The sequence below is a fragment of the Peromyscus maniculatus genome, chromosome 4 (assembly GCF_049852395.1).
Source record: "Peromyscus maniculatus bairdii isolate BWxNUB_F1_BW_parent chromosome 4, HU_Pman_BW_mat_3.1, whole genome shotgun sequence".
Classification (NCBI taxonomy): Eukaryota; Metazoa; Chordata; class Mammalia; order Rodentia; family Cricetidae; genus Peromyscus; species Peromyscus maniculatus.
The window spans coordinates 62,490,308-62,561,999 of NC_134855.1; the positions used below are offsets into that span (position 1 = coordinate 62,490,308).

Genomic DNA, 71,692 nt, shown 5'->3' on the forward strand with positions numbered 1-71,692 from the left:
AGAAAGACTCTGCTCTTAGGATGGTAGCGCCAGGACATGCTTACAAAAGGCCTTTCCAGTCATTGCCTACCTTTCCTGCGGGGCAGCTGGGTTCCTGAGGTCTAACAGAAGCACTGGAGCCCTCCCCCCATCCTCCCTCGCCCCAAGCCTTTGCCCTCCTAATCAATAGCTGCCCTGGGAGATCTATTGACCCAGACCTTTGTTTTCCGGAAACAGTGGCCTTTCTCTTGTTAACCCCAGCCATCCTGGCCTCCTACAAAATGACTTCTGTCATTTGGGCTCAGCATTAGGGTGAGCTGAGGAAGAGAGGAGTAATAAGCACCCCATGGAGGAGGAGGAGGAGGGAGAGGAGGAGGAGGAGGAGCACTCACCAAAGACCAAAAGCCATCAATGCCAGACTCTTCCATCTGAACGCCAGGCTGATTTCATCAGCTGAAGCACTAAGCTGTTAACTAGGCCTTTCTGGACTCCACTATTGCTGCTCCTCTTTCTTTCTAGGGTCCCAGAGGATTCTAGCCTTTCCTGGACACACAGGTAAGTGTAGGATTTTCCCCCCATCTCAAGATTCAACATGCCCTCTTCCCAACTCTCCTCTAGGGCTCCAGTGCCTGAGGGCACATAGACATCTGTCAACTGGAGCTAACACACACACACACACACACACACACACACACACACACACACACACACACACCTCTCTTCCCATTCTCCTCTTCCTCTTCTTTTCTACTTTTCCTTCCCTTCTCCCTCCCTCTCTCCTTTCCTTCCTCAACTACTTCCTTCCTTTTCTGAGGCATCTCACTGTAGAGCCCAGGGTGGTCTCAAGCTAGTGATTCTTCTGCCCCGGCTTCATGCTGATGTTACAGACATGCCGCATCACTAAACAAGCACGACTCTACAGATTGGTAGTGTTTAGAGAGAGTGTTACCCAGAGTGAGAGGGAGCTGTTGACTCAGACTTTAGGGGATGGTGGACCACTGGTAAGGGCCGCCCCTAAGTCCGCTGTGTTTGATGCGTAGCATCCTGCACTGCCATCATAAACAACCCACATCTCTGTTTAAGTCCTGCTTAGAATGGTCATAGAACAAGATGAATACACCAAAAAGTATGCTATGGGGTCTAATGTAGGAAACCCTGCCAGGAGAAGCTGAGATACTCATCAGACTCCCAAGTTCAATCCAACCCAACATTTGTTTTATTAGTTCATCAATTATTCATCCTCAGGAGATGGCAAGAAGCCAAATACAGCCCTGTCTCAAAAGTCAGTTTCTAGTAAGGGGGTGTCAACAGGAGATAAGCTAAAATATGATGTCATAGAGCTTAGAATGGCAACATCTGTATTGTAGTCTATTTGCCCAGGGTTTCACTTTCCACACATTTGTTTGTCTGCAGCTGATTGTGATCTGAAAACAGCAAATAGGACATTCTAGAAATAAGTGGTTCATAAGCTTTACATTGCACACCAGTCTGAGCAGCAGTGTGAAATCTTGTGTAGTTCTGTTCCATCTTGTCCGGGATGGAAATCATCTCCTTGTTCAATATATCCACACTGTATGTACCACATATCTGTTCATTGTGTTCAAGTGATCTTTAATTTTACTTACTAGCTCAAAGTGCAAGACCAGGAATGCTGGCAGTTTAGATATACCAGAGAGATATGCTAAGAAATGCTCCCTTTAACTTTTGACATCATAAGAAAGTGGGCGAGTAAAGTGGCATGAAGTATTTTAAGTATTTATCATCCAGTGATAAAATATAACTTTTATCACTGGATGCTATCATCATTCCATTATTACTTCTTGCTATGCATCTCTTACTACAATTGACCTGTGAATCTTATTGTACATATATGAAAAATACAGAGTTCAGTAGTACTTGTAGTTTCAGGCGTCCATTAGGGGCCTTGGAATACGTCCCCATGGAGAAGGGGTTGAGGGGATGGCTGTACCGGGTAAGGCTAAGCAGAGCAACTGTCTCACTTATGGGAGTCTAAAGGGTTTGCCACTGAGCAGTTAGCGAGGAAGGCCTGGAGTGTAGAGTTAGTCATTCGGTCAGAGGAGGAGGGAGGGAGCAGCCTCCTGAGGGGATTCAGCTGATACAGAGGTTGGGTGTAAAGATGTGTAATTCTCAGAAGGTAGGGATTGCATTAGGTTGTTAGGGATACTATAACAAAATGCTCCAGACCTAATAGAAACTACTTTCCTAGTGACTCTGGAGGTTTGGAGTCCAAGAACAAGGTGTCAGTCACTAGGTTGAACTTCTCCTGAGGCCTCTCCCCTGGGCTTTCCAAAAGTCTGATTTCTCACTATGCCTCATGATGAGGTCTCTTCCGTGTGTGTGTGTGTGTGTGTGTGTGTGTGTGTGTGTGTGTGTGTGTTTGTGTGTATGTATGTGTGCACACTCTCAGCGTCTCTTTGTGTGTCCAGATTTCCTTGTTGAAACTGACACCAGTTAGACTGGAGGAGGGCCCCATTCTAGTAGCCTCATTTCATGGAGTCATGGCCTTCAAGTGTTGTCTCCACATCTAGTCCCATGTTCAAGGACTAGGGGCTGCAACCTGTGCATTTTGGAGAACCTAACTGAGTCTCTAGCAGGGTTCTGTGGGGGAGGGGGAAGTGGGCCTAGGCATAGCGACGGGGCGGAGTCAGATGAGGGGCTGCCTTGGCTCTCTGGATTGGCTTGCACACTTAGAGGTGCCTGCTGCTGGTTTTGTCCTGGAAAAACCTCATTGGAAAGCAAACAACCTCAGCTTCCTGTCCCCCATGCTCTGGTCATTCTGGAAGGCCTATGATCTTGCAAGCCTGGTCACTGGAGCCACGCCCCAAGGAAGGGTCAGTTTTGGCCCTCTGCCCGGGCTGTATGGGATCCTTGCCCAGCTGGGTGGGCCCTGGAAGCTTATCAGAAACTTTCCAGAAACTCCCACTTAACAGACGTGACTACACAACGCCCATGCTGAGCAGTTTTGTGGGCGTAGAGAGGAAGAGAAAAACCAGGGACCAGCCTTCTGCCTTTTGTGAGCTCCCCATGTCTCAGAAGGTCCAAGGACCCACACCGCTGCCCTTGGCTTCATTCAATCCCCTCTGCCTCACTGCTTCCTGTTTTCTTTCTCCATCAAATGAGGGTCAGGCTAACACAACTAAAGGCCTGAGACTTCAGGTACATTCAGATTCTGAAACCCAGAAGAAGTGGTGGTGAGGGAAGACATTTCTACTCTGGGTAGAGGCACCCCAAATTCTATATCCCAGCCAGAGTGGGGAGGCTTGGGAATCTGCTTTCCTAAGATATGTGAGGCTGGCTGGGGGCTAGGATGGACAGAGACATGTATTGGTGATTTTTTAAAAGTAGAATATATATATATATATATATACATATATACATATATATATTATACATATACATATATATATATATTAGTTCTTTGAGAATTTTGTATAATGTGCTTTAATCATATTTAGCCTCCATTTTATTTGGTTGCTTATTTATTCTTTCACAGTTTTATACATAATAATATAGTATACTTGGATCACACCCTTCCTCCCAGTATCATCTCTTATCCCCGCCCCCACACTTTTATTTTCTCTGTTGAAGTGTGAACCCAGGGCCTTGAACTTGATAGGCCAGTGCTCTGTCATCGAGTTATGTCCCAGCCCTTTCTAAAGCACTCGTATTTGAAGTAGAAAGGGCAGTGGACGCCGCATGTATTTTAGTTCAGAGCCTGACTGATTCTTCCTATACAGACACAGTAGTGTAGCCACCCCTGCGAGATGGCTTAGGACAGTGTTAAGAGCTTCATCACAAATGCATATGCTGATGCTGTTTGGATGCGGGGCCTTTGAGAGGCGAGTAGAACTAGATGATGCCATGAAGGGGCACCTGAAGATATTAACACATTTGAAGGGAGAGGGAGACCCAAGTCATCATGCTTCCTTTGTCTCTCCTCACAATGCTCTGCATCATGTAAAGATGCATGAATAAGGCCCTCACCAGAAGCTGGTGCCCCACCCTGGCATTTCCCAGGCCCCTGAACTAGGAGCTAAGTTGTAGGGAGCAGAAGAAGCCCTGAGTAACTGAAGTCCTGAGTGAGTATGTATTGTTGACATGGGCACAGTCATGACAAAGACCGAAGCCTTGAACCCATGGGAGATTGGCAAAGCTCTTCCCCATATGGGCCAGGCTAAGAGGGATGGCAAAAGCTTTCCTAGGGGTCTGAGTGCAAGCAAGGGACCAGTGTGTACAAAAACGACCAGCTTCAGCTTCCTCTTCCTCCAGGGTGTTTACAGCCTGAGACTGCTTACCTGTAGAGACCCCTACCATTCCATCAGAATGCACACAGCCTTCCTGACCCCAGCTTTTTGTTTGTGTATCTCTTTGTCCTTTGTTTCCTCAACACCCCTAGTCAGGGTTCCAGGACCCAAGCCACATGGGTGGCAGTACTAAATAAGCCTCTTCTTCTAATATAAGTTACCTACTCTATGATATTCAGTCATGCTGACAACAGAGTAAGACAGCTGCCATCTCAGAAGTCTCAGTATCTTACCACCATACTGTGAAATCAACTGTGTGGACATGTCGGTCAGACATAGAAGCTTTGTAGGTATCAGTATTTGGAACTCCTAGAATATTCATGGAGGAGCTCCAAATGACCCCAGCCCCTCTCAAACCATTCTCTTGGTCTCTGACATGATGGAGCAGACACATGTCATCCCTCTGGCCATGCCATTTGTGTTTTGCCCAAACCTCTGACCCACAGCATACAGGTACATAATATGATGGCTGTCTTAAGTGGCTAAAAGTTTGGGTAGCATATGATGTGTGTATAATAAGATAGAAAAAGGACGGCTTCTAGAAGGGCCATAGTCTTCTTATCGGGTAGAAAATGGAAACCCCCCAAACCAAACCAACAAAGTAGCTTTCCCGAATCTTCTTTCTGTTTGTCTCACCTTCTGACCATTTCTAAGAGTTTCTTATCACTTTTAAGCCTGGTGTCAACCTTCTTGTGTTGGTTTTCGTCAACTTGATACAAACCAGAGTTTCTTGGGAAGAGAGAACTTCAGTTGAGGAATTACCTGCATCAGATTGGCCCATGGACATGTCTATGGGGGTATTTTCTTGACTAATGATTGACGTGGAAGGGCCCAGCCTGCTGTGCATGGTGCCACCCCCGGGCAGGTGGTCCTGAGTTGTATGCAGAATAGGCAGAGCAAGCCATGGGGGACAATACAGGAAGCAGCATTCCCCCAGAGTCTCTGCTAAAGTTTCTACCTTGAGTTATGACTGGGACGTGTAAACCAAATAAACTCTTTCCTCTCCAAGCTGGCTTTGGTTAGTGTTTTGTCATAGCAAGAGAGAATAACTAGACTACCTCTGATCTCATGGCCCTGGAAGCAGCAGGCATCACAAGTCTTTGCCTTCTTAGCAGAGCTCCTGAAGGGAGGGCACGCAGGATGCTGGGGGAGCAGAGCTGGGTACACAGTGCTGGGAAGGCTGGTTGACAGAGACAACCTTCTCTCTGTCCACCAGATGTCCTTTCTGTAGCATCTAGACAGGAATATCACTCAGGGAGAAGGCCGTGGTGCCTTGGCTTTCAGAACTCTTTTCTGAGTGCGCAATTTTGTGTCCACCTGTTTTCCTGTGTTGTGAGATGCTATCTTCACTATTTAGATATGGTATAATACGGCACTTACATGATGATTGGTCTAGTGGCTTTTTGATCGCTGTGTGACAATGGATGTTGTCTGACTTCCCTGAGCTTCAGTTGTCTTAGTCTTAAAAACAATAAATAGTCTTGGGTGTGTCTAGTGTCTGTAGTGAAGATGCTCAGACAAAATCACTGATTTGCTTAGCACCTGTGCAGCCTTTAATGACATGTTGACCAAGCAGAATGAAACCAGAGTGGTTGGCATTTATTACTGAGTTTTGAAATGCTGTGTGTATGTGTATTGTGTGTGTGGAGGCCAGAGATCAGTCTCTGGTGTTGTCCCTTAACGTGTTGACCCTGTTTTTTAAGACAAGGTCTCTGATTTTCACCTGAAACTTCCTGTTCAGCTACATTGGCTGGAACCCGAGCCCCAGGGATCCACCATCTTCTCCCCAGTGCTGGAATCACAAGTGTGCGCCACCACACACACCTGCTGTTTTCACGCGGGTTCTGAGGAACTGAAGTCAGGCCCTCACGCTTGCTTACGTGGCAAGCACTTTACCTGGAGAACCATTTCCCCAGCCCATTTTCTCCCCCTACAGATGAAGACAAGCCTGAGGTCAGACAACTGGTAGAAAAAAAGACATGTACCAGTTTGGGTCTGGCTATTACCAAAGTGCACGCTGTTTTCCCTGTCTGTCATTTGAGCAGGGGCCCATGGTTCTGAACGCGTGACCTTGCAGCCTGCCTGGACTCACAGCCATGCCTTGGGCTTATGCAGTTGGGTCTCTCACCTTGAGACACACCTCCAGCCTCGGGGAGTCTGGGTGTGCTGGTGATGGCCAGGGAGCAGCTGCAGCCCTGGAGAGCCTCTGGACACTGGAGGTTGCAGAACAGTGTGGCAGGCCTCCTTCCATAGGGCATTGCTTTGAGGCTTTCCTTCCCATGATCCCCATGGGTGGGGAGGGAATGACTTGCAAGCTGCTCTTCCTTCAAACAGGTGTGGGAAGAAGGGTTTGATTTATTTTTCCCTTTTTAAAAAATAGCATTGTTAAGACAGAAATAATGTAGCACCTAAAAGCACCCATTGAAAGTGTGTCATTTGGTGACATTTGGTCTATTCACAAAGTGGTTCAGCTGCCACCGTAAAGCAATTTTAGCACATCTTTATCATCTCATAATGGGAGTTTATACCTCTTAGCCATAATCTCCCTGCTGCCATCTTGCCATCAGCCCTAACACGACAGACCTGTCGACCCCAGACGTTTCATATGCACAGAGTCTAGTGATACTAGTTCTCAGTGACTCGCTTGTTTTGCTTAGTGCAACGGTCATACGTTTTTCAATTTTTAACTACATAAAAATTTAAAAGTCACATTTACTTACTTAGTGTGTATGTGTTTATGTGTGTTTACTCGGCACAGTGCGCACGTGGAGGTCAGGCGATAACTGTCAGGAGTTTGTTCTTTCCTTCCACCAAGAGGGTGAACTCAGGTAGCCAGGCTTGGCAGCAGGTGCCTTTATCTACGGAGCCGCCTCCCAGCCTGAGTCTACACTTTACCCGCTTTACTCACAGTACCGTATGTGTTAGTGTTTCACTGCTTTCTCCAGGGTGGAGGTGAAAGGATACTGAAGGACTTGCTCGTGATTGGCACCGAGGACCCTAAGCTACACCGCCGACCATTAAAATACGTTATTTTGAGGTGATCTTGCTCAGTGTCCCAGGCAGGCCTTAAGCGTTCAGTACTCTTGCTTCCAACTCCTGGACAGCGTGTGCTGCCACACCTGGTGGCTTCACTCCTTTTTATTGCCAAGAGCAGTCCGTGGTGTGACTGCACTGGAATCTGTTTAGTGGGAGTTTGGCCTGCTCACACTTTTTGGGGCTGTTAAGAAGAATGCGTTTCTGTTGGTGTATACTTTTAATCCCAGCAGTATGGTGCTCAGGTTCCCCACATCTGGCATATCTATGGTTTCAGGTGTCCCACCAGAGGCTAAGCATGCAGACCACCTTCGAATTTTCCTGCGGGCCTTTTGTATGCCTTCTTTAAAAAATTATGAAAAGATGTATTTTTATTTTACATTTATGGTTGTTTTGCCTGCATGTAGGTCTGTGTATCATGTTCATGCAGTACCCCCTCAGGCTAGAAAAGGGCAGTGGATTCCCTCGGGAATTAGAAATGTTTGTGAGCTGAGCTGCCTTGTGGGTGCTGGGACTTGAACCCAGGTCCTCTGCAAGAGCAGCAAGTACTCTGTGTGTGTGTGTGTGTGTGTGTGTGTGTGTGTGTGTTTGAGATAGATAGGTTCTCTCTCTGTTTTAGTTACTTTTCTAATGCTATGACAAAACACCACAGTGAAGATGACTTATAAAATAAAGTTTTTAATTTGGAGGCTTAAGGTTGCAGAGGGTTAGAATGCATGACCATTATGGCAGGAAGCATGGCAGCAGGCAGGTAGGTATAGGTAAGGGAGCAGTAGCTTGGAGTTTACATCTAGATTCATAAGCATGAAGTAGAGAGCTAACCTGGGCCTTTGAAACTTCAAAGCCTCCTCCCCCCATCTCCTCCAAGAAGGCCAGGCCTCCTAATCCTTCCCAACCAGTTCTACCAACTTGGGACCAAGTATTAAAATATATAAACCTCATAGTTTATTTAAACCTCATAGTCTACTACGTAGTCTTGGCAGTCCTAGTACTCACTATGTAGAGCAGGCAGGCCTTGAATTCACAGAGATTCCCTGCCTCTATCTCCTCATGGAGTGCTGAGATTAGAAGTGTGTGAGATCCCACCTGGTGAGAGCAGCAAGTGCCATCTCTCCAGCCCCCTGATACATCACTGGAGATTCGTATTCTTTGCTGATTTTCCCTTTCATTGTGATTTATAAATTCTTGATATCCTCCCCCAACACGTCCCTCATGTTGGATCACTTTTAAAGCTATTTGGAAAAGGCCATTTCCTAACTTCCTGGTTCCTGTGTTTACTGGCTGGAGAACTGACAGAAAGTAAACATTGGCTCGTCCACTGGCACAGCCTCTTTGGAGGCTACAACTCACCGGCAGGCCAGGCCCGGGGCTAGTGGAGCAGACAGGGCCTGCCCGTTCCCTTCCCCCACCTCTCTTCTTTCCAGTTTTCCCTCTGTCAGAAGGGTGATCTCAGGGTGCAGAGTGCAGGGAGCTGCTAGCTTCACCCGGGGGAGTCTTTCCACCCTCCCGTGCCTCATCTACTCCTAAGAGTTGGATATCTCTTCTATCTCCTCTCTCCCGCCCTCCTATTCCCCCCAGAAAACTATCCTAAAAGAAACACTTCTTCCAAGTAGCTCAGGTGTGGCATGATAGGGCCCCCTGTGGCCAGGGAGCTGAGAGGGAGGCCTGGGGGATGGGCAGTGTGGCCAGTGCTGATTCTCAGACAAAGGAAGGGACGTTCCCTTCTCACAGGCAGTGAAGTGGTGAAATGGTTAGGCTGTTCCCTGACTAAGGCCAGAGTGTAACCCTGTGAGGCAGATCACACCCCGGGGAGGAAGGAAGGGACAGTGGCCTCTCTGTCTCCAAGAAGGATCTTGGCAACAGTCACTCAATGTTTATTAAGCTCGGATGTTGAGCCAGGCACGGTGATAGGTGTTTTGTATTTCTTATCCATTTAAAGGCCAACTGTAACTTTAAGGGCTAGGCAGTGTGTCTCTATGTCTCCCAAAGGGAAAGGGAGTCCAGTGAATCAACTTGCCAGCTGCCACCCGGCAAGCAGGTGGCCGAGCTGTCTGATTGGAATATCTGCACTCTTAAACTCCTCTTTGATGCTCAGAGCACCCAAGCTCCGGAAGCCACGGCCTGCACATGCTCATTCCGCGCCGTCAATTTTCATCAGAATTTGCATGAAAGGTAAGCTACCTGCAGAAGATAGAGCCCTGAGGTGGATGAGAAATCTGGCACTGAGGGCCTCCTGCAGGAGAACCCACATAAAAGCCAGGCACAGTAGAGCCTGTCTGTAACCCCGGTGCTCATGTGGGGTGATAAGTGGTGGAGACAGGAAAATCTCTGAAGTCCGTGGGCCGGCTCGTCTAAGGAAGGCAGTGGTAAATGGCAAGAGACCCTTCCTCAAACAATGTGGAAGGGTTAAGGACTAACATCTGCCGTTGTCTTCTGACTTCCACACGTGTGTTTTGGCATGGCGAACCCCTTATAGTCACATACCGGAGTGCAAATGCTTACACGCACGTAATAAAAATTAAACAGATAAACAAACAACCGCCACAGAGACGTGCCCAGCTTGCACAGGTTTTGTGTGACGTTAGTCAATTACATCATCCTTCTCGAGGTTTCTGTCCCATTCGGAGACAACACGTCTAAGTCAACAGGGTTATTGTGAGGTCAGATGAGATTGTGGCTGGGACTGTGATTTGTCAACTCCAGCGTTTTGAGAAGTCAGAGGTTGTTATTCTTATTGCATTGTTCACTTAATTCAGGTCACATCCTGTCATTAACAGTCCCAAATCTAGATGATAGGAGGTGTGAGTCTCAGGCAAGGGAGCTTAGTGCTGGCCGCTTCTTCCGAGCAATACTCATCACAACGAAAACATGGGTTTAGAGTCTGCTTTAAAAATAATGTGTTTCTTTTATGTATTTGTTTCTTTGTGTATATGTTTGTGAACAAATATGTATGTGTGTGTAAGTGTGTGTGTATACTGGTGTGAATGCCTGTATGTGCTGGTGCATGTGGAGGCTAGATATCAGGCGTCTTTTTCAGTTGCTTCTCTACCGCATTATTCCCAAACAGGGTCTCTTACTGAACCTGGAGCTCACTGCTTCCACCAGGCCTGCCATTCCCTGCCATCCTCCTGTCTCTGCCCCCACTCTCCTACCTGCTGGGGTTGCAGGTGCACACTGCCGTGACTGGGCACTGGGGATCTGAACTCAGATCCTCAGGCTTGTGTGGGAACACTTTACTGACAAATTCAGAGGGGATTGTTCATGGTCACTTAGTACCGTGGGTAGAATGTCATGTTCTTCCTGACTCCTCAACTACCAGTTCGGATCTTGGCCTTTGCTTTTCCTCTGTTCTTACCTTGGTACTTGAGGAATAAAATGCCCAAGCCTCACCCTTTCTTGATCTTAACAGGTCCAGAATGGTTGCTTGGGACAAAGAGAAGACATATTCATCCAATGTTCACCGATGCACTGGTTGGGACAGTGAATTGTGAGCCGCTATGGCGTGTGTGTCCTGTAGGAAGAGGCACTCAGGGCTCTTCCATTTCTCCGTGTCTCAGTTGGAACCGCATGGAGGGTTGTGTTGCTTGACTCACATCGGTCTGTGCTGGCAGAAGGTACTGAGACTTGAGGGGTGGTTTGTGCAAAGTGTAGCTGTTCGGCTACACAGAGGGAGGAAGGGACAGCTCCTTGCAACACTCCTGAAGTGAGATGGGGGAAACAGGAGAACCTCCTGGATGTGTTGGCCAGCTAGTCTGGAGGATTCAGAGAGGTAGAAACAACTACATAGGCCCTGCTTCCACTGGCAGGAAGGGGATTCCTGACTCCTGAGAGCTGTCCTCTGACCTCCACATGCACACTTCGGCAAGTGCACACACACACACACACACACACACAAACACACACACTATTAATAATAAATGATATAAAAAGAGATGCAATGAGGGGAGGCTGGACAGGTGCTCAGCAATTAAGAGCACTTGCTGCTCTTGTTGAGGACTGGGGTTTGGTTCCCAGAACCCGCATAGTGGCTTGCAACTATCTGTAGCTCCAGTTCCAGGGGATCTGACACTCTCTTCTGACCTCCAAGGGCATCAGGCACTCATATGATGCACATACATACATGCGGGCAAAGCACTCATATGCATAAAACATAGTAAGTAACTAAAAATAAAGACATGCAGTGAGAAAATAAAAGACAAGTGTCATGGAGAATAATAGAAGACAAGAAGCCTGCACAGTGGAGGGAAAGGACTGTCAATCAAAGGTATTTTAAGGGGGTAGTATTCATTCACTCATTGGGTATTTACTGAGCATTGACCACATGCCATATAATGTACTAGGCACCGGGGATGTAGTGGTTCCCATAGTGTGGTCCTTGACCTCAAGGAGTCAGTCGTCTAGTGGTGCCAGGGGCCCCAGCCTTCTCAGGATGACCCGTGGGAGGCAAGACAGGCGAATGATGCTACAAACGCAATGAGGGAGGAAGTGGACTCGGCTTGGGGATCTTGGGAGGCTTCTCTGAGGACCAGCAGATGGGAGGAGGAGCAGCAGCATGAAGTGGGGCAGGTGGATGACTGTGGCGGTGGTCAGCATCTTTGGTTGAGGGAACGCCAGCGGCGAAAGAGCTGTGGTGGGGGAAGAAGGATGTGAAAGGAGCAAAGGAGGCCCCCGGGACTGAAGCAGAAAGGAAGGAGGGGCAGTGTGAGGTAAAGTGGAGACAGGAAGGAGCAGCACCCCGTGGGACTTCAGGCCACTTCCTCCTTAGATGGTTTTGATTTTTCTATTGATTACTTTTGCATCATTGTGACTAAAATACCAGACATAAACAATTCAAAGGAGGAAGGATTTTTTTTTCCTCTCTCACAAATTCAGAGGGGATTGTTCATGGTCACTTAGTACCGTGGGTAGAATGTCATGGGAGTAGGGGTGTGTGTTCTAGTCATGGTAGATATATTTGTGTGTGTGTGTGTGTGTGTGAGAGAGAGAGAGAGAGAGAGAGAGAGAGAGAGAGAGAGAGAGAGAGAGAGAGAGAGAGGGAGAGAGGGAGAGAGGGAGAGAGGGAGAGAGGGAGAGAGGGAGAGAGGGAGAGAGGGAGAGAGGGAGAGAGGGAGAGAGGGAGAGAGGGAGAGAGGGAGAGAGGGAGAGAGGGAGAGAGAGGACAAATGTGTCCTGGGATGAACTCTTTGGGACTAACTCACAGTAACTTTCTTCCTGTAGTTGACTCTGCTTCCTAAAGGGTCCACAACCACTCAAAAATAGTGTCACCAGCTGAAGACCAAAAATATAACACATGAGCCCGTGGGCCACACTGCATATTCAAACCGTCATAATGTGTCTCTGAACTGTGACCTGGGAGGATCTGTGAATGGACAATGGGACAGGAAGAGGAATCAGCACTGTGGACGGAGCAATGAGAAGGAGCATGTGATGGGCTGGAGTTTGACTGGAGAGGCTAGCCACAGCCCGCGCATAGTTCTGGTTGTTCCAGCCAAGAGTTGAGACATTCTCTTGCTGGTTCCTGTCGCACCCCTAGCCCAGTGAAAACATAGCCTGTGTTCTTAAAACCTGTGGCTGGAGAGAGACCGATGGCTCAGTAGTCAAGAATGCTTTCTGTTCCATCCTAGGAACAGAATTCAGATGTAAGTACCCACTTTGGGAAGCTAGCTCACAGATGTCTGTAACTCCAGCTCCAAGAGGGCCAACACTCCCTTCTGGCCTCAGTGGGTGCGACTCATACACGTAAACACACAGAGACACATACCGGCAGACACACACACAGATGCACACACACATGCACACATGCACACAGGCACACACGCAGTCTATCTTAAACCATCATCCCCCTCATAGCTCCTCTTCCTCCAAGCAGCGTTTCTGCTAACTGTTGATGAAAAACTAGCTGGTTTCCAACAGAATGGTTTAAAGGCACGACGGTTTGTCCTCCCTCAAAATTCTGTGGGAATTCTGTGGAAGGTCCAAGAAGACTGAGTGATGCCTTTGGCACCTTGATGCTCTTCCATCTGCCTCATTCTCTCTAACTGCCTTAGGCTTCCTCAAAGAGGGTGGATCCAAGACCAAGATTTACACCACACTGGTAGGTACATGACATCTGATGAATGGTTTCACTTTACCTTTCATAGGTTCAGAGTGAATGAAATTGTGTGTGTGTGTGTGTGTGTGTGTGTGTGTGTGTGTGTGTGTGTGTGTGAGAGAGAGAGAGAGAGAGAGAGAGAGAGAGAGAGAGAGAGAGAGAGAGAGAGAGAGAGAGGTTTTTCTGTGTGGGAAAAAGATTTGCTATTAATTTTATATCACTATCAAACACATAGACTGCATCATCCTGTTGTTTAACTGAGCAGTGCTCACTGTCCTTAATGTCATGGCTTACTCACTTCAGATGCTTTTAAAATCGCTCTGAGTGTCATTTTCCTCATCCATAAAACAGGATTATGACAGTCTCCTGGCAGGCTTATGGAGACAGGACAGTCAGTAAACTATAAACCATAATGATTAATAACTTTTATCTCTCCTTGGACACAGATAATAGAGGGAGAAAAAGGTCCTGGGAACACAGGTGAATGAGAGAGAGACAGAGAGACACACAGAGAGAGACAGAGAGAGACACAGAGAGAGAGACAGAGAGAGACACAGAGAGAGGTGGGGGCTGGGAACATGAGTGATGGAACAGGTGATGGAGGGAGGGAGGGAGAAGGGCCTGGGAGCACAGGTGAAGGAGGGAGGGAGGGAGGGAGGAGGGCCTAGGAGCACAGGTGATGGAGGGGTGGAGGGAGGGGGCCTAGGGACAGAGGGACTTTGGTCCTCTGATTTCATCACATGTACTGATATTCAGGTGAGTGAAGAGGGTGCTTCACCTTTGTCATCACAAAAACGGGAATAGTGGAGCTGGAGAGAGGGCTTCGTGTTAAGGGCTGCTGTAGCAAAGGACCTGAGCTTGGTTCCCAGCACCTATGTGGAGGCTCACAGCCATCTGCAGCTCCAGTTCCAAGGGGTCTGATGCCCCCTTCTGACCTCCAAGGCACACATACTACATGTGTGCCATGCATATATATGTATGCATTTATACATATATGTATGAAAAGACACTCATTACATCAAACAAACAAACAAACAAACAAAGAAGCCCAAGTGAACTAGTAAGTGCACCTGTTTCATTGGGTGTCATGAGATGACAAATGCTTATCGTGGAGCAATTTCTGTAGTACTGGGATTGTTTCCCTTTTAGAGCATCTCTCTCTCTCTCTCTCTCTCTCTCTCTCTCTCTCTCTCTCTCTCTCTCTCTCTCTCTCTCTCTCTCTCTCTCTCTCTCTCTCTGTGTTCATACCTGCCACAAGGTGTCGAGATCAGAGAACAATCTTGGGTATCAGTCTACACCTTCTACCTTCTTTGAAGCAGGGTCTCTTTGCTATTTGCTGCTGCATATGGCACACTAACTGGCCCAGGAGCCTCCAGAGAGTCTCCTGTCTCTGCCACTTATCTTGCTGAAGGAGCTCTGGGATTACAGATGTGCACAAACTGGGCAGATTTTATGTGCGTCCTGGGCTCCAGACTCAGATCTCCACGCTTGCACAGCAAGCGCTTTACACACTGATCCACCTTCTTGCCCCAGAACTTTATCTGTAAGTCTTTGTACAACAAAATACCTGACAAAAACTACTTAAGGGAGGGGAATGTCTATTTTGATTCACTGTTTGTGTCACAATAGGGAAGACATGATGCTGTTCATGGCGGTAGGAATGTGTGGTTGTTACTTTCACATCTTTAATCAGGAGGCAAGACTAGCATGAGAAAAAGGTTGTGATCACATCACTTACAGTCGGCCCCCAGTGGTCTATGTCTGCCAGATAGGCTCCATGACCCAGAGGTTCCATAACTTTCCTAAACAGGGCAGCCAGTGAGGTACCAGTACCAAGTGTTCAAACATGGGAGCCTTTGGGAGAACATTCCACATACAAACCATAGCACAGCCCCACTGAGCGCTTGAAATGTCACTAGTATGCCTGAAACACCGAGTTTTATTTTTAAATTATTTTTGGAGATTTATCTATTTTTATTTTTTGTGTATAGGTGTTTTGCATGCATGCATATCTATGTATCACATGTATGCTTGGTGTCCACGAAGGCCAGAAGAGGGCACTAGATCTCTTGGAACTGAAGTTAAAGATAGTCGTTAGCTGCCATATGGGTGATGGATATTGAACCCAGTATTATTTGTAGTGTGTGTGTGTGTGTGTGTGTGTGTGTGTGTGTGTGTGTGTGGTATATGAGTCTATAAAGGTTTCTATGTGTGTGCACATGCAAGCAGAGGTCAGAGGTTAATGTTATGAGGCATCTCTCTTCATACCTCCACCTTATTTTTTGAGTCAAGGTCACTCATTGAAACTGGAGCTCACCAGCTGGCTAGACACATCGCTCTCTGCCTCCCCAGCCCTGAGGTTACAAGTGTACACCACCACACTTGGCTTTTCATGGGAGTGTTGGTGATCCAGAGCTTCATGCTTATGTGGCAAGGAATTTACAGAGACTTCTTCCCAGCAACCCTGATTTAACTTGAATTGATTAAAATTTAACTTTGTTTTTGGAGTTGGGAGTTTAATCTCAAGACCTGGAGCATACGAAAGCATGTGATGTACCACTCACTGTGCGACATTCTCAACCTTGAATTGATTAAAATCAAAATGTCTCTATGTGTCTGTGTCGACCATGTTGGATAGAAATAGGAATGAGTTGTATTGATGCCTCACTAAAGTTGAGTTTTAGACAGCATCAAAGATGAGGAGACAAGGCAATCTTCATCACAGTTTCCAGCCTTTACAAAACTGGTACCCACAACTCAATGCTTGGGTGACAGTCCCAGGTTTTGCCCCCGTCCTGGCTCTTCCCTGATAAACTGAATAGGCCATAGCTGCCCTTTCCTGAGAGGTGACGAAGAGCAGGGTTTTCCTGTGGTAGGAGGTGGACCTCTTACTTTCCTGATGAGAGGTTGAGCATCCCTGCTGTACTCTCTGCTCCCCACCTTCTTAGCATGAAGAGCACCCCAATTAGCCCCCAGTTCTGCTTCCCCAGATAGGCAGAGAGAGGCTGAGGCAGAAGCTGTACCACCTGCTTGCATCGTCTCTGAGCTGGAAGCCAGGCTGGCTGATGCTCAAGGTTTAATTAGCTGAAATAACTGCACATAATCATCTTTAAAATGATAGTGGTTAAAGCCCAGACCTCAGCACTTATTATTCAGCTGCCCTGCATGAGCATCCCAATGCCAGCTCAGCCGTGCCAACGAGGCTGCCAGCCTGTGTGCATGGCTCCCGTGTGCCTTACGGAAGCTCCTCTCCTGCCGTTCTCTCTCCATGTGATGGAAGAGGCAAGGCAGTGTTCAGGGCTCAGCTCTGCACTTCTTCAAGGACACAGATCACACCCCTCAAAAGCAAAGTGCTTGGGGGTGGGGGTGGGGGTGGGGGTGGGGGTAGGGGTGTCTGCCAGAGGTTTTGTAACACTATCAAATACTACTAGAGAGTGGTGATCAGAGGGTCTCCATGGAGATCACAGACAAGGAGACGCTGGCCCTAGCTGATGAATGACCATAGTACAGCATTTTTTATTTTTATTTTTATTTTTTAAATGTGGAAACCTGTTTCTTTGTATGGAAAATGGAGGACACTCACTTTAATTAAAAAAAAACAAAACAAAACAAAAAAAACCTCTATTTTTATGTGTATGGGTGTTTTGTTGTAGTGCCTGGTGCTTGAGGAACCCAGGGAGGGCATTGAAGACCCTAGAACTGGAGTTAAAGTTGCTAGCTGTCATGTAGATCTGGGGAATTGAATCCAGTTCTCTGTAAGAACTGCCAGTGTTCTTAACTACTGAGCCATCTCTCTAGCCTCCATGAAAATGGAGACGACTCATTTTTAAGGTGTCTTGGAGTGTACTTTATTAATTTAAATTATTATTATTGCCATTTGCAATTTCACAAAGTCACAATTTGCTGACCATGCTCACCCTCACCTCCCTGCCACCCCAGTCCACACTCTCCACAAATCTCCCTCACATTCATATCTATTCATTTTGTTTTGTGACTCACCAAGATTAATTAGGGTCATCTGCATGACCATAGGTTTGGAGCTATCCACTTAAGCTTGTTGATTTCAGCGGAGGGTACTCAACTAAAGAAAGTGACTCCCCTCCCTCCCAGAATCTATTGATACCCAATAGTTAGAATTGAAGGGTAGTGCCCCATCAGTCCTTCTCCTTTCCTTGACTGATTGTTGATAGTGATGGTCTTGAGTAGGCCCAGAGCAGGTAACTGCAGTTGATGTGGTATTTAATTATTAATTGGTGCTGGGGACTGAGTCCAGCGCTTGGTCATGCTACTCAAAAGGTCCCACCACTGACTCCCACCCTCTGTCCCTGTCCTAGAGCATTTAAAGAATATTTATTTGTACAAGCGACACTTGGACCATGGGCCGCGAACATAGCCAGTGCTCAAATATCTCTTCCTCCTTTTTTTTGTTTTCATTTTACTCCCCACCCCCAGGTTTTTGTAAACCTTGCCAGTGCAGAATGAGAGGGAAGGACCCAGGAGGTTCAAAGGAGCTGATACCCCAGAAATCGCTGTGTTCCCCAGAGTCACCAAGACTTCCTCTGAGAGATGCAGAATTTAGAAGATTCCTGGAGAATGAAGGGAAAGGCAGAGATCAGGGCCTCTCAAGGGCAGACCATGCATATTCTCCTCGAGAAATCCAAGCAAGGATGTAGCTAGAGTTTTCCTGCCTGGCCCACAGTCAGGACAACTCTTTGTCACCCGCCAGTCCCACAGCCGCTCAGACCCAACCAAGTAAACACAGAGACTTATATTGCTTACAAACTGTATGGCCATGGCAGGCTTCTTGTTAACTGTTCTTATAGCTTAAATTAATCCATTTCTACAAATCTATACCCTGCCACGCAGCTTGCGGCTTACTGGCATCTTTTCATGCTGCTTGTCAGGGTGGCAGCTGGCAGTGACTCCTTATGCCTTCCTGTTCTTTCTTTTCTCCTCTCTGTTAGTCCTGCCTATATTTCCTGCCTAGCCATGGGCCAATCAGTGTTTTATTTATTGACCAGTCAGAGCAACTTGACATACAGACCATCCCACAGCACAGCCAATTGCAGACCATCTCAGACACCTGCACTCAGGCCCGTGGTCCTAATCATCCTCTATGTGGACCTATGCTGGGTAAAGCCACGAGGAACCTGAGAACGGGCTCCCACAGGACATACAGAACATCCCACAGCACAAGGAAGAGCCCTCCAAAGCTACTGACTAATTTGCACAGGACAGTGTACCTGTGAGACAGAATGACAAGAAACTTCTATTTTCTCCCATCAAAATTGGCGAAATATAAGCAAGACATAATTATAAATACAGTCATTGAGTTTCAGTTTATTCACTAATTTAATCTGCATTCAGTGATATGCTGCTCCTATGGGCTCATTGAATAACAAAAGAAAAAAATATTTTAATACAAGCAGAGAGGCTACCAAGCAGGCTGTCACTCACTGACAAGTGCTTTAGAGAGAAATGATTGTAGGAGTGGAATGAGGGAAAGAGAGGATGCTCTACTGACGGCAAGTGATGGGTGAGCTATGGGAGGTGGGCGGTTTTGACTGCTGTCTGGAGGAAATTTAGCAGCTGGAATAGGCAGAACAGTGCTCTTGGCAGAGAGAAACAGCACCACCTAGGTACAGGGACTCTGAAAATGAACAGGGCCGGAAGACAGGGTCTCCATCTACACAACACAGTTTCTGTGACAGCAGGAATTAGCAGCTACTGGATGAAAAAAAAAAAAACAAAAAAAAAAAAAAACGAATGAATGGGGACGGGAGCCATGCCTCAGTGGGTAAGAGCTCTTGCTGTGGAAGCAGAGGACCTGAGATCTGCTGCCTCTGCCTCCTGCGTTCTGGATTAAAGGCATGCACTGCCATGCCTGGCTAGCAGGGGCTTCAGGATTAAGTTACCTCCCAAAAGTCTCTAAACTTTATTTTTTCTTTTCTTTCTTTCTTTCTTTTTTTTTTTTTTAAAAGACAGGGTTTCACTATGTAGCCTTGGCTGGCTTGGATTGGAATTTACTAAGACTGGCCTCGAACTTACAGAGATCTGCTTGCCTCTGCCTCCCGAGTGCTGGGATTAATGACACATGTTACTATGCCCAGCAAGCCACCAACTCTTTCTTTTTTAAAAAATTGAAAATAAAGTTATTTTCATACATTGTATTCTGATCAGTTTCCTCTCTCTCATCTCCTCCTAGATACCTGCCACCTCCCCACCCTTCCAATTTCATACCTTCTTTCTCTTTCTCTTAAGAAAACAAAGTCAACTAGAGAAGACAAACATGGATAAGACAAAATGAGCGAGCTAACAAATGAAAAGAAAAGAAAGAAAAAAGGGGAAAGATGAAACAAAGAAAGAGCACGAGAAACATACACACTTAGATAGACAGAAAGGCGTACACACACACACACACACACACACACACACACACACACACACACACTAAAAATAAAATGGGGCCAAAAAAAAAAAAAAAAAAAAAGCCAAGCCAGGTGGTGGTGGTTCACTCCTTTAATCCCAGTACTTCGGATGCAGAGGTTGGCAGATCTCTGAGTTCGAGGCCAGCCTGGTCTACAGAGCAAGTTTCAGGACAGCCAGGGCTACACAGAGAAACCCTTTTTTGAAAAACAAAACAAAACAAAACAAAACAATAATAATAAAACAAAGTAGGAAGCCATAATGTACAAGCAAAAGACCAATAAGGTAAAAAAAAAAAAGCCCAAACAAAGCAATATGATAATAAGAGACAAAAAGACAAAACATCTCCAAAAATACCACTGAGTTTATTTTGTGTTGGTTGTCTATGACTGGGCATAGGGCCTGCCCTTAAATGTGGTATATTTAGCCAGTGAGATTCCACTGGGGAAAACTAATTTTTCCTTGGTGAGTGGTTGGGGAGGTAACCTTGTGTCCACTTCCCCTCTCAATGTGGACACCTCATCTGGTTTGGATCTCTGCAGGCTCTACGCATGCTGTCACAGTCTCCGTGAATCCATGTGCAGTGTCGTGAAGACACTATTTCCTTGGTATCATCCATCCCCATTGGCTCTGACAATTTCCCCACCTCCTCTTTCACAGAGTTCCCTGAGCCTCTCAGGGGTTTGATGAAGATGTTCTATTCAGGACCGAATGGTCCAAGGTTTATCATTCTCTGCATATTGTCCAGTTACGGGTCTCTGCGTTAGTTCCTGTCTACCACAGGAGAAAGCTTCTCTGATGATGGATGAGCAAGACACTGATCTATGGGTATTGCATTAGGAATAATTTTATTGCTATGTTCTTTTAGCAGAACATAGTATTTGGTTTTACCCTAGGTCCCTGTCCTATCTATTCTCAGGTTCCTGGCCACCCAAGCAGTGTCAGGCATGGGCTCCAGCTGATGGAGTGGGGCTTAAATCTAATCAGAGGATGCTTGGTTCCTCCCACAATGTTTGTGCCACTAGAGCACTATCGTGTTATGCAGGCAGGTTACTACTGTAGATTGAAGGGTTTACAAGTGGGTTGGTGTTTACCTTTCTCCTCTGATGGTGTGCAGAGTACCAGTACCATGAACGCTAGTCAGTAGGGATAAAGACCCCAGGTAGTGTAGTCAGCATTTTATTAACTAATCGATTTCTCTGTCTCTCGGTACTCTTATTTTGATGAGATGTTTTCATCTTATTTTAGAAAGAATGATTCCTAGTATCCCGTGAATGGTGGTATTGGTTATTTTTCTAAAGAGCTATTTATTTTATTTATATGTGTGCATCTGTGCCTGCATGAGGTTTTATATGTACCACATGCATGCAGGTACTCCAGAGGCCAGAAGGCATTGGATGACCTGGACCTGGAGTTACACTGGCAGTTGTAAGCCACCTGCTGTGGGTGCTGGGAACTGAACCTGGGTCTTCCAGAAGAGCAGTGAACATTTTTAACCACTGAGCAATCTCTCCAGCTTTGATATTGGCTGCTTTGACATCTTTGTCAAAGTCTGACATTTAGGCCATCTCACACAAAATTTCCCTTGTCTGTTTTCCCCTTCTGGATTCTTTATTCCCCCCATAGTCTCTGATTAATTTGTTAAGATTTAGACATTCTAGGTAATATGTCACAGGAGTTCTGCAGACAGTTTCTCTTTGTGATTTGTTTTTGTTGTGTTTTTATTTTCTTAGTGACTTGAAGCATTTTGTGATGTCTTTCAAGCCTTGGGCACCAACTTCAGTGGCGTTCTGTTTGTTAAAGAGTTTACCCCTGCTAGTATCACTTTAGATTTTAGTTCTGCTAACTCACCTGAGTTCCACATTGTTGCTGCGGATATCCTGGGACAGCAGTTGCTCTGTGGCTGGAGAATTTCTCTCCAGCTCCCACCAAGCCCCAGCAGTCAAATAGCCCACTTATAACATAAACACACAGACGCTTATATTATTTACATTATTTACAATATTTATTTATATTATTACAAACTGTATGGCCATGGTAGACTTCTTGCTAACTGCTTAATCCATTTCCATAAATCTATACCTTGCCACGTGGCTTACCAGCGTCTTCACATGCTGCTTATCATGGCGGCGGCTGGCAGTGACTCCCTCCGCCTTCCTGTTTTCTCTGTTCTCCTCTCTGTTAGTCCCGCCTATACTTCCTGCCTGGCCACTGGCCAATCAGTGTTTTATTTATTGACCAATCAGAGCAACTTGACATACAGACCATCCTACAGCATTGCTCTGCAGTCTAATTAAGGTATGTGGTAAGGGCAAGGCTGGTTTGTTCTGACCTGGCAGTGTTCTTAGCTGTCTCTCACCCTGGTTCTGACTGGTATTCTAGAAGGCTCATTTCCTTGGCTCTGATGGACCTTCTGATTTTTTTCTTCCTGATGGGCTCCAAAATCTCTGCTGCTATTGAGAGTGACCTTGACCTTGATTTTGCCTGCTCTCTGTTTCAAATAAAACCAGTTTCTTTGCTGTGAGCTCTGGAACCCTCTCACCAACATCTCAAATTGTCCCTCAGAGCTGGGCAGAGGCAGTGGCCCAGTTTTCTTGAAGTGACACTCCTGATTCATCTGGCAGGAGTGGTTGCCTCCACTCATCCTGACTTGCCTGTCCCAGCATGAGTCTACGTCTTAGAAATGATCCAGGTGAGGACAGTCTAAGATCCCACACTTGCCATCTGCTGTGCTTAGCACACTCTGATCCATAAGGGACCAGGTGGAGGAAGTGAAGTTTTGACACATTCTAGGAGTTTGACGTTTGCAAGTTGAGAGTTTGGGGAAATAAATGAGGAAGGCGTGTCCTTCATAATGAATTACTATATCTTTTGTCTGGGAATGGGGATCCCCATTTTCTTGGCCACATCTGCCCAGATTGGAGGTGAGGAAGGAGGAAAGAGTGATCATGTCCTGATCTAAGCCCTGCAGACTTTTGTAGCAGAAGTTTCTCTGGTCCCACCTGGACCCGTGGTCCTGCAGCCGCTTATAAAATAATCACTCAGAGGCTTAATATTAATCACAAACTGTATGGCCTATGACTCAGACTTCTTGCTAGCTAGCGCGTATAACTCAACTCAACATCACTATTAATCTATGCATCACCGCATGTTCCGTGGCTTTACCTGTGTCCCATTACATGCTGCTCCTTGGACGGCAGGTTGGCATCTCCCCCCACTCTCCTTTCTTCTCTCACTGTTTCTCTTGGATTTTCTCACCTGGCTCGATCCTGCCCTGCCATGGGCCAATGCAGCTTTATTTATTAGCCAATGGGAGCAATACATGCACAGCATACAGAAAGACATCCCACAGCATTTCCCCTTTTCTGTCTAATCAAAAAGGAAGGTTTTAACTTTAACATAGCAAAATTATATATAACAAAACAGTTATCAAGCAAGAATTACAGTTACAATATCTAGTCTATTTGTATTTGGCAAAATTAAAGAAGATATCCTATCTATCCTATTTTTGTGAGTCTAAAGTTTTATATCTAACTTATTTTTTATCATAACCAAGAAAATTTATAACTTTCTCATCTTTAATTACATTGAAGACCCCAGAAGGATATAATATTATCTGAGTAAATAGGAAGTGCATGGCAAGCAACTTCCATAATTCTAGAAATGAAAGAGACTTTGGCTACCTGGATAGTCATCCAAAGTTCCCCTGTAATATTGGGGCATCCATCTTCAGCCTACAGGCCTAGAGTTTTGGGTAGACATTTTAGTGAAGCAGGAAATTGGAAGGATTGTCTCACCTATTGGCAAAATTCATCAGTCGCTTCTCCCTGCATCCTGTAGAATGGCAGTCTCCTTTGTGAAGCAGGAAACTGAAGGACCCTCTCCTCTTGCCTTATAAAGTTCAGTGGTCACCATCCTATGGGTCCTGCATGTCCAGTTTATATAGCATCCTGTTAAGCAGTCAAGGCAAGAGAACTTTTTTGCCCAGTAGCTAACTTTTGCCATAAAGGAAGCAAACTCCATAATGAATTTCTTCGATGCCCATCATCTTCTTTGAAGTAATTGGTTCTGTCAAGAGCAGACATGTCTCATTGTCCAGAAAAGTTTAAGTTCTTAAAACATTTTAAATGCCTTATTCTGTAAGTCTTTGAAGTTTTTGAAGATTACCTACCTAATTGAAATATATCTATGTATATCTAGAAAACTTAACTAGCTTGACTATAAGTTTGATTATTATAAATGACTAAACAATCTGTATTTCTTAATTATACATTACAATTTTAAATGAGTTGCAGAAACATAATACCTTAAATAAGAGTAAAAAATATACATATATATATATATACAGTATAACAAAATTAACTTATTTGTATCAATAAACCAAAACCCATAGTAATGTAAAATATGTAAGATTAATAATTGTTTTTTGGATTAAAGTAGATTCAATAATCTACCCTTTTGTACTATCATTTCTATATCATACATTTCTATATCATTTCCCCCTTTCTTATTTTAGAAAGAAATTGACTATGACCAATAACAATTTGTAACCAACTCCCTAAACAAAGACCAACATCCATAATCCATTTTTGGGTAATGTGGGTGTAGTGTTCTAGGCCACTTCCTGTTAATTGGGGGCACTGGTAGTCTTATGGGGACCCTGAGAAAATTTAGGATTATGCCAAGTCCTGACTGGAGTATTCTGTGAGGCTGGATCATCTCAGCCAGCATCCTTGAAGCTGTTCTGGATGCAGAACTCAAAGGAAACTGCAACATAGCACTCTGAAACATTGGATCATCTGAGTCATCTGTTTTCTTTGGTGTCTGGTCCTCTCATCCTGAAAATACACAAACTTTTAAAGGTAGAACATATATCTGCATTAATACAAGTACAGACTGTGCATTGTACACAAATCAGCGAAAGATAATTTTTTGTTATGTGTTTGAGCAAGCAAAATATATATCAGGTGTCTTGCAGTTCTTCCAGGTTTATGTTTTTATGTCTGTAGTCAGGATTTTAGGGTGTCTTTCTTGATCCAATCTGGTCATCTTTAATTTTTAATAAATCCATAGTCTCTCATTTTCTATGGAAACAAAAGCATAACCTCTCCTGCAAAGTGGCATACCTTTTGACTTAAGTTTTGGAGTCAAGATATTTTAAAAATATGTAGGTTGGTTTAATCCAGCAGATTTTGTAATCAAATGTTTCACAATAGTCAAAAATTAAGACAACATAATAATATATATAATCTAGACTTTTTGTACATTTCCATTATTACATGGCTCGTTTTTTGTATATTACTTCCCTCCCTTTCTAAGGACTTTATTTTTTTTATTTTAAAACTGTATATTTCTTTTTTATGACTGTTGATACTTTCTCTTCATTCTCCCAAGCCTATGTATATTTTTACACATATTATAAATCATTTAGAGCTTTTTATATCTGAATCGGTCCTATCGTGTATCTGTAATCGTTTTCTGACCAGGAGAGATTTTTAAACTGCTAAGCTGAGTGGCTAGGACAACAGCAGCAGCCTTGGCTGCTGGCTCTGCTCCTCTCAGCTTTTTAACATGGCAGAGGTGTGTTACTGCCAGCTCTGGGAGCCATGCTTGCCTCCAACTCTGGGAAGCAGTGGGTCTAAGCCTCTAGCAAGCAGCGGGTAGCCCAGAAACTGTTTGTTTTGGTCTGTACTAGCAAAAGCTAAATCTGCCATGCATTGCGCTGCATGGCTCAGAGATGCCTCTGTGTAGCTCAGTGGGAATCCACCATGTTGTGCTCAAGCTCAAATGCTGCAGCGTCTGTCCCATGGCCCGCATAAGAGATGCAAACTGGGAAGCTGCCCTTGGCTCTGTTCCTGTGCATTTTAGGTCCATGTGGATCAATGACTGATGGTTGGTCACCACTTGCAGGGGGAAGTTTCTCTGGTCCCACCCGGACCCGTGGTCCTGCAGCTGCTTATAAAATACTCACTCAGAGGTGCTGGGAGCTGTAGAAATATGAAGTAGGAATTCAGCTGACTATGGCAAAAGCTAACACCTGGAAGAAGCCAAGGGCCTTCCAGAGTTAAAGCCAAGGCTCCAGAAGTCTTGGTGATATTGGCTCTTGAGTATTAAGCTGTTTTCCTGCAATGAATTTCTTGAGTGCTACTGTAGCTTCTCCATTTCTAGAACAATGTGTTGATCATTCATTGGGCACAATTTCCTCTGGAAATTAGAATATTTGGACGACCTTCCCCAACAGTACTAAATCAGCAACATAGCCAGACCCCCAATTTCAAGCCTCTCTGTAATTATCGTCATTAGCAACATCTGGCCAGAACCATCTCTAGATGCAAGAATCTTATCTGAGAAACTTCCCAGACTTTTTAAGAACAGACTGCCTGTCAGAGAAGGTAAAGATTTACACTGACAATTGCCCAGGCTAGGCGGATGTGCTAATTAAGCTTAACTTTTTCCTTTTTCAAATCTTATCTCTAGTTCCAGATCTCCCTTTAACAATTACCAGGTTTATCTAGCTATGACGAAGGTTGCCCAACCACCCAGTGCACTCCCCCGCCCTGCCAGAAAACAGCAGCAGCCGAGATAGCTTGGACCCATAAGGAGCCAAAGGAAAATAAGGCAGTTTTATTTTCACTCATCACTGATAAACTCCTAACACTTGACCTAACTACTTCGAAGAATATAGTTTGAGCACATAAATTCCCTTTCTCAGATCTATTAACTGAATTTAGCCCTCAGTTAATTCATTCCCCATTATCCGCTTTTGGGTTGCAGATGATAGCTGGCAATTACTGCTCTTTTGTGGGGATCTTATTTCCCCTCCTTTTGACCCTAAGGGAATTCAAGCCTGGTGACCCTGCCTTAGCCAGAGCATTGCTATTGCATGGGTATATAACTGTAAACCTCAGAGACTTGAGGAGAACTAGATTGGAGGACTAGAAGAGAGAACTAGAAGAATGAGATGGAAGATGAGGAAGAGCCCAGCGGGGGAAGATCAAGATGAGGAAGAACAAGATGAGGAAGAACAAGATGAGGAAGAACAAGATGAGAGAGAACAAGATGAGAGAGGAGATGGGAGAGGAGCTAAGATGGGAAAGAACAGAAGGATGAGAACCTAGATGGGGCAGAACTAGATGAAGGAATTAAGATAGCAATTAGAGGGAACAAAAGAAAAACGTAGAGAGAAATCAGGCAAGAAGGGAGCTAAGTAAGGGAGCAGAATAGAAGCTGTGTAAAGAGAACTGACTCAAAAGAATAAAGTGAATGGACTAAAGAGTTTTGTGTATGTAGATTCATTTGCTGTTTTTTTTTTTTTTTTTTTTTTTTTTTTTTTTTTTTGGTTTTTCGAGACAGGGTTTCTCTGTGTAGCTTTGCGCCTTTCCTGGAACTCACTTGGTAGCCCAGGCTGGCCTCGAACTCACAGAGATCCGCCTGGCTCTGTCTCCCGAGTGCTGGGATTAAAGGCGTGCGCCACCACCGCCCGGCATCATTTGCTGTTGTTAAGATTAGATTATCAGCTGGTTGTAGATTCTCCCATGGACCTTAGGAGAAGGCTATCAAGGGGCTGGACCCCAATAGTCTTCGTTACAGAGGCTTAATATTAATTACAAACTGTATGGCCTATGGCTCAGGCTTCTTGCTAGCTAGCTCGTATAACTTAACTCAACCCATTTCTATTAATCCATGTATTGCCATAGATTCTGTGGCTTGACCTGTGTCCCACTACACGTTGCTCCTTGGATGGCTGGTTGGCATCTCCTACACTCCTTTCTTCTCTCATTATCTCTCTTGGATTTTCCACCCTAGCTCAACCCTGCCCTGCCATAGGCCAATGCAGCTTTATTTACTAGCCAACTGGAGCAACACATATTCACAACATACAAAATGACATCCTACAGCAGCCTTTGGCTGGTATAACAGCAGTTTGGGGCTTTGAAATAATGTTGCCGGTGTTCTATGACTTCAGGACAATTTTTAGCAACCTCACCTGGTTGGGTTTAGGACCTTCATTGGTTATGACTTTTCCTGGGGAAAGTCCTCAGGCTGCCATCTCAGAAGACACCTCCCCAACCTTATAAACAATCCCATTTAAAACGTCTTCCTAACTGCTGTAGGGGGTGCTTAATTTCCTTCTTGTTTTAACTGTCATGGCTCTAATGAAAACAATGTTTCTTCCTTTCTTTCTTCTAACCATTGCAAAAAGGTTTCTTAGGCCCACCAATCCTGAAACATTCCTTTATATCCAAAGTCTCTGGACTTCCATGCCTCACTGTCCATCTGGTATTTTTCTCTCATTTATTTGCTGTCAGGAAATCTGGAAACAACTGACTATTTCATTCCTTTCTTAGCTGTCATTATCTTTTCTAGGATTCTTTGTTCCCCATCTGGATTGGCTCATGTTTGTTATTATCTGAAGCTCATTTTCATCTCTGAGTCATTACAGGAGGGGAGCCCCCAAGGTTCTGGCATGGCTTCTGTTTTAATTACTGATTATTGAGAAGCAAATCTCTCCTCAATATGAACTGAGAACAACAGGTGTTCACGGGTCTTATGGTTCCTCTGGGTTAGGAATCTGGCTGTGGTACATCTGGGTACTTCTGGCTTACAACTGCCTAAAGCTGCAACCACGTTAGTTGGGGCTGCAGTCATCTCAAAGCTTTACTGGGGTTGTGGAGTCTGATCGGCAGGATTTACTTCTTGCAGGGTGTTTGACTAAGGTCTTCAGTCCCATACCAGCTGTTGGCTGGAGGAGGCTTACTTCAGATCCTTGTCACATGTGTTCATCTACAGGGCAGTTCACACTGTGGTGGTTGACTTTCCACAGAGAACGTGATTGAGAGAATGGACATCCAAAATGTAGGCTAGTCTTTTTGTCATCTGAGTGACTTTCCATTATTTTTTTCCACTCATTAGGTTCAAGCCACATTCAAGAGGACAAAGACATACCCACCAGGAGGCAGGGATCATTGTGCCAACTCTCGATGCTACCCTTTCCTAGACTCCCTTTTCCTAGACCTCTTTCTCATATGCATTCAGGCTTTAACTACCAGTCATACATGAGAGGGACTTGATTCATGTGACACACACACACACACACACACACACACACACACACACACACACACATCCACCGCTGCTAGGAGTCTTAGCTGGGGCCATCCTTGTAGACTTGTGGGAGTTTCCCTTTCATCAGGTAGAAGCATGATGAAACCAGGCTGGCCTCAAACTCAGAGATCGGCCTGTCTCTGCCTCCTGAGTGCTTGGACTAAAGGCGTGCACCACCACTGCCTAGCAGCAGCTGAGGCTTCTTAATAAGAGTGGCTATCAAAGAGAATGAAGGAAAGAGGGGGAGCTAACACATGCACATTGAATGGGCCAAATGGCAGAGCAGAGACAGCAAGCAATTGCAGACATTTCATCTGTTGACTTGAGTACAAACTCTGTTTTTCTCAGTTTGTAGGCAAGGATGGACACCAAGCTGAGTCTGGTGGTATCTATAGAAGCATAGGGTGGAAAGCAGGAGGATGCATGGCAGGGGCCAGGCAGGAGGAACTGTCAAACTTGCCTGCTGCGGGCTTATCAGAGCCCTTGCAGAGCTGGTACTGGAGAAAGGAGAGTCCCGGAGAACAGGAGCAAAGTGTGGGAAGCCTGTGTGGTTGTCAGAGGGAGGAGGACGCAGCACAAGTGTTTGCTTGCCAGTCCCATGCCCTGTTTCCAAGTGTGATACCCTCTTCATCTGGGCCCAGAGAACAGGGAATCTTAGTGCTATCCTGTTATCCCTCTTTTCTTTATATCCACATCCAATTCCAGGTCTCAATCTGCTCATGTCTCTCCACTCTGAACAGTGTGCTCTTAATCCAGGCTGCTGTCATCTCTGGTGGGATCGGTATCTCCTAATTGAGTTCCTGTTTCCCCTCTTATCCAACACACAGCTAGTGTGGCTTCTCTGTTCACAGCATCTGGATCATGTCACCACCACACAGGGCTAACCAAAACCTTTCAGTGGCTTTCCACTCATCAGAGGGAAAAGACAGACTTATCAAGGCAGCTCTGGTGATCTGATCCCTGATCTTCCTTGCCTTTCAAAACAGCCCCTGTTGTTCTCTGTTGCAGCCTTACTTGGCTTCTTTCAGCCTCTTCTCCAATTTGCCCCAGGACCTTTGTATGTACTTTTCCAGTGCGTCTGTGATTATCATCCTTTTTCCTTGCCTGTCTCCTCCAACTACCGGTACAGCCCTCGTCTTCCCAGGGAAGAGAACTCTTTTCCTAAATTTCCCGACAACATAAAACTCCTACCCTGGGGGTCCCAGACTAAGCACATGCTTCACACTTTGATAGGGTACAGTCACTTCTAATGTTCCATAATAAACTATTTGATTATTTAAGTATACTTTTATTTTATAATTTTAATAGTAAAAATGATATTGTAGTTCATTTCTCTTTCGTTTTCTTGCAAGATAAGATTTCCTGGCTGTTCTGGAATTTGCTCTGTAGGCCAAGCTGGCCTCAAACTCAGAGATCCGCTTGCCTCTGCCTCCTAAGTGTCGGTGCTGGGACTAATAGGGTGCACCACATGCTCAGCTTCACAATTTTGTTGTATTTCAGTTGACAGCTGGCTATACATGTTTATGGGTACAGTGTGATCTTTTAGTACATGAATGGAATGCATAATGACCACATATGTCCACATCATGATAGCTGGACTGCCTATCACCTCACATATTTATTATCTCTTGTATTTGGAATAGTCAAAATCTTCTCTGTTAGATGTTTTGAACTATATAATTAATTGTTAATCATATGTCTTAGGGCTTCTATTGCTGTGAAGAGACACCATGACCATGGCAACTCTTATAAGAGAAAACATTTAATTGGGTGGCTTACAGTTTCAGAGTTTTAGTCCATTATCTTCATGGTGAGAAGCATGGCAGTGTGCAGGCAGACATGGTGCTGGAGAAGGAGCTGAGGGTTCCACATCCAGATCAGCAGGCATCGGGAAGTGAATTGCTACAAGGCCTGACTTGAGCTTTTGAGACCTGAAAATCCACCCCCTAGAGACACACTTTGTGCAACAAAGCCACGCCTACTCCAGCAAGGCCACACCTCCTAATAGTGCCACTCCCTATGGGCCAAGCATTCAAACACAGGAGTTTATGGGGCCATTCCTATTCAAACCACCACCCCATAGTTAGCCTGTTGTTCATCACCGTGAGTGTTATATCACCCTGATCCCTCTCCATCTTGTCTGATCTCAAAAACGAAGCAGAGTTGGGCCTGGTTGGGACTTGAGAGGGAGAAGTTACTCCATTCTGTGCACCCGCATTCCCATCTCCATTATCATTTCTTCCTTTTTCAGACTGGTAACCACTGCTCCACCCCTCTCTTCTGTAGCATCAGGTTTTTTAGTTCTCACATGTAGGTGAGAACATGTGGTTCTTACCAGATGTTTTCTCCTTAGCCAGTGTCCTCCAGGTCCATCCACATGGCCTAAATGATAGGGTTCCATTTTATGATTTTTTAATGTTTTTTGAGACAAGGTCTTCTATATCTTGGGCTGGCCTTGAACTTGCTATGTAACTGAGGGTGGCCTTGGGTTTCTGATCTTCTAGTCCAGCATTCTGAGATTACAGCATGTGCTGCTATGGCCAGTTTAAGTGGTAATGGGGATTGAACCCATGTCTCTGCAAATGGTAGGCAAACACTCTCTCATCTGATCTACATTCCCAGCCCTCAGAGTTTCATAATATCCTATTTGTATGACATACGCTTTTCCTTTATCAACTCTTCTTCCTTTAAAAACATTTGCCCGTGTGTGTGTGTGTGTGTGTGTGTGTGTGTGTATGCGTGTGTGTGTGTGTGTGTGTGTGTGTGTGTGTGTATGCATGTGTGTGTGCGTGTGCGTGCACATGCATGCATTGTATGTGTCACACTGTGCCTGTGGCGGTCGGACGACAACCCCGGGTGTCAGTCCTTGACCTCCACTTTCTCTGAACTTGGAAATCATGCTTGCTGCTGTGTCAGCCATGCTTGCTTGCTCACCAGACTCCAGTTGTCTGGCTCTACATAGGCCCCTGGGCTTCAAACTCAGGTCCCCAGGCTTGCGTGGTAAGTGCATCCCCTCTGAGCCGCATCCTCATCTTCCAACAGACATTTAGGTTGTGCCCAGATCTCAACTATTACAAAAAGCCCTGTAGTAAACATGGGCGTACAGATGCCTCTTCAACACAACACTGATCTCCTTTCCTTTGGATACACCCAAGGATGGACACACCGGGTCAGATAACAGTCCTGTTCTTTGTTTTGCAAAGCCCTTCCATATTGTTTTCCATAGTGGCTGTAACCATTTATATTCCTGCCAACAGCATGCAATTGTTGCCCGTTCTCCCCATCTTTGGCAACATTGAGTTTTTTTTAAAGCTATAAAATTTATTCAAAGAAGTCATTAAAGGAGAAATAGAACTTTTTGAAAGGTTTCTTTATACTCTTTTTTGGAAGTACTGGGGATTGAACTGAGGGTCTTACACAGGCCAGCACACTTACCATTTTTCTGTGTTCTTTCATCCTAGAGAGGTCACAGAGACTCTTTCCAGCACTAAAAGTCTCAAAGTCAGATTTGCAGAACTCTGACTGGAGCTAGAACTGTGTTAGTATTCGAAACACGCTTTTCTCATATCACCCATTTTCTTTCTCACAAGGCTTGAGGTCTCATGAAGGCAGAGGCCGAGGTGGCGTTTTGACAACACCAGACTAAACCTGGGGCCCTTCAGAAAGGAGAAATAGGTGACAGTGTGAAGTGAGTGGCAGGGGCCTGGAACTCTAGCTCTTTTTGATAGCTGATTATCTCTGTCTGCCTCTCTGTGCTGAAGTCCAATGTCTTCAGAGTGGCCAGAGCCGAAGACACAGGACACTACACTCTCAATCGCCCCCTCATCCTTCCGCCCCTGCAAATTTCTATATAGCGTTTATTTTTCCCAAAGTAAAGACTGGAATATCTTCTCAGGATTATGAATAAACACGATCACCCTGCATATATTGCTTGGGCCAACTTGATGTGTACACACTTTTTAAATGCTGAAATTAGTAGGCACAGCACAAGGGACTCCAGTGCATAGTTCATGAAGATACACAAGGCCAGGTAAAGGACTTAGGGAAGGACCGAGGCAAAGTGCACGGGAGAGGTTTTGTAAAAAGTGCATTTAAAATTTACTTATTTTTTTCCTAAGCTCAGAGGCAGACTGCTAGTTCTAGAAGCAACCACAAGGTGGTGCTGTGTGCTCAGCAATGACAGTCTCCCCGCCAGGGACTTCACTGCCCCCCCCCATTATCAGTTTATTAAAGCAACGTCTCAGTCTCGTCCTAGCCCATAATTTTCCTTAGTCAAACAGTTTTATTTCCCCTTTCTTGTGTCACCTTAGCAGAGTGACATGCTTGAGGAAGAGTCACGGATAATGCCGAGGATGATGATTCAACGCCTCCTGTTTTTATGCCTGTACCACTCAAGGAGAAAATAGTAATACAAGATCATTCCTTTCTCTCTGCCAGAGTCATAACATAATACTGTGTCATGCCAGCGCAGTGTGACAACATTTCAAGAAAAAATATGTACCTTAAAACCTTGAACAAAGTGGAGGGGTGTGAGCTTGGTTTTTGGGGGTCACTGGGGACCTGTGCTGGGTTCTGAGACCTGTTCACCCTCAAAAACATCAGCGGATTTGTTTGTGGGCAAATATCCTTCTTTCAGGGTTCACCAGGTTCAAAAGCCACAAGATTCTGGGGTTAGCAGTTCCAGAGGCCTGCAGTCCTTCAAGAAGTCAGTCTTAGCTGGGGCTTCTGGCCTTATCCTGATGGGTCTGAACCCCTGAGGCAGGTTTAGTAGCCAGTGCAGCAGCATGGAGGTGGGGAAAGGACAGGTTGAGTATCAGGACACGGCCACCAGAGGTCAGCATCACCAAGCAGTCAGAGGTCTGAAGAACCCTTTGGAGTCCAGGCGGTCTGTAAGGTGGTCCAGCAGAGTCCTCTGTGTCCTGGGCTTTACTCTATATAACCAACCACATCAGCCCTGAGCAGTTAGTCTGGATACAATGTAGCATCATTTTTGTGTCTTTCTTGGCAAGATACATTGTTATTGGGTACCTGTGATCTTCAACGTGTCTGGAAACTGATAAGCAACTCACAAGCAGGGCCTTTGGAAATGCAGGGGCCGTTTACACAAAGTGATGGGTCAGCCTGATAGTTGCTAATAATAAAGCTGAGAGCAGAGCTGGGTAGTGCATGCTTGTAATCCCAGCACTTTGGAGGTTGAGACAAGAGGATTGCTTTAGAGTCAAGGCTAGCCTGGGCTATATAAGGAGATTATCACAAACAAACAAACACAAACAAACAAGCAAAAAAAAAAAAAAAGCAACAACAACAGAATAGCCATGGGTAAACAGAATAAAACCTTTTTTTGTTTTTATTTTTATTTTTTATTTTTTTGAGATAGGATCTCAGGTAGCCCAGGCTGGGTTTGAACTCTTAATTTTTCTCCTCCAACTCCCAAGTGCTGGGATTGTAGGCATGGGTCACCATGCCTGGCCAAGGGTGAAATTTGTACAGCAAGAGACTAGGATGGAAGTATCACTAGGAGAGAACAGCAAGTAAAAACATTATGGTGGTTGCTTAAGACTATGAACTGTACAGTATGGTGGTTATGACTGCAGACCTTGGGACCAGCAGCCCCCCAGTTTGAAACCCAATTCTAGTACTTAGTCGTGGAGGGACTTAGGCAAGTTTCTTACTCTCAGTCTCCCAGTCTCTGAAATTATAACTTGGGAAGATCATCATTTCAGTGATCATCGTGACTCTTCCTAACCTCAGGGTCGCTGAGAGGATTAAGCAAAATCACCGTAACAGGACGTGTTTACTGCGTACTCACTTCATGCTCGCTCTCGTTTTTTAGTATCTCATAATTCTGACAACCAGTGTGTTCCATTTTGCAGTCATTTAAATGGAGGCTCAGCTACATCAGCGCACCCCGAATGTGAAACCAGATATTTTCGTCTCCAGGTTTTCTGCTTTCATCCCCAGCCTGTTGTCACGGAACACACACTCAGCAGTGGACTGGTGGGGTGGCCCAGGAGGTGAAGTGCTCGCTGCATCAACAGGAGGACTTGGGTCCCGATCGCCAGCACCCATGGAGAAGCCAGGCTTGAGGGCGCATGCCTGGAACTCCCGTGCTGGCTGGCGCCGGGGTATGTAGATCCATCTTGCAAGCCAGACAGTTTAGTCAGAACAACAAGCTTCGGGTTCAGCAGGAGACCCTGTTTCAACAAATAAGGTGAATCACCTCACTTAATATTACACTTTTCATATCCACTCATTTTCCTACAAATTGCATTTTCTTTACAGCTGAGTAAGATTCCATTGCATGTCTGCACCACATTTTGCCGATCCAGTCTTCTGTGGATGGACATCTAGGCTGACTCCATTTCCAGCTGTATTAAATAGGCAATAAAAACCGTGGATGAACAAGTGTCTCTGTGGTGGGATATGGATAGGGTACGTGCCCAGAGTGGAATATCTGCGTTTTGAGGAACATCTACATTAATACCCACAATGGCTACCCTAGTTTATATTCCCACCAGCGAATAGTGTTCTTTCTCTACAGCCTCTTCAACACTTACTGTTAGATTTCTGGATGATAGTTATTATGCCTATGGTGAAGTGGTACATTAAAGTAGTTTTAATTTGCATTTCCCCGAGGACTAGGGCTGTTGAACACTTTTCAAAATACTTATTGGCTGTGTTTCTTCTTTGGAGAACTGCCTGTTCATTTCACCAGCCTATTTGTTGATTGGCAGTTTTGATTATTTTGGTATTTTACTTTTGTACTTCTTTGTAAATTCTAGATATTAGCCCTCTGCCTAAAGTATAGTTGGCAAATATTTTCTCTCATTCTGTAGGCTATCTTAAAAATGCATGGTGATGTCTCATATATCTTGTGTTAATTAAAAAAATAAAAATGACAAGAAGTAAGTTGGAGAAGCAGTCATGGAAGACATCACAATACCGTCTTCTGGCCTCCACATGCCCCTGCACAGGTATGTAATAGACACCCCCCCCCCCACACACTATTAATTGTTACAACCATTACTATCTATTATTGTAATGGGGTTATCCCTGGCCTGATCATCATGTCTATATTATGTAATCACAAACTGTATTGGTCTTGCAAAGTTTTAAATTTTTATTTTATGTGTATGTATGTGTGCCTGAATATATAATGTGTATTATTACAGGGATGTAGGTGTCTATGGTGGCCAGAAGAGGCATTGAGTCTTCTGGAGTTGGAATTACAGTTGTTTCTGAACGACTATGTGGGCTCCGGGAACCAACACTGGATCCTATGCAAGATCGGCAAGTGCTTTGGACCACTGAGCCCTCTCCAGCCCAGCTACCCATTTGTAATTCTGCTGTGAGCTCATGTGAGTTTGTTTTCATCCAGTCTTTTCATCCCTTATCCCCACAGGTGGAGGGAAGCCGACTCCGTCTCTGAGACCCTTCTGCTGTCTCCTTCAGCGAAGCACTAGCCGCTCACCTCTGTGTGCACAGGCAGGGTGCTGTGTGCGAAAAATACTTGCTGGAAGTGTGTGGTTCTCAGGCAGCCAAAGCCAAAGCCAAGATCTTTATTTTAAAAAAAATATTGCCAGGCGGGCAATGGTGCACGCCTTTAATCCCAGCACTCAGGAGGCAGAGCCAGGAGGATCTCTGTGAGTTCGAGGCCAGCCTGGTCTACAGAGCGAGATCCAGGACAGGAACCAAAACAACATGGAGAAGCCCTGTCTTGAAAAACCAAAAAAAAAAAAAAAAAAAAAAAAAATTATGTGTGTATGTGTCTGCATGTGGGTATGTGCATGTGAGAGCAGATGCCCATGGAGGCAGGAGGTTTCAAATTCTCATGGAGCTGGAATTACAGGATGTTGTGAGCCATCCTACATGGGTGCTGGGAACTGAACTGATCTCCTCTGCAAGAGAAGTGAGTACTCTTGGCTACTGAACCATCTTTCCAATCCCCTGAGGTCAGAGTCTTTCCACTACTCAGAAGCCACATGATCCTAAACCAGTGATGTAACCCTCCCTCTGAGCCTCAGTTTACCAACCTGTAAAGGACATGTAACTTTATAGTATTTAATACTTATTTATTTTTATTGTATTTTATGTATGCATGTGTTTTGCCTGCATATATATGTGTGCACTGTGGGTATGCAGTGCTCATGGAGTCAGAGAAGGGAATCAGGTACCTTGGGACTGGAGTTATAGATACTCGTGAGCTGCCATGTGGATTCTGGGAATGGAACCCAGTTCTCTGGAAGATCAGCTGATGCTCTTATCAACCTAGCCACCTCTCTAGCTCCACTTAGCGGTATTTAAAAGGCAGATTTGGATGAGAGCTAGTTTAGTTGGTAACGTGCTTGCTGTGTAAGCATGGGGACCTGCATTTGATCTGAGAGTACACATAGAACGTTTCAGTCACGGTGGTGTACTAGTATTGGGGACCTGGAGACAGATGGAGCTTTGAGGCTCCTTAGTCAGCCAGCTTAGCTGGGTAAGTGAGGTCCAGGTCAGTGACAGATACAGTTAAGAGAAAAAAAAAAAAGCAACAACAAGGTGAATGGCATCTTGAGCAACAACCCTCAAGGCCGACCTCTGGCCTCCGTGTACACACGTACATGCACATACATGAACTTGAACCCACATATGCAGCTACATGCATACACACATACACACACATATACACACCCACACACTCACACATAACAAAAAACCAAGTTAGACTGAAAAAAAAGTGACTCATTACAGTGGTTTCTCAGAAAATTGGGAATCAATCTACCTCAAGACCCAGTGATACCATGCCTGGGCATATACCCGAAGGATGCTCAATCATACCATAAGGACACATGCTCAACTATGTTCATGGCAGCCAGAACCTAAAAACAACCTAAATGCCCCTCAACTGAAGAATAGATAAATAAGCCGGGCGGTGGTGGCGCACGCCTTTAATCCCAGCACTCGGGAGGCAGAGCCAGGCGGATCTCTGTGAGTTCGAGGCCAGCCTGGGCTACCAAGTGAGTTCCAGGAAAGGCGCAAAGCTACACAGAGAAACCCTGTCTCGAAAAACCAAAAAAAAAGAATAGATAAATAAAATATGCTACATTTATACAATGGGGTGTTACTCAGTGGTAAAAAGTCAATACCATCATGAAATTTGCAGGCAAATAGATGGAACTAGAAAAAAAAAAAACCATCCCAAGTGAGATACCCCAGACCCAGAAAGACAAACACGGTATGTACTCACTCTTATGTGGATATTAGATGTAAAAGCAAAGGATAACCAGGCTACAATCCAGAGCCCCAGAGAAGCTAGGTAACAAGGAGGACCCTAAGAGGGACATGCATTGATTGCCCTAGAAGGGGAAATTGATTAGATCTCCTGAGTAAACTGGGTGCTGGGGTCGGGGGAGGTAAAGGGAAGGGGATGGGGATGGAAACATGAGGGAAAGGGATGGTCAAGTTGGGGGAGGGACAGAGAGGGAGAGCAATGAAAGAGATATCTTGATAGAGGGAGCCACTATGGGCAAAGGGGAAACCTGGTGCTAGGGAAATTCCCAGGAATCCATAAGGATGACCCCAGCTTAGACTACTAGCAATAGAGGAGAGGGTGCCTGAACTGGCCTTCCCCTGTAATCAGATTGATGAATACTCTGTCATCATAAAGCCTTCATCCAGTAACTGATGGAAGCAGATGCAGAGATCCACAGCCAAGCACTGGGCCGAGCTCCTGGAGTCCAGTCGAAGAGAGGGAGGAGGGATTGTATGAGCAAGTGGGGGCTCGTCAAGATCATGAAATCCACAGAGCAACTGGCCTGAGCTAGCGGGAGCTCACAGACGCTGGACTGACAGGTGGAGAGGCTTCATGGGATCGAACTAGGCCCTCTGAATGTGGGTAACAGTTGTATGGCTTGATCTGTTTGTGGGGGTCCTGGTAGTGGGACCAGGATTTATCCCTGGTGCATGGACTGGCTTTTCGGAGCCCATTCCCTATAGTGGGAACCCTTGCTCAGCCTTGATGTAGAGGGGAGGGCCTTGGTCCTGCCTCAACTTGAAATGCCAGGCTTTGTTGACTCCCCATGGGAGGTCTTACCATCTCTGAGGAGTGGATTGGGGGTGAGATGGGGGGAGCAGGAGGAGGGGAGGGAGGGGGAACTGTGGTTGGTATGTAAAATGGAAAAAAATTAAAATAAAAAAGTAAGTGACTGATAATGAACTTGTCCTACCAAAATGGGAGATTTGGCTATTAGAAGTACTGACACTCTGGTTTAGAGAGGGAAGAAATTGCTTCATGACAAATTACCCCTGCTTCCAAGATTCAGATTTCATTTTCTCCTTCACACTGGTTTTGAGCTGGAAAACTGCACCTGTTTCTCATGAGCACCCCCAATCCTAAGCTAAGAGACACCCCACCAGGGATGTCTCTAGAGCGAACATTCTGATGCCGATGTCTGATTCTTTGTCTCAGGCATTGTCTAATAGGAATATTAGACAGGCCACAAATGTGATTTTAGTTTTGTAAGCAGTCCATGAGGAAAAAAGGAGAGAATCCCATTTTAATAATGTTTCCTTTATCTTAGTATATCCGGATTATTATTTTAACAGGTAACTGTTGTGAGCTGTAGTGGGTAGCCATTCCAGCTTTGATCTGGAAGTTCCAACCTCCATTGAGGCTTTGGTAACTGTCACACCTACAAGGCAGGGCGGAGCGAGGACCCTGAAGACCCGAGATGTGGATGCTCCGGCTCTCTTGGTTCCTGGACCCTGGACGCTGGAGGTAGACCAAGCAGAGTTCTCCAGAGAACATCGCCGGACTGCGCTACACCTTTCCCGGACCCTGTAACCGATCCCTTCACTTGTAAGTTACCCCACAAAATAAACCTCCCTTTTAACTATTTGGAGTGGCCTTAATAATTTCACCAATATTGAGCTGTGCAACAAAATCCTCATAAGGTTCATCTGCCTTTTGTCTCACAGTGACCATCCCAGGGAGTTTTGGATCTAAAGAAGGAAGGTGTTTCCACGCTCCCAAACCTATTGCAGATATTACTATTAACACCCCCTTGTCCAGCTTTAAATATTCTGATACTGCAATGTGCGTTCCTGTACCCATTAGCATATCCAAAGTTAAGGTATCTCCCTTTTTTCCTCCTAATCTTTCAGATAAACTAGCAGCCTCCTTTTTAGCCAATTCTTCATATTCTACTTTCCATGAAGAGGAAGTTCCCTCCTGTTAAGCAAGCTCTCACCACCTAAAGCCAGTCCTATGGTGCCGTCCATCTACCTGTGAGCCCCTCTACCAAAGTAACTGTGTAAGGGGAAGTGGGACCAGTCTGCTGTGGCCTGTTTTATTTCTTTCAAGAGTTTATAAGGAATAGGTTCCCAAGTTGAACTGTCTTCCCATTCACTATCAGATATCACAGGGAATCAGGACAACTGTTCACCCAACTGGTGAGCCTCCTGGAGAGCACCTCAGAATCCAATTGCAGGAGAAGGGAGCCTAAATCTTCTGGGAGCCCGATAAGACTTAGATAAAGAGGCCCCCAAAGAAGGCCAATCTGTATTACAATACTTTGTAGCTTCCTCCTCAAGGTCAAAGGTATCCCCAGGACCTGAAAGATCTTCTGGCTCATTTTCCTCCAGATCATCTTCTTCTTCCTCCATGAGCTTACTGTCTTGTAAAGGGAACAGTTTGAGCTGAGATCCTTTTAGAGAACTCCATAAAACTTCCTCTTTTTGATCCTCAGTTTAATATGCGGGTGCCAAAGTGACTTCCCCCTTCACTGGGGTCACAGAACCATGAACCAAATCTCACAAAGTAAATGTAGTAATAGGCATTTCAGTTTCCCCACGTTCCGAGAACCAAGTTTTAAGGTCATTGCCTACTCACCCCCAGACATTGGAGTCAAATGTTCCCTCTACAGGAAACTAAGGACAAACTTTCTGAATAAATTGTAAAAACTCCATGCCCTGACTAAAAGAAACTTTTAAACCTTTTGCTTTAACTATATGCTTAATAATATCTGCATAAAGAGCAAGTTCTTTTGAACCATGCTGTCAATTTCTGTTGGAACAGAGCACTCCTCAAGTTCTCTGATTACCTGTCCCTCCCTAAACCAGGAGCTCTCCTTATGGGTCTGTAGCACCCTTAGACAGGATTCTATCCCCTTCAGTCCCAATACATACCAACTTCAGGTCCCTCTTCATGGTGCCACTCTGCCAGGGTCCAGTCTAGTCTCCGGTTCAGGTCCTGAGACAGGGAAGGAATGTTGGCCCAAGGAAAACTTCTGGCTACCAAGTGGATTGCACTCAAGTGCCCCGAATAGCTCAGGCCATCTTTAAGTATAAATATACTTAAACAGTTTTTCTTACCAGGGTTACACGAACAGCTTTATTATTAGCTTTTATTTTTGACTTTAAGAAATATATCACAACTTAAGGAATACATTGTGTTCATTGTGAAAACTTCCAATTGTTCCCTTTATGCTTCCCCAAATACATCTTCCCACCCCCCTGCATAACCTTATTCTAGACATAGAGTTCAGCATTTTTGCAGGCTTAACTAAATATCGAGCCAGACACATACTGCTGTCGTAGCACTTATATCAGCTGGCAGCCACTTGCGGTTACAAAGTTAAAAAGTACTAGATATGGGCACAGTGCTTTAGGATGATATTCAAACCCAGACAATTCTTTCATGTATATAAGATATATTTTTGTACATTTTCCTTTTCTACAAGAGGGTCCCGTGTCTTAATCTCTCTGTAAAAGGCAGACCTTGATAAAGCACTCATTCCCATCTCACTCTACCATACTTTTTCCACCAATATATGGTAAAGATGGAGCTATCCATTCCTCCATCCCACATTTTGCATTGTAGTTTTCCCTCTTGGAGCATACCAGAGCCTACCAATGATTCCATGCTTGGTGTCCAGGGGAACTTACTCTCAACAGTCAGCACTATATGTATTTCTAGGATTTTTTCCCTAGTCTGTATATGCATGCCCTGCTCTCCTTTTCAGAACTGTGAGATATGGTTAATGTTCCAAGTGTTGTTTTCTCATATGTACCTAACTATCTCCATTGAGTCAGAAAAGTTCTCAGGGTTGGGAGTTGTAGTTAGTAATTCCAGATAAGAGATTTAAGAAGCATTAACCCCCCTGCTGATTCTTAGGGGAAAATATTTTAAAAGGAACAGAATTTCCAGGGAAAATTACAGCTATTACATATGTGACTGACAAAGGAAAACTAAAAACCACCCAATGAATCACCAATATATTGAGAGAGAAAAATGCCTGCAAGCTGCATGAATTTTGCAAATTCCTACTCTGTCCTATGGACTACTGGTCCTTGCCAAGTGAGATTCCATTTCCACAGGTGCCTTGCCCTGAGGAAACCCAATGGACACATAGTCATCTGCTGATCCAAGACTAGGCTGCTCAGCTCCCAACAGGTAACCTGTATAAAAATTTCAAATGAGATATAGTCACATTCTTTTTCTTAATTGGTGTCCTTGATACTCAGTGTATGTTTTTCCCTCACAGACCACCCTGTTGGCTAGGTCACATTTCCGTGGCTCATGGCTATGTGGAGTGAGAGCTACAGTGCCACAGAGTACAGGGATAACTCTTCCAAAGTATTTTATTTGAGGTGAAATGACTATTTTTGACTTTATCTAACTTTATACCCATAATCATTAGCATATATTAATTGTACAAGGTAAGGAATTTCACATTGGTCTTTCCATATGTGCATACAGCCTACTAATGTACTGTGATCACATTCACCCCTCTTTACTATTTCTCTGTATTCCTCCTCCTCTTCCCTTTTACATCCCTAATAGTTTTCCTCTCACTTCCAAACCCTGCTCCTTGCCTAAATCTCACATATGGGAGAAAACACCATGTTGGTCTTCATGGGACTGGCTTATTATTCTCGACACGATGATGTCAAGTTCCATGCATTTAGCTGCAAAAGAAAGAATTTAATTCTTTATGGTTGAATAAAACTCCATTGTGGCCGTATACCGTATTTCTTTGTCTATTCTTCTGATGATGGGTATCTGTCTGATCCCATACCTTGGCAATTTTGAGTGCTGCAGCATGGCCTTGACTGACTGCAGCCTGGTGACATGTTATGCTCTTTTTTTCTCTGTCCCTGTAACTTGGTCCAAAGACCTTCAGCATTTTCTGAACTTGCTGACACTTTACCCTCGCATTCTCACTGACTTCTAATACCACTCCCAGGAGGTAGAACCGTCTCTAAAATGATTTCCATCTTATAGATGAGGAAACTGAGTCTTGTAAGGGTTGGACTTTCAAGACTTCAAGTAGCAGCCCCTGGGGTCCAACTCCTCTGCTTCGAACTCTGCTTTGCTGGCAGCCATATGATGGGAGGTGTAGGGCTGCCCAGACTGGAATGAGAATGGGCTGTCAGGGGCAAGAGTGAATATCTGGTCACCTGAGGTATACAGGAGGTTCTAGGGTGGCCTTCAGGGGCCAGTGGAGGAGATTTTCATACTGGATGGAGGTGGGAAGGCAGGCTGAAGACACTTTGTGCAGCTCTGAGAATGCAGCATGCTCTCCTTTTCTAGGGGGAAAAGGGGCATGCACTGTTGTCCCCAGGGCTGGCGGGCTAGGATTTCCTCCTTTAGCTGTGTAAGGCTAGCCTTCCCCCAGGCTTGGTCCCCTTGTACAGCCCCTGGTGCTGATTGCGTTGATCTTCTCCCCTGGAGGACCCAGCCCCACATCCTCCCATTGTCAGAGCTGATAGAGTGCCTCATTAATTTAGACGCGTGTAAATATTTTTGGAAACATTGCTTTGCTGTCCTGAAGGTTGATAGGGCTGAGTATGAGCTGGCTGGGGTCTCATCCGCCTTTTCCTGACCTCCTTCCTGCTTCTGTTGTTTCCTGTCCTCTGCCTCTTGCCCAAATCCCTCATCACAGCCAGACAAAGGCCAGGGGGCTGTGGGGAGAAAGGCTTCCTCTTCAGGCCTTCTTGGGGTGGGAGGGGCAGACTGGGTGGCAGGGAGCACTGGGCAAAGCCCTTTCCCTCCCCGGGCCTTGCCTTCCTCCCCAGTGGACCCCGGTGTGTGGAATAGCTTAGTTGCCACAACCTTTCACCATCAAAGGCCACTTTGCTTGCTTTCCTGTTCTCCCCCCCCCCCCCCCCCGGTGAGCACTCTTTGGGGAAGGATTCTGTTTGTATAACCCACACCGTTTATTAAATAATAATGATTCTATCGTCTCAGTTTTTATTCAACAAAGGCCTGCTGAGCAGCAGGAGACGAACCAGAGCCACCGCGTGGACTTGCTAAAACCCAGGCTTGAGCCGCTGGTGCTTGACATTTAGAGGTTTGTTTTGTGAAGGAAACAGGGGCTGTACCATTTTTCCAAAGTATTTTATGAGATGCTGATGCTGGCCTCACTATACTACCCTCTCCCCCTTTACTCTCTTCTGTGTCCTGTGACCTCAACTTGGGGACCAAAGGCCTCCGTGAATTCAGGAGGCTTCCCCGGTCCAGGTTCCAGGAGCTCAGTCCTCACACATGGCCATCCTGTGGAAGGCCCTTGATTCCTTCGGAGGTTATCCACAGGGTGGTAATCTGACCCACATGGGTTTGTTAGAGTTGTCATATATGGGGTCCTGTGGGGGGAGAGGGGCACAAGGGTGGGGATTGCTGAGTAAGAGCACAAGTGGGGTGGGCAGAGAGACTAGGAAAGACTCCCAGATTCCTGCTGATGCCATTTTAATCCATCAGACAGGGCTTGGTGACATGCTTGTCATTCGGTGACTGAGAGATGCCTTCACTGTCCGCTTTTGACCTTGCTGGCAAGAAACCTACTCTACCAACCACTGTTGGAGGTGTTGCCACAGTCCCCAGAATCACAGGAAAATAGACCTGATTGGGTCCTGTGTCTTCATGACGAGACAGAGAAACTTGTTTAGGCTACAAAGCAAGCTGACAGATCATTCAGGCTGCAGCTGGGATCTCAAAGACCTCCATGAGGCCTCCACAGGCTACGCTCTCTTGAGCTGCCGGTTGCCGTGTGTTCTCTGCAGGCTGGCCCAGCTTTGTGGTGCTCATCAGACTCCCACTGCATGGTCACTCCCTCACCTCTAGCAAGTGCAGGGGATCAGAGACATGGTCTGAATTGTGCTCAGAGCCTCCCACGCATGCAGTCTGCCACTTGCTGAATTAACAGGCAAGAGGGGATTGGAGCGCATCATGCTGGGTCTCGGACTGGTGCACTGTTTCTGTCTTTGCCGTCCTGGAGCCCAGGGAGCCTGGAGAGTTTGGAATAGGGTCAAGAAGTTGGAAATGGTACCAAATGGTGGAATGAGATGGGGCAAGAGCTGTTGTCAGCAGGGGTGGGGTGGGGTGGGGGAGATTTGGCTTTAATTGCTGCAGTGGACCATTTGGTTTTGGTCGGATAAGGCGTGGGGCTGGGGTGGGGCCACTGCTGTTCTGTGGCCGAAGACAGTAACGGTGCAATATAGGACCCAGGTGGGTAGCCAAGTTTCAAGTTTCAGCTGGGTCCGCGCCCCCTCCCCTCAGACAACAAGCCAGCTGTGAGGGACACAGCTGTGACTGACTCTTGGGGAGGGAGAGAGAGAGAGAGAGAGAGAGAGAGAGAGAGAGAGAGAGAGAGAGAGAGAGAGAGAGAGAGAGAGAAGCCCTGTTGCCCTGGGTGAGTTCCCAAGCTGTGGAGTTCAAAGCAGACCTGTGAAGTCAGAGGCTGGAGCAGCGAGCTGGGAGGGAGGGGGTGAGAAGTCAGTGAGGGGCAAAGGAAGGCTATCCTTCCACTTTGATGTCCCAGCGCGGAGCTGGAGCCAGGTCTGGGTGGGGTCCCAACAGATGGCTTCAGCTTTCCTCCTCAACTCAAAGCTTTAGAGAGAGCCAATTAAGCACACTTTCCTGTCCTTTGGCCAGGATGTTTTTCTAGGTCCCTGATCCTACGACATGACAGTGTGAGTCCAGGGCACATACTACCCCACTACATACACCTAAGCAACTCTTCTGTATGCAGAAGTGTGTATCCAGTGTGCATTCCTACCCCACTACATACAAGAAATCACATTCCCCTACACACGTAGATGTGTATGCCTGTTGCGTGTGCAAGTAAGCACGCCCCTGTGAACACATGAGCTTATACACTCAGTGCCATTCACATCTGTAGTCTGTTCACAAGTACCCCTAGACATCACATTTAAGTGGCCTCACACTAAGTGCACATGACACTGTTCGTCATAGTGCAGGGCCAAGGCTCTCTCTGTTTTCTGTGTCAGGAGTCAGCCTGTGGGCAAGGTCGGGGAGGACTTCTGAACCCCTGACCCTAGAATTCTCACTCTCTCAGCAGTGTTCACTCTTTTCAAAAAGCATGGAACAGGTCCAAGGCACTTTTCTGCCAAGAGGTGTGTCTCTTTGACTCGTCACAATACCTGGCAGAAATTACCCAGGAGAGAGAAGTCCCCTAGGAAACCTGCTCATTTCTCTCCCCAGTTAGCTAGCCCTGGGAACTCTGGCCAACAAATCCTGTCTTAGCTTTTGCTTTACCAGATGGCTGCAAGTAGATTATTTTGGGTTAGTTTTGCAAAAAGTTGCCCTTGCTGTTATAGTAGAATGGCCCTGGGGTGAAGACTCAAGTTGTTATCACCCCCTAAGCACATTCCTAATGCTTTAATTCAACAGACATTTATTAGCGGCTAAGCAGAGAGGTTGGATGACAGACAGCTAACTGTCCCAGGGCTGGGGTATGTGTAGTTTATGGGTAGCCTCTGAGTCCTGGAGCACATAAAGGTCAGTTCTGATTACCAATCTTGCATCTTCTATAATGGATAGTGAAATGGGAGACAGGGATGGATCAGCTCCAAGCTGGGTGAGGAGTGAGCCTGACCATCAGTGTTGGGATCACTTAGGCCACCTGGCTCCAGCTGGCTCTAGGCTGGGGGTTGGGTTTTATCAGTACTCCACCACTCCAGGCAGAGATCGTTAGCCCCTGCCGCGTCCCTGGCCCCCAATTCCCTCCCCTTTCAGAGAATTAAAGAAATGCATCCATATTCTCTCTCATGGAGACTGCTGGACTTGCATCCGGCTTGGAATCCAAGCAGGACAGCTGGGAGAGGTAGACAAGAAGTTGATTTCAAGGATATTGCTTGCCTCCATGCTTCCCTCCCTCTGTGTCCTCAGTTGCCTAGGGCTGCTTCTGGATCTTTCTGAAAGCAAGAAGGAAATATGTATATGATTGCTAGTGATGTCAGAATCATCCTTTCTCCTGGAATGACTACAGCAGGGGTCTTTACTCTCTATCCTGATCTGACTTGAGAAAATTGGCCCCCCCACCCCCCGCATAACCCTTAGGTCCCTCCTGATAGGCAAATAGATCTGAAGTGGCTGAAGGCTAACTATTTCTACTCAGTCACACGCCATTCTGCCACCTGTTCAGAAGAAGCAAGTGGGCCTGTGTCCTGTGAGGCTGATGAAGCCCCAGATCCAGGCCAAACTGAGTGTGATGACTACCGTTCTGTCAAACGTCAAGGTTCTGGAGGCAGTCTTGTTATCTTTTCTTTTTCTTTTTTTTTTAAATTTAATTAAAAAATTGTTTTTTTTATAGACAGTTGTGAGCTGCCATGTGGTTATCTTTTCAATTAGCACAGCCAACCAGGTGTTTTCTCTGTCAATGGCAGATACATAAATTACAGCCATCTTAGCATCCTGCATATCTCTATAATGCTTAACATGTGACAATTCCACTTTTAAAGGTCGAAGGCCTTTCTTTAGTGGGTGGGTGAACTGGTTGCTTTACCTCCCTTGTGTCTCAGTTTTCTCATCTTTCAGCTGAGGCATATATTTCCTGAGGCTTGTGTGAGTGTGAGTTTGCTTGTGTGTGGGTGGTATATGTGCATGTGCATAGGTGTGTGTGTGTGTGTGTGTGTGTGTGTGTGTGTGTGTGTGTGTGTGATGCACGTGCATGTACATATGTGTGTGCCAGTGTGCTCATCTGTGCATACTGAGGCCAGAGTTTGATGTTACAATGGTTTTCTCAATAGTTTCTCCACTTTATCTTTTGATTAGGGTTTATCATTGAACTTAGACCTGACTCCTTTGGATAGACTGACTGGCTAGTGAGGCCCCAGGATCTCCCTGTCTCTGCTCCACCTAGTGCTGATTTACAGATTCCTGTTGTCTTTCCTGCTTTTATGGGGATGCTGGTGATTGCTGGGGATATGAACTTGGGCCCCATGCAGCCTCCCCAGCCTACTCCTCACATTGTTTTGATGACTGAGAGAGACAATAAAACACAGAAGAATGCCTGGCACTCAGCGGGTGAACAATGTATAGTGCTCATGAGACCTAGACAGGCCTGTAATTATTGCTGCTTGTAGCTAAAGGTCAAGAGAGGACCCTAGGACTTTTCTTATCTTTTTCCCCTTCATCTTTCCGGTGTTTCTCCCTTGCATTCTAAGACTCTGGCCATGGTTGTTTTCACTTTTTCTTTCTTTGCATTTTATCTTCTGGCTTCCTTGCCTGTATATCTTCTTTGTGCTTCTTCTACTTCCCATTCTCAGGAAGCTCCTCCTACTCAAAACCTACCAACTGGAGATGCTAGGATCTGTTTTATTGGTCTTGTTTTATGTCTTGATATGGGTGTTAATGGGCTCGAAATAATGCATCTTCAGTTTCTGCCTCTCAAGTGCTGGGATTATAGGCATGTACCACCATGCCTGGCCCCTAGTCTACCTTTCTTAAAAAATGGAACTAATTTCCCATGATAATCAATCTGGAAAGTTCTGATAAACATTCAGAATTAGACATTGTCTTGAAAAATATCAAGGTATGGTTAACACTGGTCCACATTACTGCAGAGACCAGAGATCAGAACTGAGGAGGCCTCCTGTCTTATTTTATTTTATTTGAGACAAAGTCTTACTGTGTTATTCCTGATCTTTTGGATGCAAGTGATCCTCCGGCCTCAGCCTCTAAAGTAGCTGGAACTACAGCAGGCACGCACATTGTCTGCCCAGTTTCCTCTGACAGACGGACTCCAGTTTGTCAGTCTAACTCTGTTATCACAAACTTTGCCCAGACACATGCTTCATTTGTTCATGCAGGTATCTGAATTTGGAGTCTCAACTTGAAGATCCCTGTGGGATCCTTACTGACAAACCCTCCATCCAGGAAGTGGCTGTCAGCCCTGTAAGTCCTTTGCCATGGATAGCTACCATTTACCAAGTTTTGGCCCATTTCATTCTAGCCCCTTTCCCCCTCCCTCCCTCCATTCCTCTCTCCCTCCCTCCTTCCCTCCCTCCCACATATGCTCTCTCCCTCCCCCTTTCTCCTTTCCTGTCTTCCAACCCCCAACCCCAATGTGGGGGAGAGTTGGAATCCAGGGCCTCACACTCTACTCTTAAGCTAAGCTTGTAATCTTCCTGGCTAAATTCAGGTAGCTTCCCTCACTCTTGGGGGGTGAGGTAGAAAGGATGCTCTTAAAAAAAATCTTATCTTGTGCATCCTTCCTCTTCCTGAAGAGGTCCTGGTGAAGGAGCCAGATGGTTGGTGACTACAACATCTGCTCAGGGGCTGTTTCTTTTTCTGTGTCCTCCTCTAACTCAACTTCCTGACCCTGTGTGGTGTTATGAAACCTCCGCAACCATGGATATTGGTAAGAACCCGAGGACTGAGCCGAGTTGGTGTTCTTACCACATTTATTCTTCTCTTTTTCTGACTCCTTTCCCAATTAGTCCATTTACTTATTCAGCCAACAATCAGAGACCCCTGATGACTTGCTAGAACTGTGTTCCATGTGTGCTTAGAGAAGAAGGAGAAATAAACAACCAAGCACAACAATATTTATCCCGTGACCTTTGGTAAGACACTTACCCTAAGTCTCAATTTCCCCATAGAGTTCATGATTTGGCCAGCAGTCCTTTTGTCCCGATTTCCTTCAACTTGTGACTCTGTCATGAACGTTCCATCACCTCCATCGGCAAATTACAAATTGTGGTCTGCCAGCAGTTTATAAACTGTAGAGAAATTTCACTATGCTTTTGTCTGCAAAATACCAAAGTTCTCAGTAAGAGAACTTGGTTGGAGCCAAGGCATAGAGAGGAATGAAGGAAGTGCAGAGAGAGTCCCAGTGTCTCATCTGGGTGGGGGTGGGGTAGGAGTGCAGGGTCACCAGGGACCGTCCAGATGCTGGGACCCCCCTGTGAAATATCACACCCTCTCTGCCCCATGCTTGTCCCGGATTCAGGTCAAACTGGATTTCAATCTGCATAATTTGTCCCAGTTAGAAGGGCTGGGAGAGGGTGAGAACAGGAGGGTGCATGCTGGCTACCCTGAAAGGCGGGCGTGGGGGGGGGCATAGGAAACCAGAGTAAAGGGTGGAGGTTGGTGGCAGCTAGAGAGAGGAGGTGGGGCCGGGAGGAGCAGCAGGCTTGCAAAGCACAGATAATTGTCAGCCCAGCACAGTAGGGGTCAATTTAGTCTACTTATCCAGTGGCAAGAAGAAAAAAAAAAAAGTGGGCTGTAACTTAAAGATCTTAAGACTCACTAGAAAGGGAGGGGTTGTCCTGGAGGTGGGAGGAGGGAGTGTGGACTTTAGGAGGAGACAGGGACTCAGGAGGGTGCAAGGAAGCGTCTTAGCGGAGCTGGGGTGGGACAGGGAAGGTACAGAGAAGCTGCCCGAGAAGCACATCCTGCTAGGTCTGAGTTTCCAGAGGGGCTTGTTCTGCATGCCGGCAAGGGCACCCTCAGACCCTCTCTTACCGTGAGGGCACTAGCTGAGTTGGTGATTCAGCTCTGGAGCTGGTGCCCCTGGGACCCGCTGCCTACCTTCACTCCATCCACCAGTATGGAAGATGAGAGTTACAGCTACTATGGGGCCGACAACCAGTCTGAATGTGAGTACGAAGACTGGCAGTCCTCTGGGGCTCTCATCCCTGCCATCTACATCCTGGTCTTCCTTCTAGGCACCACCGGCAATGGCCTGGTGCTCTGGACCGTGTTTCGGAACAGCCGGGAAAAGAGACGCTCCGCTGACATCTTCATTGCCAGCCTGGCAGTGGCTGACCTGACCTTTGTGGTGACTTTGCCACTGTGGGCCACCTATACCTACCGGGGATTTGACTGGCCCTTTGGAACCTTCGCTTGCAAGCTCAGCAGCTACCTCATCTTCGTCAACATGTATGCCAGTGTCTTTTGCCTCACCGGCCTCAGCTTCGACCGATACCTGGCTATTGTCAGGCCAGTGGCCAATGCTCGACTTAGGCTGAGGGTCAGCGGGGCTGTGGCCACAGCGGTCCTCTGGGTGCTGGCTGCCCTCTTGGCTGTGCCTGTGATGGTGTTCCGTTCCACCGCTAACATGGAAAACAGCACCAAGGTCCAGTGCTACATGGACTACTCCATGGTGGCTACCTCAAACTCAGAGTGGGCCTGGGAGGTGGGCCTTGGGGTGTCATCTACTGCCGTAGGCTTTGTGGTGCCCTTCACCATCATGCTGACGTGTTACTTCTTCATTGCCCAAACCATCGCTGGCCATTTCCGTAAGGAGCGCATTGAGGGCCTGCGGAAGCGGCGCCGGCTGCTCAGCATCATCGTGGTACTGGTGGTGACTTTCGCCCTGTGCTGGATGCCCTACCACCTGGTGAAGACGCTCTACATGCTGGGGAACTTGCTGCACTGGCCCTGTGACTTTGACAGCTTCCTCATGAATGTCTTTCCCTATTGCACGTGCATCAGCTACGTCAACAGCTGCCTCAATCCCTTTCTCTACGCCTTTTTTGACCCGCGATTTCGCCAAGCCTGCACCTCCATGCTCTGCTGTGATCAGAGCAGGTGCAAAGGCACCTCTCACAGCAGCAGCGGGGAGAAGTCAGCCAGTTATTCTTCTGGGCACAGCCAGGGTCCCGGCCCCAACATGGGAAAGGGAGGAGAGCAGATGCATGAGAAATCCATTCCCTATAGTCAAGAGACCCTTGTGGACTAGGGCTGGGGCCAGAGAGAAGCCTGGTGCCTCGGGTCTGACCCAGACTTTACCCTCATGCTCTGAGAACCAGGTAGCATGGCTGTACCTTCTCCCTGATCCCTGGCTCCTTTCCCTGTTCCCTGCCTCCAAGCTCTGCCTTGTCCCCCCCCTCTTCACAGAAGTTTGTGGTTTAGCAGGAAGAGACGGGAGCCTTGCAAACAGACTTGTCCTCAGCTGTTCAATATTCCTGAGGCTGACCTTGCACAAGTCTCCTATCCTCTCTAAGCCTCAGTTTCTCTGTTTGTATTAAACGGGGGAAAGTTATATGGACCCTAAAACGTTGATGTATGAGTTCTGGCTTAATTTGTTTCCTTGTTCTCTTTTCTCAGCTCTCTAGCCCGCCTTTCCCTCTCTTCCCTTTTTGTTTTTGCTGCTGCAGAATTCTTTTGCTGTTGCTCACTCACTTTCTAGATCTAACTCTCTCTCTTCTAGAGGATTTCTCCTTCCTCAATCCCTCCTTCACCTTCCTACCCATACTCCCACCCCTCTTTTCCTGCTGGGCTCCTAACTGTTAAGAATGCTGAAGCTTGAAGGATAACCCTTTGAGGTCCCCCCCCCACCGCCTCCCGAGAGCCAGCAGGGCAGGGTGGGCTGTGTGTGTAGGCAAAGAATTAGTGTTTCAGTCCCCAGAGCCAGGAGCTCTGGATGGATCTTTCCAAAAGTTGCATCAGTTCACTGTTGGTCCAGACACCAGGGCTAGACTGGTTTTTGAATAGAGATTTCCCTTTGGCAGAATCTCTGTGTTGCTTAGTAGATAATGCATCCTACCAACAAGCCAGCTTTCTTTCCTGCTTGTTTATAATTGACTGTGAGAATTCCAAGGCAAGAGGACTGAGGACGCTGTGGACTGTTCTGTTCCGATGAAGGGGGAGTTGCGAAGGGAAAACAGAGAAAGAGGAGTCAGAGGGGAATCTGTATTTAGTCTGTATGCTGCTTAGCTCCCCTCCCCCAGTCCTCATCCATCCACCTCCTACAGAACTGTGAACTGTAGAGCAGATCTTTCTCCTGTCTCCTTCCTCACTCCACCATCTCCTGAAGCTTTCCATAGCTGTTGGTGCTACTTGGCACCAAGACTCACTTGGTTGGGTAAGGCTGTTTGCTTTTTGTTTATGTGGGTATATATAAATGTGAGCACGCGTGCGCATACACACACACACACACACACACACACACACACACACACACAAACACATGAGTATCATATGAACTTCATGGATGAAGGAACTTAGATGAACCTCCACCCTCCACTTATTTCCCTGCACCTCTGCAGGTCTCGCACTCCACTTGGAGAAGAATGGACATGTGAAGGAAATGTAGAATAGATATGAGTTCACCCCCACTGGATTTGGGGAACTCTGACGGCTGGTCCGTATTGAAGAAAGAAGTCTATGTTTGCGCTAGGCTTTCTGTAGGGAGCTGTTTACTCAGTAGCATCTGGTCCTAAGGCTGGAGAAGTCCAGAGCTGGGTTCCAGCTCCTCTCCCCCAGTTCTACAGTGGGAAGAAGAGACTTATGGATTATAGCACGGCCCTTCTCCCATGTCCCATACCTGCTTTCGAGTTATTTCTCACCACTCTTACTTTCTTCAGGGTCTGTGGTTCTCTTCCTAAGAAGGCCACTTTCTTGCTACAGGATGAAAGATACAGGGTGAGCTTTTGTTCTCCTCCCTCACAGGATGGAGCCTCTTGGCTTACCTTGTGGGTTGGAGGGGGGCGGTAAGGTCGGGGAAAGAGTGACTGGAGCAGTTGTGGGGGTCTCAAGGACAAAATTAATAGCGGGGCCCTTGTGAGCTGGAAATGGGTGTGCATATTCCGGGTTTTGTTCTTGGAGGGCCCTGGAAACCAAGGACAAGACATAAGCCACGGAAACAGGAAGAGCCTGGCTTGATGCAGTTGGACCTTCTCTGGCACAAACCCTGCTCCTGGAGCAGAAGTGGGTGGCGGTGGAGAAAACAGCTCCTCTCAGCTGAGTCTCTGCATGCCTCAGGCCAGAAACTTTCACACAGCTACTTTCTCTGCCCAGGGCCACCCTCAAAGCAGCCAGCACAGGCTGCAGGAGGCTTCCAGGAGGCAGGAAACTCAACCATGGCATGGGACAGATAGCAGCAGAGGCTGCCTCTTCTCCCCACCCCCACCTCTTCTTCAGAATGTGCTCTATGCTGATCTTGTTAGTCACTGTGGTTCATCAAATAAAACTGTTTTGTGTAGCTTCTGTGTCCAAAGCCTCGTCATTTGAAAGTGCCTTGAGAGACGTGCAGGAGCCTGCAGTTTGTGAATGTTTCAGTAGAGGTGAGAGGGCTCATTGTGTGTGTGTGTGTGTGTGTTTGTGTGTGTGAGCCAAAGAGGGAGAATGGGGTGAGAAACTTGAATGGGGGCTGAGAGGAGATGGAGAAGCAGGCACCAGGAAAGGGAAAAGATGGGGGCTGGGAAATGAAAGGGCATAGCTAAGCCCCATGCTCTAAAAGCCACAGAACAAATGGCCTCACATTTTAGAGACTGGAGCACAGGTATTTCTGTGGGGTGAAAAACAACAGCAACTATCTACTCTCTCTGTCCATCTGCTCACCACCCCCCCATTTATGACTGTCTCCCACTGACTCATTCATTCATATCCCTATTAATTCGTTATCACTTGCTGATGGATTCATTCACTACCACCAGTTTAAGTCAGACATTTGAAGTTCTATTCTCCAATTGGAGCCACTCTGATAATTTTAAAAATGCCAGTTCCTGGATGTCATTCCAGACCTATGGAGTCTGAATCTCTCGCACCCACTGTAGGTGTTTACAGGTACTAAAAACAGCCCAGGTGGTCTCTGAGGGAAGGTCTGGCCTAGGGATACCTCATCCAGATGAAGTATTCCTGAATTAAGGCAGGCACACAGACAAGATAGTTGAGACCAAGAAAACTGGGCTCTGGAGGAAGAAGAGGCTGGAGTGGGAGTGATCTTTGTGGGGAAAATATTAGGTTTTAGATGTTCTTCAAAGAAGGCCTCATTGGGGTCAATGATTTTGCAGGTGACACCAGAGAGAAAGGGGAGAGAGAGAGAGAGAGAGAGAGAGAGAGAGAGAGAGAGAGAGAGAGAGAGAGAGAGAGAGAGAGAATATTATCAAAGAGCTCATATTTATACAGTTTTACAAGTGTGTTAAGAATTTTCCAGGCATTATCTCATTTAATCCTTGCAACCTTCCTCTGAGAAAGGCATTTGTGCCTCACTTTGCTGATAAGAAATCTGAGACACAGAGCTTATCAAAACCTCCTGACCGTGGTCACATAACCACTATGAGGAAGAGCCAGGCCTAGAGACATGAATCTAATCCACAGCTCACACTCTTGACCATGGAATGCTGCTGCTTCCCCTGAAGTACAGATGAGGCAGCACCAGATGGTTGGGAAGGAAAATGTAATCTCATCTGTGAGATGCCAGGCATACATGGAGACTGGGCAGAATAGGAACTGCCAGGGGATGGTGGTGAAGATTCAGGAGAAAAGAGAGACAGATGGGGAGACAGAGAAACAGACGAGAGAGGAGATGTGAAGGAGATGGTAGCAGAGACAGCAAGGACAGAGAGAGAGAGAGAGAGAGAGAGAGAGAGAGAGAGAGAGAGAGAGAGAGAGAAAGAGAGAAAGAGAGAGGGGGGAAGAGTAGAAGGACAGAGAGAGCACGGGGAGGGGGCATGAGAAAACAGATGCACAATGATGACGAGGCATCCACTTTTCTTCTTAAAAAGAAAAATCCATCAGGAATTTATGACTATAACAAGGAGCTGAGTTTTTTCTTTTAATATAGGTTGTCTAGAACATTATAAAATTATAGAATTATAAAATTATAATGAAAATTATAAAATTATAGAGCACTCAATAGCTGAGCTGTCCACACCCACCTTACTTTGTTTACACACCCTGGACTACGCTGGGTAGGATTAGTGAGCAGACTGCTGGGGCTCACAGAGACAGTGCAGTGAGTAATGACAGCCAGAGAAGTCAACTTTGAGCGATGGAAGGCACACAGTGTGCCCAGAGCTTATCATGGAGGCTTCAGAATGAGTCTTGGCAGGGCAGCAGGGGAGATGTCAGAGCATCCCAGGAACCTGCTGTTTGGAGTGTGGTTGGTGAGCTGTTAGTGGTGGAATGTTTGGGCAGAAGAAATTCCCAGGGATAACGCAGAGTACAGACCCTCTGAGGAGCTGGAAAGAGCCTGCATCCTTGCTTCTTACAGGACCACTCCAAGTCTGGGAGGTGGGCTGGCCAGTCTCAGAGAAAAACTTGTCTGAATTTCAAAGCATGGATGCAAGAAAGATTGGGAGCTATGACTAAATCTGGGTCTTTATATGAATTGAGGATGGGGTCGGACACTTAAAAAATGTTTGTTTTAGTAACTTCAGGCTTTTTGTCTGTTCTTGCGGACATGAGCTGTCTTCTTCCAGTCATTTACCAGGGAACACTAATTAAGGACTTTGGAATTCTAGACCCTCACTCTGGGCTTGTTGGAAAGAAATTCTAAGACAGATCCCTTGGCAAAATCCTCACCTCACCTCCAGAAGCCAGGGTGAAATCCAGGATGGAGATCTAGATGGCACACCCACCATTTAGCTGGCTGCTCTATCTAAGCTCTAGTGAGTTGGCAGCTTGCATGTCTTGATCCAGAGGGCATAGCTCTTCAAAAAGGCATTTGAAATACTGGGCAGACTAGTGCTTTCCATTTAAAATTGGAGTGCTAAAATGTTAGAGCCTAGCTAGGTGTGGTGGTGCACACCTTTTATTCCAGTGTACAGGAGGCAGAGGCAGGTGGATCTCTGTGAACTCAAGGCCATTCTGGTCTCCATAGTGAGTTCTAGGCCAGCCCAGGGTTGTATAGTGAGACCTTTTCTTAAAAAGAACAAAAGTTATGACAGTATATACATATATATAGTTCCAGGCCATTCTGTGTGACCATAGTAAAATACTCTAAGTTGATAAATCTATGGCCATAACAAGGAATTTAAGAATATAACAAAGAATTTATGAGATCAAAGCTGCTCCCAGAGGACCAGTCTCAAGAGAGCTTGCCTAGTCTCTTGAAAAAGGCACTGACCCACTCATGAAGGTAATATTCCTACGAACTTCCCAGAGATCCCATCTCCTATTGTTGCCATATTGAGTAATTAAGTCTCAGTTCGAGTTTTGCCTGGTAACAAGCATGTTTAAGCCCTACCATAGCATGTCCATTCAAGAAATCTTTACTCACGGTGCACTTTTTGACCTAGGACTATCTTAGAAACTAGGGATAACTGTGTTCAAGCAGACATCACTCTGATTTGTGGAACAATTTGAAAAACTTTCTAGCCTTATTTTCTTCATTGACCAGGTAGTGCACCTGAGGCCAATGAAGAGGAAAAGGAGAATAATTCACATATGGCCACACAGTGGGAAAGTGGTGCGGGTAGGGGGACTAGAACCCAGGCTTTCTGCTGTTAGGTGAGAGCATATTTGGGCTGGTGAAGGAGATCTTTAATTGATAATACATAGAGCAAATGGAATCAGACCGAAGACGAGCCCTGACTGGGAAGGGAGAGATGCTTGCTGGTTACCTGAAGTTTTGTTAAATCTTTTGTTTGAGAAGAGCTTCAGACTCAGAATCACACTGCTGATTCAGTACAGAGAGCCCCTGTCCATTCCACACCCAACTTCCTTTATAATTAATGTCTTACATTAACACGATACACTTGTCACAGTTAATGAACCATGTTGGTACATTGCTATTAATTAACGCCCATTCTTCGCTCAGGTTTCTCTACTTAAAAACAAAATGAAACAAAACAAACAACAAACAACAACAACAGAACTCCCCACCCCCAAACCCAAACCCACCCCTCATGTACTTTTTTTTCTGTTCCAGAACCTGATGCCACAATTCAGTCATCATATCTCATAGGCTTCTTGTAGCCCTGGAAGCTTCTCACACTTCATATTTGATGCTTTTGAGAAATACTGGTCAGATATTTTGTGTCATGGCTCTTTGTCAAGTAAACATCTTTTTAAAATGTTTCCATTCACTAGGCATATGTTAGGTGATGAGGAAAAAAAACCCAGAAGATAATATTCAAGCCATTCACGCTCTTCTGTAGTTTAACAATAAATAATAAAGGGTCATCAACGCCATGGCTGGCAAATCACAGGATGCTATGGAGGCAAACATCCGTTTCTACCATGGAGGAGGAGTCACAAATCAGAGCTAACATACTGGTTGAAATGTGGGTCCAAACTCAGTTCCACTGGGGCTTAAGTGTCTGCCGCTCTTTCTCCTCCAAGCCACCTAGAGATCCACTCTCTTGCTTGCATAAGTCCTGGAAATGTATGGGACAAGAGAATATTTGTGTTTTACGAGCACCTCATCCCACGTTGTCTTATATAGTGTCACTCCACTGTGTGGCACACCTCTTAATTGTGTGTCTACCTGAAGCTGCTTTTAGATGTATTGTGGATGGATTTCTCAAACCTGGTTGACATGCACTACTCAGCCAGCACCCTGTTACTACTCAGCCCACATTCCCGGAGTACTAGGAAGAAGTCTCTAGGATAGTTCTGCTCTCATTAAAACTCTTCATTATTGCCTGTCCCATTCACCCCTTGGGCAGCTGCTCTAGAGAAGGGCTGTGTTTACAGATTTTCCTACTTCCAGTGTCCGGGATGCAGTAGGCACCCAAGCAATTTGCTTAAAAAAGTAAACCACTGGATGATGAAAATGCTGGAGTGAGAGGTGAGAAAAATTGTTTTTTATTTACAGTAAACAACTCAAATTCTTTTCAAAGAAGCAAGGGAAATGAGGTAAATCAGAAGCCAGGAGAGAGCAGGGGAATTGGGAAGCACTGACCTAATTAAACAGCATGGTTTTGTCTCTCACAGCCGCTCCTGGGGAACATACAGTTAGAACAAAGGACAAGTTGGGTCATGAGGTGGGGGCACTTCTGATCATTTTCTCTTAAGGTTTTCACACATATAAACATGCATACATTACATGCATACATACATACTTGCATATATATGTATTATGTGTTGAGCATATTCCCCCTCAATCCTCCATTCTTTCCTTTATTGCTCCTAACTAGTCTTCTTTGTCCCCAAGACAGTTTTACTTTTATTTTTATGTCATGTGTATATACATGATTTTATGTATCTGTATAAAATCTAGGATAATAGATTTTTTTTTCTTGTTTAATTCCCGGAGTATGATTATCCCAGTAGCCATTTCCCAAACAACATAGCTTCCTCCCTTTGTGTGTGTATGTCCTGCTTTCTTTATCCATTCTTCTGTTGCTGGTTCCATAGTTTAGCTATTGTGTGTAGTGCTGCAATAACCTTGATGCTGAAGTGTCTCTGCTACACACAGGACAAGTAGTTTTTAGAGAAACCTCCATTCTGACTTCAATAGTGGCTGGACTAGCAGTATGTAAGGGCTCATTTTTGTCTATATCCCTGAGAGCATTTGTTATTATTTTTCTTAATGACTGTTATTCTGACTGGGCGAGATGGAATTTCAATATAGCTTTGATTTGCACTTCTTAGATGGCTAGTGAAGTTGAACATCTTTTCATATGCCTACTTCTGAACGCTACACATCATGGCTTCACAGTGACCAGTTCATTGTTAACGTTGGAGATTAGTTTTTCAGGTCTATTGGGTTGGATGAGTGAGTGCAAGGCTGGTTGGCTTCCTGGGAAAGGTATCAGTGCCAGCTGGAGCCGGCACTGAGTCATTCAGCTGCTGGGAATCCATGTATAGCCATCCACTGTTCATGGAGGGAGAACTGTTCTGATGAAGGGGGTGTACTGACTGAATGGAAAACAACATCTTGGACTTCCTCCTCTACAAAAGCACTCAAGGAAAACCTTCCCTTCCGGTCCCTGAAAAATCTGTATCAGGGTGAAGGTCACCCAAGAAGATCTGGCAATCTTTCTTCTGACTCTGAAATATATCTATAAGTTCAAAAGGTCTTCCTATATGATGGGGGTGGACAACGTCCGATGATAACAGGGACTGAGGACTTTCCACAGCTGACTTCAGTATGGTCTCTGGTGGACTAAGGACTTTAGCAGCAGGACTCAGTAACCTAGAGCCTGGAGACTGACATCCCAAGGTCCTAGGATCGAAGAACACGGATGTAACATTTGCTCTTAGGAAGATAGACACACCAATATGGGGTGGCTAGCTGTTTTCTGGCTGGAGACCTGGAAGCTCTCAAGCATTGCTGAGATCCAGCTGGCAGTGAGCTCTGTACTAGGGTGCTGTCGGGCTTTCAGGGACCCTGGAAGATGGTGGTTCTTTGCTGTGATATTAACAAGCTATTTTTATGCTTGAGAAAAGCCACATAGCAATTACCAAAGGGCTAGTACAGTTTGGAAGAGGAAGTTGTTTTAGTTACGACTGTGTCAGGGGTGCTGGTGGGACAAAGACTAACTGGCCCGAGGCCACAGCAATTATGGGGCTGGAAGGGATTTCTCCAAGTCTTCCATCTCACTAGAGGAAACAATGAGGCCCTGGTCTCAAAATGAACAACTTTTTGAACAACATTGCAAAGTACTGACTGCCTGGCTGATTTGATTTTCTTGATTCTGAAGTTTACCTGACGCTTTTCATAACCTCAAGTTGCCTCTTTTCTGCGTAATAGACTGCTTTGGAGGAAATACTCTAAGGTAGGTGGTCAACATGGTTTGGGTGCTTACAGTTTGTATTGGGACAACTTAAGTTTTCTTCTTAAAAACATGACGTTTATGTGTCTCTTGTTTATTATATTAAGAGAGATTTAACATAAATCTCAGCTGAGCTCTTACTCGGTGTGCCATTTAGATCACTGATTTCTAAAGTTTTGTGTATGTAGAAGAATTACCAGAGGGTGTTATTAAAATACAGAACAGGACTCAATAGACATGGAGAGTATTCAGAACACCCCCCCCCTTTCATTTTTTTATATGGTGTATGGATCTGCATATATGTGGGTACTCATGTACTTGGAGTTCTGATGTTGATGTTAAGAATCATCCTGTATCACTCTTCAACCATGTTTATTGAGGCAGGATCTCTTAGTCAAACCCAGAGCTTGATTGATAATATGACTATTCTTGCTAGCCAGCTTGCTCTGGGGACCCTTTGTTTCACCTTCCAAGGCTGCAATTACAGGTGGGTTTCTGTAGTAGGAAATTTTCCAGTGTCCTGCCCGGTCCTTCAGCCACTCAAATCCAAGTAAATGCACGGAGGCTTATATTACTTACAAACTGCATGACCTAAGGGCTCAGGCTTCTCACTAGCTAGTTCTTATAACTTAACTCAGTCCATTTCTATTAATCTATGCATTGCTATGTGGCTTCATAGCTTACCGATGCTTTTACATCTTGCTTCTCCTGGTGGTGGCTTGCAGCGTCTTCTCCACTCTCCTTTCTCCTCCTCTCTCCAGTTCAAATGTCATGCCTAACCTTATTCTGACTCACCATTGACCAAACAGCTTTATTTATCAACCAATCAGAACAACACATATTCACAGCATACAGAAAGACATCTTTTGGGTTCTAGCGGCTGCGGGACTGGACAGGACACAATAAACTTCCAACTACATTTTCATGTCCCACATTGGGCACCAGACAAAGTGAAAAATCCACAGAATCTGCTTAAAAGGCAAGACATTTATTAGGGATAAAACTCACTGCAACATGGGAGATTTATTGTAGGGTCCTGGAAAGCTGAGCTATGATCCATGTATACTGTTCTTCTGCCTGGTCCATCTCAATATCCAAAAACCATGAGGGAGAGAGATACATGCATCTCAGGTCTTAAGTGTCCCAAGAGGCCACTCCACAGGGGCATATGTTTCAAGGTCATAGGCAGGTAGAGCAGTCACCTGTTACATCTTCTAGGGGGCAGTGCTTCAAGGTCATAGCCAGAGTAGGTTTCCACACTCACTCTGCATTTATTGGATCTCTGGAGATCCAGAGTTCTGATCTCATGTTTACTTGACAAACTCTTAAACTATGGAGCCATCTCCTGAGCCCTTGAACATCTTGTTTCTAAAGGAATTTTATCCACGGTAGAAGCTATTATTTCTTGGGCCATGCTCAAAAGATCAAAGAATTAGAGCACAACACTCATTATCATATGTCAAATAGAACAGTAAAAGTAGTTACCTCACAGGATTGTTGTGAAGGTTATACAAGGTAATGTTTGCAGTGGCAAGCAGTCTCCATCACATTAGAGTGGATCGATAGGTTTTAATTTTCTTCCGTTGTTCCCCCTTTGCCTCTCTTGTTACAAGGGAAAGTGACTTGATGAACTCCTCTGCACTGCAGAGGGCTTGGAAGACCTCTGCATCCGAAAAAAGGGCGTGTGGAAGAAAGGAATGCTCAACTTGCGGAATGTGGCATTGACTATTAATACTTCTTGCATTTAATTTTCAAAAATTTTTGTGGTGGTAACAACAAAATAAAGCTAGAAACATTTGACAGAAGTTTGCATATAAATTAATCTGGTCAGAAGTTTGTTGGAAAAGATCAAAAATAGTATACTACATAAATAGTTTTAGATTTTAAAAATTCATAGTCTCCGTAGCCTTTCAGATTTATGTCTCAGCTTCACTGATTCAGGGAGGAACGGTAGAAAAAAATTCTTGAAGTAATTCCAAACTGAAGGTCTAGAGAGACAAATTCTTTTCACAGCACTGTGTCTAATTGTCACCTAGAAAGCCATGGGATCTGCCTCAGTTCCCCACATATCACATGAGGACAAACAAGATCAGAGAGCTACCACTTCCTATTAACTTATGAACAGAGCAGGTCCCTTTAGCCAGAGCTTTGGAGGTCCCAGTCTGTGACTGATTGGCCTAACTTCTCCAGGCCTCTGGAGAGGCAAGACATGGTGGTGAGAACATAAGACAGAAAAAAGCCACTTGAATCATGGCCAGGAATTAAGGTCCCCTAGTCCCCTTCAAGGACACCCCTCCAGTGACTTAAATCCTCCCTTCTTAAGTATTACACTACCTCCAAACTGTGTCACCTCCATGATCAAGGTTTTAACGCATCAACAGTGGGGAGACATTCAAGTTCCCAACCTACAGCAGGTTGCTTGATGATAGCTCTAGACATGAGCATCCTCCAAAGAGCAGCACTCTGGGCAACTGAAATGGCAAACGTAATTCTGAATGACCACCCTTAACTGATATTCTGTGATACATAGACTCTTGAATGGACTCTACGGCATTAGAGTTGATGGTGCCTCTTGAATGATGACTAGGTTTTTGGCAAGTTGAATATGGACCTGGGTGATATGAGGCATCCAGACTGATGAGATAGTTTGAAGAAAGGCAAGATAGTGGGAAAGGAGACAGGGAATGTAAGAAATATGATAACTCGTGCTCAAGGTATACATGTAAGAATATTAGGTTGTAGACAGTCACAATGGTTCACTCATTAGTCTACAAATTTATACTGAGATATGATTTTATGCCACTCAGTTAGTTATTGAGATTATAATGGAGAATAAGATAGACCTGCCCTTATAGGAAATCTAGCATTTTCATAGGAACGGATAATAAGCACATTAATAAATGAAGGTATTAGACACCCTGTTTTGAAGATGCCATGAGAGAAATAATATTCAAGGTGGAAAATGACATTAAGGCAGTCTGGAAGTGTATCTTGGAATGTGACCTCTCATGAGACCCTTAAAGATTAGAGTGGGTCTGCTATTTGACGTGCTGGCTGAGAGAGTTCTAGACCCAGGGATCAGCAATGCAGACATTGAAGTGGAAAAGATATTTAGTAGGTTCTAAGGTTAGGGCAACTGGAAAGCTAATGGACAGGAAGCCTTGGGGAGGGTGACATGAAACAAAGTTCGAGAGACAGGTAAGAGAGAGGATCACATGGACAAAGGCCATGGCAGGAGGATAAATTTATTTTAAGGGCACTGAGGAGCTATCTTAGAGGCTTTTAAAAGAGATCGAAGAGAAGGGAAGCAGGAGGAAAGCAGAAGCACCAGATGGATGCTACTTTAGAGGCCAGGAGGAGCTTGAAGGTGGGTCATGTAATGGGGTATCCATAGAGACCGAGAAGAGAGGCAGATTTGAGTCGTATTTTTTTTAATGCAGAACATGTAGTACTTCTGACGGCCGGGATTTGGGCACACATGAGAGTTATTCAAGGTTTCAGGCTTGAGTAACTTGGGAGGAGGCAGTGTCCAGTACTGAGACAAGTGGTGTGGAGGAAAACTAGGAGAGGCAGGGTGAGAGTGAGATGTGAGAGGTTAGGGAAAGGGAGGGGAGAGTGAGGTGTGAGAGGTTAGGGAGAGGGAGGGGGAGAGGGAGAGAGAGAGGGAGGGAGGGAGAGAGAGGGAGAGACAGAGGGAGGGAGGGAGGAGAGAGAGAGGGGAGAGAGAGAGAGAGAGAGAGAGAGAGAGAGCGTTCTGAGGGGTCATGAAGGGTGGTCTGATTGGTAATAAAAATCTGAGCATTGTGGAGATGGGGCAGTGAAAAGAGCTACTGATGGGTCATTTGAAAGGACACCAGAAAGCTGTTCTCCGGACTGGTGGCTCAGATGACCTTGGTGATCTGGATCAGGGTAGTTACATGGATTATGTTGTTAGAAGACAAATAGAACACTGCTGGAGGATAGAGAGGAGCATGGGAGAAAGCTTGTGAAAACTTCAAAAATTTGGGGGAAGGATAAATAGAGAAATTAGTAGTAGCTAGAAAAGTATGTGTGATAAAAAGGAAAACTTAAAAAACCCGACAACAACAACAACCACCACCACCACAACAACACCTAGACATACAAGGGCAGACTCTGTGCTAGAAGTGACCTGGGAAAGACTTATACTACAAACCAGGATACTATTAACAGGATTATTGAGGGTGATAATTTCATAGAAAAGAGATAATTGGAGGACAACATAAGCCAAAGCACATTCCCACCAATAGCCACGGTTTACAAGGCCTCTGTGAGGATGTAGACGCAGTTGGTTGCTGGTCAAAAGAATGGCTGTGGAGGGGGCTGAGGGCTGGGAAGAAGAGGTCATCAGGAGTTGGGGGAACAAAGAAAGGTTATGAGGTGAATGTGATGAAAATATATTACATACACATAGGAGAGTGTTCTAATGAAACCCATTATTGGGTATAATTAATGTGTATAAAAAAACTAAAAAAGATCAATACAAAAAAAGGAGAAAATAGATCCATAAATTTTGGTGGTGGGACAGTGAAGGATTTCTGTATTTGTGACTTCTAATTCTTAAATGAGCTGTATATGAGATCAGCTCTGAGCATGGGGTAGTGAGAGGCTTATAGAAAGCTTTGTGGGAACATTTTTTATTTCGGGCAATGAAAAGAAAAAACACAAAATTCCCAAGTGCTGATTCTCCACATGAGATTTGTGTCCACGAGTTGAAAATGAAATCACTTAGCCAGGTTGTGTGATTTTCTCTGGCAGCCTTTAACTGCTGTGTGATAGGCCCAGAGATGGTGCTGAGCAAATGTTGGAGTTTTTCAAGGTGATTGTGGCAGAGGAGAGAGATTAGAGGGTGTTGAGGCAGCTTGCAAGAGTAATTAAAAGTAGGACAATTTGTGTAAGGAAGGAAGCGGAAGACAGAAGGTGGACATGTGATAGCATCAGTGGGTGGTCAAGATAAGGGAAAGAAATGTGGGAAGGGGAAGGACCAGAAGCGGAGGTCAAAGACAAGGACATAGAGGTAGAGATTTCTGGTCACGTATGGTCTGCAGTTTTACTGTTGTGTGGGTGACTGCACTGGTCTGAGGAAATAGATTGTAGGATGAAAGACATCAAGAATTCAGAGTGGCTGGACGAGTCGCACACACAGATAATGAAGTTTTGGGTTACTGCTGCAAGTGGGCAGTGGCTATGACTGTGACCAGGAACTAAAGTCTTTAGAGCAGGAATGATGAGGTGGGGCAAATTCCCCTAGCAAGGTGGGCAGACAACAGCTGGCATCAGGGATGTGGTTGTTCTATTGTAAATCAGGACTCAAATGCCTTTCTCTTGGTAGAAACAGATCCTCCCAGTCTCCCAGGAGGCAATATGGAGGTCCTGGGCTGGGTATGACTTACTCTGTAGGTGTCTATTTTTGACTGAGGCATAGGAGAAACATCATGAAAGAGGCAATGGAGAGTTTTAAAGAGGCAACTCTAGTTTCATAGACAGGGAAACTGAGGCCCAGAGAAGGGAAATAACTCCAGTGCATAGGAGGCCAGTGGCACCATTGTAACTAAACCCTGTTTTCCTGATTCAATGCTCTCTGTTGCACCCTATAATGGAAGCGGTGTTCTGGCAAAGTTTCCAAAATTACAAATTCAAAAATATGTTGTCCCTCAAAGTCACTTCTGTGGGAGGTGACAGACTTCTTTCTAGTGATGGTGCCATTGTTCCAGCCATTTCTGGAAACTCCTTCAGAGAACTGATCTTTGGAGCCAGCTTCTGAGTCACAAAGACATCCCACTGCACTGTCAAGACTTATCGAATGCCGGGGTGGGAAGTATCTTTTTCTTTCTCTAGTGCTAGGTCACAAGAGCCCAGGATGCAACCAGAGAAACAGGGACACCAGCGGTCTAGCTTCATTTACTGCAGTGCACATTATTATCTGCTCAGTGTGTCCTAGGCCTATGAAGACCTAGTCTACTGGGGGGGGTGTTGAGATGTTTTTGGGGGTTTAATCTGATCAAGTTTATTTTGCTAGCATAGCAAGCAGGGTATTTACATCCTTCTGGCATTTCAAATGCAATCAACAGAACCTCCCCAAGCTGTTTGTGCAGAAAATGAATTTGATAAAGAACATTATGTAGATTACAGAGTCTCTAGAGTATTGGGTTCAGGAAGGAGCCATTCTTGAGTGATCTGGCTGTAACAGGAACATCTCCACTTGCTTTGCGAAGTCCTGGCTTCGATGGGCTCCCCAGAACTTCCACCCCTGCTCTCTCTGAGACTTCAGACATTTGGTGTTCCTTCCTCTCTCTGCCAGAAAGCAGATCCCACACAGTTCCTGTGTCCTCCAGTTGTGGCTGTCCTCTTTCAAAGTGAATTCTTATGTGTGCATGAATGACAGAGCTGTGACTCAAAATGGGAGGACGGGAAAGGGGATCCCAGTGTGCGACTTGAGAGGCTGTGCTTAGATTGTGGGAAGAGGCACATGACGAATCCCAGCACTCCAGAGTTAGCGGCAGGTGGATCTCTGTGAGTTCGAAGCCACCTTAGCCTCCACAGCAAATTCCAGGCAAGCCAAGACTCTTTAAAAATTAAATAAAATAATTCACATTTTATTTGTTTATTGTGTGGCACTTGTGTGTGCACGTGCATTCTCTCTCTCTCTCTCTCTCTCTCTGTCTCTCTCTCTCTCTCTCTCTCTCTCTCTCTCTCTCTCTCTCTCTCTCTCATTTACAACACACAAGTGCCACAGCACAAGCATGGAGGTCAGAGAACAAGTCGCAGGAGTCAGTTCTCTCCTTCCACCATGTGGGTCCTAGGGATCAAACTCAGGTTGCCAGGCTTGGCAGCAAGTCCCTTTGCCCTCTAAGCCATCCCACTGACCCTTTCCCAGACTCTTATGCCTACAGTTTGGAGGAAACTGCCTCTTGCTGTACAAGTGTGAATGGATCATGGTCCTTTCCAATCCAGTGACATACTTTCATAAAACATTATCTTCAGCTCAGAGATCTCAGCACACTTAGGCTTTTCACAGTAAACATTGAGACTTACATTTGAAATAGATGTGCTTAAAGGTAAAACTGGAAGTCGTTTCTGAGTACCTAGAAACAGATGACTTTCAAGGTCAAAGCTCCTCCTAAAGCAGGTGTGCCTGTTGATAAAAGTGAAGACGTTTTCAATGCGAGTCCTCTATGATCCAGACTCCTTTCCGACTAGTCTATGCAGTACATAGAAAGATGCTCCAGTGGTCCTTTGTGTGTGAAGAGAAGGAGTCATTGAGGGCTTGTTAGGTGTTGAGAACCAGGTTTGGGCCTCAGCTTAGTGGGCAATGAGATTTAAGAGATGACTAAAGCATAAACTTTGTCCACAAGAATCTCAGTCTAGTGTGAGAGATATGTATTGCCATGGAGGACCCTGAGCAGGGGAAAAAGACCTTAGGATTTTAAAATCCTACGATCATGACTTAGGCTTTGTAAACTGGATTTCTTATTAGCATGGTCGGGCTAATAAGAAAGTTCATGTGGTGGTTTGAAGAAGTTAGTAGGAAACAGTGGTACAGATGGTGCCTAGAGCATTAGTGGCATTCCCCCACCCCACCCCACCCCACCACACCACACCACACCACACACTCCTTGGTCTGATACTCGGTGTACAGTGGGATGGTGGTCAGTTCCCCTTGAAGACAGATACTTCAGGTGCAGATCAAGGACAATGCCTCAAGTGTTAGAAACAAGAGAACCCAAACTGTAGAGTCTCATACTTGTTGAGTAAGCTTCTGATTGGAGATATAAAAGCAGTGGAGAGGAGTCTGTCAGGAGGCAATGATGGAGAAGAACTGAGGGGCTTCATGATTCACACCCAAGCTCTGAACCTTACATCGCCTGTAGGCTGGGTGCCTAGTGAGGTGGTTTAGGGTAGTGATTATTTCAGAAATGTTGGAGCATCTGCCTTTCAACTGATGGAAAGGTTTTGGATCTAGAACTGCTCTGGACTTTGGAATTCCTCACAAATGTACTTTGAGAGAAAGGATGGAAGGGTGGGCTGTTTCTTCTCCCACATTCAGCCTGAAGAGCTGCATGGTTAGATATGGCAAACTGAACACCATCACTATTTTAAATAAAAACTATAGTAATCCCATCTGTTGAACATCTGCTTTTCTCATGTACCATCAGCCCCAAGCCCTTTGAATAATGTTAAAGAAAGACCATTTTGTAGATGGCAAAACAGAAGCTCCCCAAATGTTAGAAAATTTGTTTTGTAGACATTTGTAATGTAGTCATTATCTGGCCTTGCCAGGATGCAAAGTCAGTTTGTCCTGATTGCAAAATCTATACTGATCACACCATGCCACATTGCTGGGTCTCACTGGATCATTTCTACTTGACTTGGAACTTAAGCCATGCAAACACTCTGTCTATATATCTCTGTATACCTTTCTCTGAATCTTGATCCACCTATGTATATATGTAGGTATGCATATATGTATCATCTCTCTCTCTCTCTCTCTCTCTCTCTATCATCTATCTATCTATCTATCTATCTATCTATCTATCTATCTATCTATCTATCTATCTATCTATCTATCTATCTACCTATCGTCTATCTATCTTCTATCAATGCATTACTATGTAGATGTTTAGTTACTCTCCTCCTCGCTGTGATAAAATACCCGGCCAAAACAACTAAAAAATGGAAGGGTTTATTTTGGCTCATGGTTTAAAGGTACGTCAGCCCTTCATGGCAGGGAAATCATGGCAGCAAGAGCGCACAGTAGCCGGCTGCATTGTGTCTGCAGTCAGGAAGCAGAGAGTAACAAATGGCTGGTTCGGCTATCTTTGTCTCTTTCAGTCTGGAACTCCAACCCTTGGAATCATACCAACCGTGGAGAATCGGTGTTCTCACCTCTCTTAACTTTATAAACTTCCTCAAGGACATGGCTTCTAGGTGATTCTAGATCCTGTTTACAACAGCCATCTACCATTCTACTTGTTTGTGTATCCAAATGTCTATCTCATGTCATGCCAGAACATTTTTAGTATCTGAAGACCTCTTGTCTTCCTTTCTCCGAAGCTCTGTCAGACCCAGGTCATTCTTCTTTCTGAATGGGAAGCTGAGATGTGCCTAATTTATTGCCATAAAAAGTGGTTTTGGGTGAGAAGTTCTGGCTGCAACTTCAGTCATGTCCAGAGAAGAACAGATGCCTCTTCAGCTCAGGACTCAGAAGATAGACTCCATCCAGAAGAAGGAAGCCAGGGAGCCGACTTCCAGGGTGTGAGAGATAACCCTCAGACTCTGGTCTCTTACTGCAGATCTCTTCAATCCCCCAGCTATGCCAGAAATCTCTCTGTCTCTGCTCTATTATACTGTGGTGTGCCGGGATACAAACAGTTTATCTGGATTCAGATAAACTCAGTTGAGATGTTAGCCTGTTCTCACCAGTGCCTGGAGCCTTTGGTGAGCTGTTCAATGCCTCTACGTGCCTCTTGTTGGCCGAGAAGTCATGGTAACCACACTTCTAATTTTGTGGGAGGATAGAATGAAGTGTCTGTAAATTCCCGGGCACACGGATACTTCTCTTAAATCTGTATTTCCTGGGGTGAAAATGAAGCCACGATAGTTATTTTGAAAAGCTACATGGGTTTAAATCATCATGACATGTGTCTGTGGCCCAAAGCCTGTGCAGGAGTGGCGCATAGAAGGGAAAAAGACAAAAAGGGCTTATCAGAAGTAAAGTTCAGTGATTTGGTAATTTTAGGGCATGCAGGTCCGAGTCTATCCACCAGAGCAGCTACAGACAGGTGAGGGTTGGCCCTCAATGCTATGTCTGGAAAAGGTTGAATGAAATCTTTCTTAATACATCTGGCCCCTGAACACAACCTTCCTGTAAAGGGAGAAAACGCTCTCTCCCTAGGAGTGGTGACTTTATTTGGGTTTCTTTGGGTAGGAGTCAGCTCACAGGGAACTCCTGGCAGGAAGCTCTTGGTGGCTCCTGGCCAGGCCGGTGCAGCCCTCTGACCTTTTCTTTGGTCCTCAGGAACTTCTGTTTCCCTGGGAGGAGGTAGGTGGAGGGAGGTGGAGGGAAAGGAGGAGGAGGGGAGGGGAGAAGGAGAGAAGGAGAGGAGAAGAGGAGGAAGGAGAGGAGGAGAGAAGGAGAGGAGGAGCAATTTGAACATTCCAGAAAAAAACTGGCATTCAGGGAACCAAGACAAGCAGGAGTACCCCAATGGGATTGTGAGGCCTCTTGGGCTTCTTGGTGGTGTTCCTTGCTCTGTGTGTCTTTTTCCTTGGCTCAGACCCTCTGTTCTTGTGTGTATCTTAAAGTCATTGAGTAACGAAGGATCTTTGAGTCTTTTCTCCCCATTTTACTTTAAATCCCTCAGAGAGGGGTTTCTTAGGACCACTTGTGTTTTTTTTTTTTAATCACTTTACTCTGCTCTCTAATGTTCTTTTATGATTCGTTTTTTTAGACTCAGATGAGATTGCTAATAACAACAAAACTGACAGCAGCAGCTTATGCTGGTTTAATGCTGTCTAAGGTAAAGCCTTCTTGACCCAGAATATTTCATGGGCTTTACCTATGTAGGTACAACTGTCATCAGCTCCATTTCACAGATGAAAAAACGGAGGCTCAGAAAGATGACTCAGGCATTAAACTTGTCAGAAATGAGTAGTTAGGATTTTAATGCGGAGAGATGCGACCCTCGATCTAATGATTTCCCCACGCCGGTTGGCAGTAATTTTTTTCTCCTATTTTTGTTGTCCACAATACCATATACAAGGGTCAAATTGCTTAGCAAATCATTTTTATATACCTTTGAGATTGTGTGTGTGTGTGTGTGTGTGTGTGTGTGTGTGTGTGTGTGTGTGTACAGGTTTACAGAGGCCAGAGATGAATGTCAAGTGTCTTCCTTAATCTCTTTCCACCTATATTTGAGACAAGGTCTCTCATTGGGTCTGGAGCTCACCTATCTAAGCAGCAGGCCCCTGGATTAAAGGTACAAACTACACCTGGCTTTTCACATCCATGCCGGGGATCCAAACTCAGGTCCTCAAG

The 71,692-nt window shown here is 45.5% G+C and overlaps 1 protein-coding gene and 2 long non-coding RNA genes across 7 annotated transcripts; all 3 read left to right on the top strand.

The window, feature by feature from the left end:
• The first annotated feature begins 396 nt into the window (after nt 1–396).
• LOC143272918 (uncharacterized) lies at nt 397–36,365 on the top strand. Of its 5 annotated transcripts, none has more exons than XR_013050570.1 (4): nt 397–534; nt 34,833–35,391; nt 35,796–35,933; nt 36,132–36,360. It is a non-coding gene; the product is annotated as an uncharacterized LOC143272918 (long non-coding RNA). The 5 variants fall into 5 exon arrangements; XR_013050571.1 differs by adding an exon at nt 9,327–9,509 and having other exon boundaries at nt 399–534; nt 34,833–35,933; nt 36,132–36,365; XR_013050572.1 differs by adding an exon at nt 9,327–9,509 and having other exon boundaries at nt 399–534; nt 34,900–35,933; nt 36,132–36,364.
• Nucleotides 36,366–38,561: 2,196 nt separating this feature from the next.
• On the top strand, nt 38,562–39,836 carry LOC143272919 (uncharacterized). The gene is made up of 2 exons (XR_013050574.1): nt 38,562–38,793; nt 39,547–39,836. It is a non-coding gene; the product is annotated as an uncharacterized LOC143272919 (long non-coding RNA).
• Nucleotides 39,837–50,350: 10,514 nt separating this feature from the next.
• Nucleotides 50,351–54,173, top strand: Aplnr (apelin receptor). Its single transcript, XM_042275578.2, has one exon. The coding sequence runs from the start codon at nt 50,796–50,798 to the stop codon at nt 51,927–51,929; it is 1,134 nt and encodes a 377-aa protein (XP_042131512.2). The 5' UTR covers nt 50,351–50,795; the 3' UTR covers nt 51,930–54,173.
• The last annotated feature ends 17,519 nt before the right edge of the window (nt 54,174–71,692 follow it).

Coding starts and splice junctions, on each gene's coding strand:
- Aplnr (XM_042275578.2), top strand. CDS start 50,796: ATGGAAGATGAGAGTTACAGCTACTATGGGGCCGACAACCAGTCTGAA.